Raw genomic sequence first — 57929 nt, 5'->3', positions numbered from 1 at the left:
TGGTAATTTTGACAATAATTGATAATCCCAAATATTAAAGAGAATGAATCATTTTATGCATATATAAAATATGAATGCTAGAGTTTATTCACTGAGACGCGGTTTAAGTGAAATTAAAAAAAAATTGAAATTCATAGTTTTTAAGTTAATGAAATTGTGTATATTAGATTATACCAAATAAACTTACACGTGATTAAGCTTGCCCGGCACAACGTTGCCCACTTTTACATATTTTCTTTTAATCAAAATATTATAGGAATAAAAAAAGAATTAATAAATATAAATATATAAACAGTTGTTATTATTTACATCAACAATACTTACCTCCTTAACAGCACTTAAGGGACATAAAGGGCCATTTTTACCTCTTTACCGTTCAAAATATTCTAATAAGGTTGCAATGAGTTTTTTGCAACGGCTGTTAAGCTGCTTCGGCATCTTACACTTCGCAGTCCAAACGGTTCTAAAAAGAACAATTTTCGACTGTAAATAGATAATTATTTAGAGATAATTAAAAAACTCGTAATACAAAACTAAAATGCCAAAAAGAATCAAAATATTAGGAAATAAATAAATAAATGTGGCAACTCGACCTTTTTTACAGCAGAGCTACCACCTGAATCTCCAGCGGGAAATTTAATTTCCAGTTACCGAATATGTCTATGGTTGGCAACAATGAATTTAATAATCGCGCCTTCGATGACGTAACTAAAAGTTTATTTAGTATCGCTTATATACTGGCAATTATTTATTAGAAAATTGAGATTATACATTCTTGTAATGTCAAATTCACGCATTTATTTAGTTAAGAATATATTTATTTAAATAGGTAAAATTTACATATGGGTTCATCTTGGTATTAATAAAAAGAAAAAAATTATATGATAAAGTTCATGTTAGTAGAATATATTGGTTAAAGTCAGTTAAAGTAGAGAATAATATGTCATAGGTTTCATTATTTATGATCTCGTCTTAGAATTTATTCTAGCAGTAAAAATACAACAATTACTATTTTAAAAGGATTTAAACTGTTCTTTAGAATAACAAACTTTTAAGATCAATTATTTTTAAACGAACTTTTGCATTTAATGGATAGCATGTCTTTTTAAGTTTCTTAAATATTGTTGTAGTCCCTCGGCGAAAGATCTGAACATTGCATGTTTATTGATATTTTGTAGATCATCATTTGTAGATCATCATAGAGTTTTTATTTAATAATCATAAGTTATAATCTATCCAAAGACAATTCATGACAATGAATGTTGCTATTTATCAATTTAATTCAATAGTAAATTGACATATCTGTCTATTTTTTATGTCGTCTATCGATGTAGTTCTTTCTCTCATTGGACAGACTTTATATGAAACTGTGTGTGTATACTAAAAACTGTATACTAAATTGCATTGGAAACACATTTGTTAATTTAAGATGCCACTGATTAATATGAACCGATTGTGCTTACAAAGAGGAATTATTTTATGTAAAATAACAGTACGATCGGAAAGTTTTATGATTTAGTGAGGTTTGTCTGTGATAGTTAAAATAATTGTATAATGTAATTTTTCAAAATAATTATCAATAGTCATCATACACACAAAGTATCCTAGGCCATAAATCTTTTTCATTGTATTGTATATGTTTTAACATATTTCTAATTTCTTAATATAGACCTGGAAAAAATTGATGAGCTGTATATTATGTAAAGGAATGTTATATCGAATTTATAAATATACTAATGTTGGACAACTTTCAATGTAATCATTAGTTATTCCCAACAACACTGCTTACAATTTTTTAATAATCTTTGCCAGCCGCGGCTGGTGGAATTTCGATGTACTATAGGCTTGGTGCATTTTCCTCCGGTGCTGCCACCATCGGAGAATACCGTAAGCCGACTTAACAAATATACGGGTTTAAATAATGAGTACACGAAAAATTTGATATAATATTATTTGAAAGACATTAGTGCAATTTGTAAAAATTCTAAAAAAATTAAAAATGTAAATCTTTTGATATCTTCAGAAGGTCCAACTTGTATTATAATTTATTACTCAAGCTAATAAAATAAATAATTATTAATAATATATATAATAAATATATAATTACACGCAGGCCGGCTACTTTAACTACGGTAGCAATCATAGTTTTAAACACCTGTTTTGCTAGTTGGCACATAACTAGGGCTACCTGGACTGTAACGTTTTTTTTAAATCTCTTCTACTCCTACTGGCAAGGTTTATGTTTGGGTCGAGATTTCCGTATGTAAGAAGAATACAATGCATTTATAATAGAGAGAATAGTAAAAACGTTGCCAAACGTATAAAATAAACCGAGTAACTATGCACATTGCTAAAAGACACGGAAGTTATATGTTAAAAAGTTGAGTTTTCAAATTACCACGATTACTGACGTTTTTTCATTATAAAAGGAATGGTCACCTAAGGATATTCTACAGGGTTGTTCACCACATACGAGACGGAGTATTGTAGTTAAACGATTAGATTTTTACAAATTGTAAGTTTTGGGTTCGTTGAAGGACTATTAGAGCTACAATTTAAAAATATTTTTACAAGATACAGAGTGTCCCAAATAAATAAAAAATATCAAAGTTGTATTTTTTAAATGGAACATCCTGTATATTATTACATTTTCAGTTTCTGCGATTATAGTAAAGGTAAATTTGATTAAGGTTTATTACACTTAAACCTTACCGTTTTTGAAATATTTTCAATTTTGTGAAATTGCAGTCAAAATTTTAAGGCTTCATTTTTCCAAGGGTATCAAAGTTTTTAATACTAAATATTTACTGAAGTTTATTTATTGATCAGTTATTGTGTTGCAATAATAAAAATTATACTACGTTATACAGACTGTCTAAAATTTTATTTTAAATAATTACTAGCTTTAAACGGCAATAACTTGTTTAATTTAAATGGAACACCCTGTATATTTTATGAGAATCAGATGCACAATTTAATTGTCTATCAAATTGTATTATACCATTTTTTACCTATCGCTTCAAGTTTCCGTAGAAAATGCATTTTATTGTAATTTTAAATTCATCTATCAATATACCCATGGAATACTGACATTTTAGATTATTTTTAGATCTGCCAATTTTTTAAAGAGTACAGATACTAATATTGTCGATATAGTTTGTTTATTTCATTAAAAAATGAAAAAAAAACTGTTTAAATATTTGTTAGAGGACCAATTAATATAATTCCAGTATTCAAACTACATTAATCGACTGTTTGCGTTTATTAATAATAATTGCTCCAAATACTAAAAAACTGAATTTTTTATGTGTTTTAGACAGTGTGGTAAAAAGTAACACCTCAAAAATGATATTTCATTTTTTGACAAATGCTTATTTATAACAACAGAGACATTAACTTATTATTATATTGATTTTTGATTCAAATCCACATTTATTTAAGAATAATTTATTAACGACCATAATTAAGTATGTAATTAATTAGTATTTGGGCAGAAATAATGGTGGTATATTTAATTAATGGTATACTCTTTTATAAAGATTTAAATAGTTTTCTTTTTGCATACAAATGGGCTAGTAATATTATCATATTGTTCAAAACGATAATGTTACTAGCCTGTACATTTTGTACATTTGTTGCTTTAAAAACAATCTAAAATGTCAATATTCCATGGGTATATTGATAAATGAGGTCTAAATTATAAGAAAATGCATTTTCTACGAAAACTTGAAGGGATAGGTAAAAAGTGGTATAATACAATTTGATAGATAATTAAATTATGCATCTGATTCTCCTAAAATATAGAGGGCGTTCCATTTAAATTAAACAAGTTATTGCCGTTTAAAGCTATCAATTATTTAAAATAAAATTTTAGACACTCTGTATGAGGTAGTATTATTTTTATTATTGCAACACAATAACTGATCAATAAATAAACTTCAGTAAATATTTAGTATTGAAAACTTTGATACCCTTGGAGAAACGAAGCCTTAAATTTTTTACTGCAATTTCACAAAATTGAAAATATTTCAAAAACGGTAAGGTTTAAGTGTAATAAACCTTAATCAAATTTGCGTTTATTTTAATCGTAGAAACTAAAAATGTAATAATATACAGGGGGTTCCATTTAAAAAAATACAACTTTGATATTTTTTATTTATTTGGGACACTTTGTATCTTGTAAAAATATTTTTAAATTGTAGCTCTAATAGTCCTTCAACGAACCCAAAACTTACAATTTGTAAAAATCTAATCATGTAGCTACAATACTCCGTGTCGTATATGGTGAACAACCCTGTATAACTCGATTTCAGATGTCCAGAAACATATCTAATAAAAAATGTCTATACCTATGTGGCGGATTCATCTCTCCAAAAAAATCCTATAATTATGGGTATTTATTACATTGGTGAAACATCTAAACCCTTAAATGTTAGAATTAAAGAACATAAAGATTATTTAAGAAAGGGAGATTTTCACAAATCTAAGATTTGTCAGCATTCATGGGACACAGGGCATAGAATAAATTTTAATAACGCCAAAATTATAATGAAAGAAGCGATAGCCTCTAAAAGAAAAATAAAAGAGGCTTTTTTAATTCAATCTAATAAAAATAAATGTATTGCTCATGCATCTGTAGATGTTAGTAATGTATGGCAATCGCTTCTTTGATTTTAAAGAACATAACTTACGTAAAATTTAAAAATAATCATACAGAAAGTTAGGGGCTTTTTGATTTTACCTTATTAAGTAATTGTTATCAGGTAGTAATACTTGTTAATTTTGAAGTTTAATTTGGATATGTCATTTTAACAGAACGTCAACGGTTTCTTGTAGACCTTTTTGTAGACGTATCTGTTTTAAAAAACTAAAGTGTTCTCGATTAGTTGAATTTAAATATTTTAAATAGTTTTTTTCTTATTCTTTTTTTTTGCTTCCGACGACGGAAAGATACAAACTTTCCGTCGTTGAGCATTTTTTTCTTTGTTAGGCAAATTTGTATAACTGTAAACATAACTTCTGACAAGCAGTGTCCGTTTAGGTTTAACACAGAAGTGTTTACAAAAAATAACTATTTTCTTGCAGTGCAGTGGCGAAATACCCATAAAGGATTTTTTTGGAGAAACATATCTAATGAGTTTATTTAGTTATCTTTCCAAAAAAAATAATCGTCTTTCGATCGTGATTTTACTACACTAGAAAGGTGTATTTGTATTACTGAGAATCTGGCAACGCTGCTACAGCTGCAACAGCACACCGTCGCGTTTTCCTCACACCGACGAAATAAGATCCCTAAGCGATACTTCGACACATGTAAATACCGACCCAAAAATAAGAGTTGCCAGCACGGTATATATATTTTTTAAATATATAGTTTTGGAGCATATTTTTACTGCTCCCATTGTTGGTTTCATTTATTGAAGTTAGTTGTCCACCATTTGTAGCTATACCTACGATTATAGTGGATTGAAAACAATATCGAATCGATTTGGTTACCAAAAAGTATATATTAAAATGCACCACTTAGATTTTTTTGTCTTTTTAGCGGGTAGAACTAACTACCACTAATACGATTAGCTGTAATTGTAAAATATTACATGTCAGTTTTATAGCATGATTAGTGCTAACTAATATATTACGTGGTTTGATGTTATTTGCATTACCTATATGTAGCATAATAATAGAAAAAGCGTAGAAATTCTAAAAACCTTGAATATTATAAATAATTTTGTAACTAAAATGTCTACATTGAATAGAAATATAATAAAATGTATTTTAATACTTAAGGAATAAGAGGAAAGTTTATGGATATATTAAAGCACTTAGTTTATGATAGTAATATGTTTTACTATAACGTTTTTTTTTATATAACGTTACCGTAACGTCTAAATTTACTAAAAATAATTCTTGTTTTTAAGCTAATATAAGCTGTTCAGTTCCGTTTAGTTTTTGTAAGCGAAAAACAGAAGTAACTATGGTTCTTCATAAAAAAAGCTTCCTAAAATAATTTCTTCAGGAAAAATATGACTTGTTACTTAGATGTTTTCTGTAAGATAGAAATTGCTTTTAAATTATTAAATTTCAAATTGTAGGATTCAAAGAAGAATTAAAATAACAATTTCTATAAGAGCTTTCTTAAATTGATCGTGCTTAAACTATTTTATATTTGGGTTTACTTTATGTTGTTAATGCGACTCTTTTGTTATTTGTAAGAAAATACGATTGAAGTTGTTTCCGGTATTTGTCGGAAACTTTGTAGATATATGTATAAAAATATTTCTGTTCAGTAATAAAATTCAGATCTAATATGTAATACTATTAATACTTATCAGAAAGATGTTGTCAATATTATAGAGCAACTGTATATTTTATTAGAGTATGAATCAAGAAGAGTAGTTTAATAAAATATAGACTGCTAAAGATAATTTTTAATACATTTAGATTTACTGCTCAATTATTTTTTCCAATATATACATTATATTAGCAAATTATAATTATCATATTTATTGCTTCTTGTTATTCTGTGATTTAAATGTATATTTATTTTGTAGAATAATTTTAAAAATAAATATTAAGAAAATGTGTTTTAATTTTTAGAAAATGTACCTGTTTACTGACTTAAGGTGCATTCAGGCTGAGAGCGTCGAGCGTCGCGTCACGTCACGTTTGCGTCGCGTCCGCTCCATTGAACTCGAACCCCGACGCTCAGCGGACGCTAGCGCAACGCCAAACGCGACGCTGTTGCCTGAACGGTCTAATTTAAGTTAAGTGAATTGATTCCATTTCGACACGCGGACGCGACGCAAACGCGACGCGACGCTCGACGCCCTCAGCCTGAATGTACCTTTTAACTTACATCCCACTTTTATTAGAGTTCTCCGAGCACTTATTTTCTAACTGTTGAGAGACTTGAGTCTTGTGGATTGCTTAATAGAATGCATTGCATCATGTAATGCATTCTATGAGGTGTTGTCCGAAACACGTAATGTCGTGATAGTTGGATTTTTTCTTAGATTAATATCTTGGTTAGACTTTCGGTTACAACTGATACGACAGAGACGTGGATATTTCAAGCATAGAGTAACGATTTTCGTTACCTCACTCATTTTACTAGTGGCAAAATTGCCATTGTGAGTGGCATTTTGAAGATGCACATGATTACCCTTGAATTATGTCTCTTCATCACCTTAAAGTGTTGATTGGAATTTCACTCAGTGTATCTAGCTTCTAATAGGTTTGGAAGATCTTTATTACCATATTATTATTATAATTTCAAAATATAGGAAAAGGTGAATGAAAAAATTAAAATCCTTGTTTGTCAATTTAAACTGTACTACTTTGGTATTTTGTCACTCCAATATTATTACATTGTTTAGTTTAGTTCATACTAATTGTAAGAAAGTATATTATTTAAAAAATAATACATTAAATCATTAAGCTAAGTATGTAGAATCATATACAAACAGATTATGGAGGTACCTTATGGCTGATAAATATGGCGATATAGTTGGCTTGAACTTGAAGATCACTGGTTATACTTTCGGTGACAACTGATACGATAGAGGCTTGGATATTTAAAGCATAGAGATAACGATTTTTGTTACTTCAATCATTCTACTAGTGGCAAAATTGCCATTCTGAGTGGCATTCTGAAGATGCAGATGATTGCCCTTGAATAATATCACTTCATCAGCTTAAAGTGTTGATTGGAATTTCACTCAGTGTATTTAGCTTCTAGTAGGTTTACTAGATCTTTATTGTTTCATTACTGTTATAATTTCAAATTGTTAGTAGGAAAAGGTGAATGACAAAAGTAAGGAAAAAAATGAAAATCCATGTTTGTTAATTAATTTAAACTGTACTACTTTGGTATTTTGCCACTCCAATATTATTACATTGTTTAGTTTAGTTCATACTAATTGTAAGAAAGTATATTATTTAAAAAATAATACATTAAATCATTAAACTAAGTATGGAGAATCATATACAAACAGATTATGAAGGTACCTTATGGCTGAAAAATATGGCGATATAGTTGGCCTGAACTGGAATATCAATGGTTATGTTTTCGGTGACAATTGATACGATAGAGACTTGGACATTTAAAGTGTAGAGATAACGATTTTTGTTACTTCAATCATTCTACTAGTGGCAAAATTGCCATTCTGAGTGGCATTCTGAAGATGCAGATGATTGCCCTTGAATTATATCTCTTCATCAGGATCAGGTGAATGACCAAAGTAAGGAAAAAAAATTAAATTTTTGTTTGTCAATTTAAACAGTACTACTTTGGTATTTTGTCACTCCAACATTATTACATTGTTTAGTTTAGTTCATACTAATTGTAAGAAAGTATATTATTTAAAAAATAATACATTAAATTAAGGTAAGTATGCAGAGTCATTAGAATTTAGAATAGTTGGCTTGAGCTTGAAGATCAATGATTATACTTTCGGTGACAACTGATACGATAGACTTGGCATAGAGATACCGATTTTTTTTACTTCAATCATTCTACTAATAGAGTGGCATTCTGAAGATGCAGATGATTGCCCTTGAATTATGTTTTTTTATCAGCTTAAAGTGTTGATTGGAATTTCACCAGTGTATTTAGTTTCTAGTAGGTTTAGAAGATCTTTATTATTTTATTGCTGTTATAATTTCAAAAAGTTAGTAGGAAAAAGTGATTGACAAAAGTAAGGAAAAAAAATCAAATCCCTGTTTGTCATTTTAAACTGCACTAATTTGGTATTTTGTTACTCCAAAATTATTTCATTGTTTAAAGATCATACTAATTATAAGAAAGTATATTATTTAAAAAATAATACATTAAATCATTAAGCTAAGTATGGAGAATCATATACAAACAGATTATGGAGGTACCTTATGGCTGATAAATATGGCGATATAGTCGGCTTGAACTTATAGATCACTGTCACTAAGGGTACCTACATAGTGAGGCATCTCGATGCGATGCTCGCCGCGATGGATCCTACGCGCACTTGCCGTTTTAATTATTACTATATTAGTTTATTTTTAATACAATTATCGTGATGATATTACAATTCAATTGGATTCTGCGGAGATAGTTGAGTATTTAGTTCTTTCCAATATGGCGGTTTATGTCCTATTACATGACTGGTAGGTATATCTAAATATAAACCTTTTCTCTGGAATAAACTTTCTCCACAAAAGATATTTTTGTTTTTGTTCTCAGTTTAAGTGTCGAAATACAGAGCTGTCTTATCGCCACGTATCACTTCAATCGCCATGTATTTTAGAAGTGATACTTCTCCGAAGTTGAATAAAATTTCTGCTTTTCTCTTTCAATAAAATTTCCAATTAAAACAAGATGGGGAGAAATGAGAAATATAGTTGCGAAATAAAAAAGGTAAAATAAAATATACATTTCTTTTTTTTTTCATAAATAAAATACATAGATACAAAAATAACTTCATAGAATATTAAAATTGTTGGAATATAAATATTTCAAGTATTTATTTCTCTCTTTCAAATAGAGGACATATTAGACTTCATCTGGAGCGTCCTCAAAGGCAGGGTTATCGAAATGATGAGTTGTATATAGATCATCATCGTCCTCCTTGGGAAAGTTATTGTACATTGTTGATGGAAACTGCATTTCAGATTTTCGTTTCAGAATGGTAGTACGGCGTCTGTTAATAGCTGCCACAGTTTTCCTAGGAATCGGTACATCAGCTAAAAAAGAGATTATCAGTTTTGAAAATGGTTTGGTTTGGTTTTACCTTAGCCGAAAATAGGAAGTTTTAATCTTAAATAGTAATTGAAGGGTCCAGGGGAAAAACATGATAAACGCCATTTTACTAATTTTACAGGAGAGCATTGGATGGTTATCAGGTTCTTTCCGTGTATTCTAGATTTTTACTATCTTAGGATTTAAAAACGTATTGCCCCTGTAGAGTTTATACATTTTGTAGGGACCAGTTAGACCTACTATAATATTGTAAAATCCTAAAATTAAGAAATTGGCGCTTATTAAGATTTTCCCCTGGACCCTTCAATTAACAATAGATTTACGTCGTTTTTAATTGTTTGATTTTTAGTAAATCAAACTGGGAAAAATACTTCTGTTTGTTCAGTTCATCATATTGTACTGAACACATTGACTTTGTACACATGAAAATCGGCATCCAGAGACTGGTGTTGCCCACTGTGTATAAATAATGATAAAGATGAGAATATAAGATTTTGTATAGATCAATGAACATTATCACTGGTCTCTACAAAATTTTTGTTGTTTCGTGTCTTCAAGGTCACACGTCAAAGACACGACACGACACGACAAAAATGAACTTCTGATATGAACTTCTGCGATTAGTTATAAAAGGCAGTTGCAGGAAAGCGATTAGTTATAAAAGTTCAAGGCGGGGGAAATGGGGTAACACCAGAACACCTCATCACTGAGTGCGCCGAGACGACTACCATTCGTACCATAAACTTTGGTACGACTGATATTGGAGATGGAGAATAATAAAAAACCGTCCCAGATTCTGGTTTTTGTCAAAGCCTGTATGATGGGTTATAACTCAAGAAAGGGGGACACAATAGATCTGTAAGGTCTACTAAGTTTCACTAGAGATGCTTTAATTATATATTGTAATTGTCAAGAACATTTTGAATTGTCGAACAAAATTTTTATTTTTTTAAAAGCGAATTATTAATGGAAAACTTATTATGTAGGTAGTTATTAACAACTTGAACTTATACATACATTCTTCGTTATTTCGAATTTTCTCCATTCTCATGGCAAAGGCTGTGTCCAGGTCATTTATAACAGCTCGTTTTTTGTTTCTATTTTTCATCAGTGCTGCTACTGTAGTTCTTCTGGACACGTGGCTGTTTACCTCTTCTTCCTTTTCATCGTCACCATTTACTCCTTTTAGCTTGATCAGTTTTCGGAATATTTTAATAGGGTCCTTTTCTAACAGTTCATCCTCTGTCATATTTTCCACCTACATCAGCCAAAACGGTATTGATACAAAAATAAATAAATTTAAACTGTTCGTTACCTTCGTGTCGAATAAATTCAAATCTAATTCGGTGTTGGCCATGATCTGAGAGAATGTACCAAAACGATGCAAGAACATACAAATGAACTGAACCATCATTAAACCGAAGAAGAATATAAGAAAAACAAATCCTATAGGTTCTAGTTGAAGACGTGTTTTTGTTAATACGATCTAAAATACATAAGCAAATATTTATTAACGAGTTTTTTTTGGCCGTTTATTGAAGAAATAAGAAGGCGCGCAACATTATGGGCGATTTTGTGTCACAAAACCTGTCCGAGATGTAGCTGGCGTTACTGTCAGCCTGTCCGAGATTTAGTTTATTTCTGCGCCGCCGCCTCTGCGCGCTGATAGTCGCTTACAGCGCAGCGGATAAATAATACTGTACCGTAGTTCTACTTCCGGTCGACAGAGAGAGTTGTTGCCGAAACAGTGTTGCCAGAATTACTGATTAATCCGTAGATTTACGGATTTTGGGTACCGTACGTTAATAATACTATACTAGATGTTCTATCATTATCAGTTTAATATAATATTATATGATTAAAGAACGGCGTCAGAGTTGGCTTGAAAATGAAAATCGCTGTTATTTCATATGTAAAATATTATGGCAAATGTCAATAGTCAACATTTCCAGCTAAACGACTTTTTTCGAGCATACGACATATTCAGCACCTAAAAAAGAATTTTTAATTTTGTTGTTTATGCTGTTTGACACGAATAAATTTTCAATACATAAACGCGGATTTTCCATCCAAAAATAGTTCCGTGAAACGTTTAATTACAGATATTACACATTTTAATATGGCAACACTGTCGCTTTCATTTCCACACCGTCTTCGATACGCCTTCGCTGGCCGAATTAGAGAAAATAAGTGTTTTATGCGTTGGCCGCAGAACGATTGATGTCTCCACCGTACAGCACTTGTGACGTAAGAGGAAATTAAATCAGCCTTGTCACAAATTCGCCCATTAGGTTGCGTATCTTCCCAATTCTTTTAATCAACGCCTTGACGTTGTTTTTTTACCTCGTTACCCCACGTAGTTCCAGTATAGGTGAAATTAATGGTAGGGTTGAAAGGCCAATTCAAATGAATTAAGTCTTTTTTTAGAGTCAAAAGGAAAACTACCAATACAAATAATGAATTCAGCATAAAGAAACTCAAAACCATTTTGTCTCTGAGGTCTTTTAAATCTTGCGCAACTTTTTTCTGAAAATTGTGTTTTATATTAATAATAAAATTATTAATTACCGTAGAAATAACTTATTTGTTACTAAGCTAGATACCTGTATAATTTCATATAACCCCTTTACCTTCATGATTTTATTAATGGCGCTTGATTGCCATTAAGTTTTTTTTTGTTTTTTTTTATAATAATATATTCAAACTTTATCTTTCTTTATTTTTTAGTTAGTTTCTCGGTTAGTTTAATTTGTTTATGTAGTTTTGTTTTTGTAGTTAGTTTGCTACTTAGTTACTACTTTTTAATTGCGGTGTCTTGAAAAATTGTGTAGATTACTTTTTATTATCACATTTCTGGTAGCATATTCTGCATATAAGAATCAGTAAGAAAGTTCGTATAAATATGTCTTAAAGTTCTCAGTTTAGGAGATACAGGGTGTAGAAGTTTCTTTTTTATTTCGATTTTTTCCAAATAATTTCTGAACTAACGTCGATATTTGGATGAAAAGAGTTTTTTGACATGAGAAATTTAATTTCGTTGTCAATACGACTCCTACTTGTAGAGGCCGCCACCTACATGTGTTATTTAATCGTTTTGAAGAGTAATAACTTTTTGTCCGTACCTATATTACACTACTGAGTCAAAAAATATAAATTTTTGTCATTTTTGCTTAAAAAAGGGTCTCTTGGAAAAATTAGTACGAGCAACCGTTTAGAAGATATTTCGGATGGAAATAGTCAATATATGTCATTATTGACAAATAAGCGAGCAAAAAGTAAACATATTATGTTGATTTGACTGAAATGGTAAGCTTTTTTTAATTTAATCATAATTTTTTCTAGAAGAAATGAAGATAAAACAGTTTTTAATGTTTGGCACAAAAACATTCCAAATTTATTATTTCAGAACAATAACTATCTAGTCAACAGGATGTAACAGTCAAATTTCCTCTCAACGACCTCTGTGTGCTAGCTCATAAATTATCGCAAATAACTATTATTTTTGCATCATGTTTACTATAATTTTATTGTTAAATATTATTTTATTTAGTATTTTACCATTATGCAACCGAATATACACTATACAGGCTACAGCTACACCACATTGTCACTGGATCCGCCCAGCATTAGAATTTTTGTCTATCTCTCTATATCTTTGATCATCACTTGTCACTTGTCACTGTCAGATCAAAATCAGATTTTTTTGGATTTATTTATCCTTTGTTTTGGTTATTGAAATTTTATAATTATCAGATAAAATTTCGTAGTTAAATTGGTTATTTTTGATGTGGATCGCAGTGTGCAATTCGTTGTGGGAATTTGTGAGTTAAGTTCGTTCATTGATCGGATATGAAATATGGCTGTTGGAAAATATTCTAGAACATCGTTTTTTATTTATGCCTTTTTGTGAGTTGGACTAGTCAACATATATAGTTCTTTATCTATATCCTGGAGGGAGATTTCCGGTTGAAATCTGATTTTCTGAAGGAAATCGAATCCTTGCATCACTTCTGGTGTACTCCCCGACCGAGAATATCGTCGTGAAGAACTGGCTGCCGTTTCGTGAAGCATTCCCTGTTGGTGAATAGCAAGTCTTCCTAGAGAAGGATTAAGGCTTCCGAAACACATTTGGTCAGAGATGTGGTTGGATTTTGTTGAGTTTATATGGACCACCGACCAATTTCCGTAAGGGATTAAATAGCCAAATTTTTCCGACCGATATCCCGATTCCACGTGCCCAAGAAGTCCCCGAATAGTTCCAAGGTATGCTATAATTCTTCTGCCTATTCTAAGTCAATGCTAAACTGATTTTATTCGTATTGTTGACTGGTTTTCGACCAGTCAACAATACGAATCGTACTGTTGACGATTCAACAGTACGTACAATTTCGTACATACATCGAATAGAGTAAGACTGTATAATTTTAGTTAGGTTTAGATTGGCTATTTGTATTCCGCCCTTAGAGCATACTTAGTTTAAGTTAAGGGGGATGACGTCTTAGTTTTAGTATAGCTTAGACCATTTTCATTTATTCTTATCGATTTAAACTTTACTTCATTTCATATATATTTCATCATTTTCTTTATACATTTAACCTTTTTAATATTTTAATAAATTGCTTAAATATTTTTAGTAGTATTATTTACAGTCTAGTCTCATAGTTAAGTTAAAGTCACTTAAGTTTAACGAGTTATAGCATATTTGAAGTTCATGGTAGTTGCACTCAACAGTTCGAGGTTAGTGTTGAAGTCTACTTAATAGTTACATCTTTATTGCCGAGTTCATAGAGTATAATCTCGTGGCGCCCTTTTATTAATATTTTTGAACCCCGATCACCCGGCTGTTAAAATTAAAAAGCTAGTGGCCTCTATGCAACTCATTCTAATTAAGTAACCTTGTGTTTTATTGAACTTCAAATTAGAAAAGGACGCGGCAAATATTTTTTTTTCTATGATGACATGTATTAACTATTTCGATTCCAAATATCTGGAGGATCATTAGTCGAAGCGATTTTTACCAAGTGACCTTTTTTACACACGGAAATGTATATTTTTTACTCAGAAATTGTAATACAGATACGGACGTACAGTTATTACTCATCAAAACAGTGAAAAAATATGTAGGTTGTGCTCCGTAATCGTAAAAGTCATACTGGCATAGAAAATGAGTTTCTCAAATAAAAAAACACCCAGACACCGATTTTTTCCAAATATGGATGTTAGTTCAGAAACTACTTAGAAAAAAAACAAAATAAAACCAAAAATTCTACATCCTGGTTCTCCGAAACGAAGCATTTTAGGACATAATTTTAGACGACCTTTTTACCTTATTTTTATCTGCAAAATATGTTGCCGAAGTTTTTCGATTTCAATTCGGACCACCCTGTATATTAGCGAATTGGATTTTCTGATTCTGGCTGTAACTGTTTTGGGTTGTTATAATTTTCACTTGTAAAAGTTTGAACAAACGTTGCTAATGATTTAGGGATTTTCGTCTAAGGAATACTACTCTTAATAAGCGAAATTATTACAACAAGGGAGTAAAATTATTACTTTTTTGTTAGTTAACTTTAAAATAATAAAGCAATTTTCATAAATGCAACAAAAATCTAAAAGCTAACAAGAAAATTACTGAACTTATTCATTAATCTAAACCTGTTAAATCAATAGCTACCTTATCGTCTTCGATGGGGTGTAGGTACTTGTCTATTAAGTCATACCAGAATATTTCTTCTTTCTTCTCAAGATAAGTTACGTGTCCTCTGTAAAGCTCGCCATCATAAAACCAGCTGTTATTTTGCAGATCATCAGACGGAGTGTCGAAGGAATCATTATCATCGTCAAAGTCACCATACGTGTCGTTAATGATTTCCATTGGATAGCTGAGACTCGGTCTGTTTATTGTAGTAGGACGCATACTGGGTCTTGGACGTACTGATGCTCTCGCACCTGAATTTTTATAAAAATAAATTAATAAAAATATTGCAGTTAGATACGAAGAAAACAACATAATAGAGCTTGTGACACGTGTCCATGACGCTTTTGATACGGTCAAGTTGACCTTGGTCCAATCTATCGACATACCAAATTTCATTTAAATCGTACGACTTTTTCTAAAGCTAAGAACATAGTGGAGCGACGAGGATAGCGGCGAGCAAGCAGCTCGATACCGCGTCGAGCAAGCCTCGAGATGCTGAAACATAGTAGAGCGGTGAGGAATAGCGAGCTACTTCTAAATTTATTATTTTCATTTGCTTATTGATAATTTAAAATGTTCGTTAGTGGCTAAAATTCTGGGCAGTAGTGCCGCAAACATTTGGTTGATTCGAAACCAACAAACCAGAAGGTGTAGTGTACATGAAATTTTCAAAAACCGGCGAGGGTTTGGCAAATTTTATAACCTTTACGAAAATTTGTTGCCACTTCATCTCATAACTTATCTAAAATATACCGGTTACGGTGATTTTAGTTTCTTTCTGATCCCATAAAATCTCTCTTACAATTACTAAATCTATTAATTTTTAATTTGGGAATCCATCATTTCCTACAGCGCGACAGAGCGACGAAAACAAAATTATTTGAATCGATCTTGCCGCTTGAACTAACCGCTGGAGCAGATCGCTCTACTATGTTCACACGTACTTGTCTTCCCAAGCTTGTTTTGGACACGATGTCGCGCTGCTTGCTCGCCGCTAGCCTCGCCGCTCCACTATGTTGTCGCTCCAACATAGTGGAGCGACGAGGAGTGTCATAGTGGAGCTACTAGTATTTCTGTCTAGTCGTCTACGTCTATTTCCAATTGTTACTTTTCAAATTGCCACACTGTATAAGGTACCATAGCAAAGCTAGTAGAATTTATCGTGAACAGACATTACCTTCCACAAAAGTAGTTTTTCTTTTTGAAATCGTTTTTCTAATTTCTGCTGATTCGGGATCTAATGTTATTCTTTCCAAATACTCTAATCTTCCTTCTATGTGGTCAGCTTTCAGTTCGATATTGGATAGTGAGTTGCTAATCATTATTAAGTGTTTGGAATCGTTGCAACATTCCATGAAAAAATCTCTCAGTTTGTAAAACATACCGACAATAGCGGAATGTTTTTTCTTTACCTCTTTTACTACTTCTTTCGGTTGATTCTAAAATAATGATACTAAGTTAAATATGATATATTAACTTTTTTAATTTAATCTAATCTAATCCAAAAACACAATATAATATAGAACGCAATACCGGGTGTGTCTCAAAAGTGACTCATCCCTATAACTTATTTATTTTTTCAGATAAAAAATCGCGATTTGGTATATTAGTATATGACATAAATTAGGATTGATTAACATTTTCAATTCTTTTCGGCCACTTCCTGTTTCACCGGAAATGACTACAACTTTTGATTTTTAAATGGCACCCTCGCTATTTTGTTACTTTATTCGATAGAAATTGATACTCTGAATAGAATGACGTATCACATGTTAACTTTTGACATTTTCGAATATGGTTTATTTAAAATTGCAACATTCGGTTCATAACGACAATTAATTCGAAGTGTCTGGTACCAGATTATTCGTAAAAAACTGATTTTTCCAAATATGGTAATGAGCCACCCTCGTTCCATTTGAAAAAATGGAACCATTTGAGATATAATTAAAAATACGATTGGGGCATCTTTTAACCGACCAGGACAACACACGAAAAACATTAGACGATCAAATATATTTTTCCAAGGCTCCTTGATTAAAAATTAGTGTTTTTAACACATCTATGGCATTCTATATTAAAATTTAAAATATAATTTTGTTTTAAGCAAAAATGTCAAAAGTTGACATATGTCATTCTCTTCAGAGCGTAATTTTCTTTCAAAAAATACAAAGCGTCATTTAAAAATCAAAAGTATTTGTCATTTCCGGTGAAACAGGAAGTGACCGAAACGCGATAAATACGTCAATCAATCCTAATTTATGTCATACACTAACATACCAAGTCTCGTTTATATCTGAAATATTAAAAAAGTTATAGGGGGTGAGCCACTTTTGTGATGCACCCGTATATAAAACATGAAAATTCTTATGGTCTTCATTTAACGAATTAGAATGTACCTACCGGATTTTCTGCCACAACTGTGACTTCTCTTGTACCCCAACTGACGTTATTCATATTGAAGACAGAGTATATTACCAATAACATGTACATGCTAGGAACGGTAACAAAGTATACTATTCCATATTTCAGACAATAGAGTTCTTTTGGATGTATTAGACCGGCGATTATGTATTCAGCTAGAAAAAAAGATATAATATTCCATCTCATCCAATAAAAAAGATGTTATGTTGATCTACTTTCAGTTTTGTAAAAGAAATAATGAGCTGATCAATTTTACGTACCAACCATAAGAAAGAAAAACATTGACGAGGGTGCTAGTATTCCATCTTGGTTTATTTGCATGACTACACCAATTATTACTGCCATCATTACTAGACCATAGAATCCACTGATAATTCCAGCAATAGTTAACTGTATGTAAAAACAAAGACAGATATATTATAATAGAAAATGTTGTTAATCATTCACTTTTAATGATCAATTATGGTTTTCATTAAGAATAAAGTGTTATATTCATTTAGTTACCTGAGTGTTCGAGTCGAAGAAGACGCAAGCCAAAACAAAAATTGCAATAGGTATTAGATTGTACATAAAAGCGGTCCATTGGGGAAGACCAAACGCTGTTACAAAGGCACCGACAAGCATAAGAAAAATAGTCCCTGGTCCAATAACAGTGCCTACCATTAAAACAATCTGAAATTTAATTAGAAAATAATAGTAGAACTAGAAATAGTTGTAGTTCTAGCACAATTTAGTAAAACTGTAATAACGTGAACACATGAGATAATATCGCGCCATCTACATATCTCAAAAGTTATACTAAGGGCTGGCAAAGATTAGCCTTGGGTCGAGATTTCCGTATGTAAGAAGAGTACAATGCGTTTATTAATATACTGAACAAAGAGAGAACAGTAAAAACGTTGCTAAATGTATGAAATAAACCGAGAAACTGTGCAGATTCGTCGCGGTCGACCGGTCGACCCAATCAGTACTTAAAATTCTAGGAGTACTTAAGAATTCATGCGTTCAGCGTCATGATTTATTATGTCTCGTGGTACTTTATTTGTTTATTTATTAACGAGTCGTTGTAATTTTCCATATAGGTTGTAAATTTTTAAGTGCAAGTTAGAAACACTTGTACGTTTGGTAAAAATAAGTGAAATTGAGTTGGTGCGGCTATTAGAACTCTGAATTCAAAAATCGATATCTCGAAATCCATAATTGATTGTAGTTTTTTTTTCAAAAACGTTCTTAATATTCCTGCTATATTTTCTTCGCAGACAGTATCTGAAAATGTTTATAAATAAAAAAGTTACACGATTTCTGAAAATTGCAATGTACTAAATGTAAATGGATATATTTTTTAAATTTTTGAATGAAAAAAAAACAAGCCTATCGAATTTTTTGTTATTTAAACATCTTGTAGAAGATCCGAACTTAAAAACCCAAAATAAAAAAAAGTTTCAATATGTAGACGTTTTCTCGTTATAAAAACCCTACCGATATTCTTATAATTCCATTTCAGATGCTCACAAATATATCTAATGATTTTATCTAGTTATCTTCTCGAAAAAAAGTATTTTAAAAATAAGCGGTTTGGTTTGGTTTGGTTTGGATACGTTGATAGGGAAAGGCGTACCGGAGAAATGTAGCAACGCCGCAACAGCACACCGTCCATTTTTCTCACTTCGACTTAACAAGATCCCTATGCGATTTACTTCCACACGTGTAAATACCGACCCAAAAGTAAGAGTTGCCAGCACGGTATTCTCAATACGCTATGGACTGCTACAATATCATGGCCATAGATATGCAAAGGCAGGAAGACTGTCAAAAAGGTAGTGGGCCTACTAACAGAGCATTGCAAGCTCAATAGGCATCTAAAACTGATGCTGACCGGGGTTTGGTATTATGATGAGGCTCGATATTACTTATACGGTACTATTATATTTGTTTACTTACCTGATAGAAAATGTATAGCGAAGAAATATTATCGTTAACTTTAACAATGTGTTTTGCGTCCTGCAATAAATCTAGTATATTAGCCATCGTAGATGGCATCCATCTTCTCCTTTGATTGTAGAACTCGTTGAAACCTTCTGGGCAATGGGTATAAGCATCGGAAGCTGCAGAATACTCCACTCTGTAACCTCTTTGAAGCAGAAGAGTGCACAGCCAACGATCTTCGCCCTGATCGTACTGGACATAGTGACGTGCCTCTTCAGATCTGGTGGTGTACCTGGCCATAACGTTGTGGTCCATAAGGGCGCCAGCTCGAAACAATGAAAAACAACCTGGGGAACAGAGAACGCAACCGATAACGTGCTCGGTTGCTTTTTGCATCCAGTGACCGACAGCATATTCGAATACTTGGTACCATGTCATTGCTCCAGATCCTAAAATATAAATAAAAGGTAGAAAATATAAAGAATGTTTCAGTTGAAATAAAACTATTAAGTCGAATATAGAATGAGTGGGATGATGGGGGTTAATTACTGCGACCTTAAAGACCTATTGTGATCTCCTGTCTTGAGTTATAACTTATCATACAGTCTACTTATAACTCATCATACATCAAAATTCTCCTATTGGAAGGGGAACAGGATATTTCTAATCCCCCTCTGACAACAGATGTGCTTCTTCCGAAGGTATACACCCTTCCACGGTTGAGGTTTGGCCATCCGTTCCTTTCATAGTCGAGGAGCTTGTCTCCGACTGAGGTACCCGTGAAGTGGAGGCTGGAGGATGTCCCCAATTTCTCCACCTCCTTAACTTGTTCTCCTTAGACCTGATACCGGTGTTGTGCAGAATCTATAATAGATTATATACTCTTCTTTCTCCATTCCCTCCTTGGATTTGAGGTCAATTCTTAGTGTGTGAGGACCTGACCATGGCCCTCCTCTCTCGAGTTAATTACCCGCCAACTCGATGTGGTGTCTTTCCCGTTGCGCCTCGGCAGAAAGACCGTGATGGTCGCCCCTTTTGGGATATTTTCTCTCTTCACTGCAGTGCCAGTCACGGCCGCTGTCAATTCTTAAGCTTAGGTGCCGTTTCCACCAACCAATGCGCCGATTCTTGAGATACGCAATATATGAGGAGCATGCTCACCCGAGTGTGTATCCCAGAAAAACGCAGCTGATCCACATTTTGTGGATCATTGTGTTACAATCCACTCCCTACTATATCGTCCAGTGTCGCCTCTCCTAGAGCCGTTTGCAGATCGGTGGTCAATACAACCTACGGAGGTAGGTGGTCAATACACGGTAGGTGGTCAATACAACCTACGGAGGAGGTGGTCAATACAACCTCCAACGGTAATTCTTTGGCAGCACTGCCATTTTCACTTGTCCAGCAATATCAGCAAAGCTGGTGATAGGTCCCTGCTTGTCTCTCGGTATTGGACGGCTTTTCATCCTGTTTTTTTTTCTCTCCTTGCCGGAGCAGAGGTGAGGTTCTTGCTCTCTCTCTGGCCCTTTGGAGGAGATGCGCCAGGCTGTTTCTTGGTTCCTTTACTTTGGTCCCTTTCCTCACCCATAATTTGCGTTTCTCGTATGTAACATATCCCGCTGATGGTTAAATAATTTTGATTCATCGTTGTTAAAATACGACTGGACCGGCCTTAAAGTACTGTTATCTTTAGAAACGGTTAAGTACTATTTATGTAAGGAATACAGATGCATAAGTGGAGAAATATAACTAGGGAAATTAAAACAACTGTGGGTGCACGTCATCAATGACACCATGCGTCGTCTTATGGAGTTTGCTGGTGGTCGTATTATGATGTGTAACCAAAGTTATTTTAAGACAATGGAAATCAACATAACATAAAATTTTATTTAACAAAAATATTTATTTGTATTAACAAAATATACGGCTACTTCTGTTGTCAACCGTGATAGTTGGCACAATTTTCACTCCTTTACTATTATTTAAACTATATTGGAAATATTTTCCAAGCTGACAAAAATTTTGCACAGTTCAACTCTAAGGATAATTTTCTTAAGATATTCATGGCCGAGATCAATTCCAAATAAGAAAAAATATTGTTACATCTAGTAGCTGACACAAGATGTAGTTTTAAGTGCATATTTTTTGGCAAGATGGTGTAATACTATTTACATTTTAGTGGAAGCTAAAAGTCATATGATCATTTATATTAGCAATAGTTATATTTACCAACAGGATGAATTCTTCCACAAGCGGCTCCTAAACTATCGTTTTTCTTCATATACTGAACCAGCAAATGTACGGCTTCCGGTTGAAAATCGATATCTCCGTCCAAAGCCATTATATAAGTATTTCTGGACCTTAATTTAACTCTGTCTGGGGTCAGCTCTTCGTTATCCATAATCCTGAAATAGATTTTTTAAGTTCTGTTTACCATTTACGCATTATCGTTTCAGTGTTTACGAACCTATGTCCTAGTAGATAATACATATACATCACTTGTGACCATCGTTTTTTCGCTCGGATTTTTGCTTTGTCCTTTAGGTGGGCGATCACCTTAGTCTTTCCAGGTAAGGTCCAAACCAGTCTTCCACCATATGGTGTTGGATAAATTACAGGAGGACGTATACGAACTAAAAATATTCATGTAATACTCTAATATCATTAAAATTTTTATTGTTCAGTGTGGCGCCTCTCATATGATACGGAAGCTCCAGGAAGAACGGTAGTTGATATATACGTTAAATATAAAACTATATTAATATTAATTTTTTAATATTAAACATTCGTTATTCGCTATAAAATCTATGTGGCTGTGATATACCTTTCGTTACTTTAAAAAACATTAAAGTCTCTATGTTAAAATATTCAACGGTAATAAAAAGATACGTTTAAACATATTTTAATTATTACAGAATTAAAACTAGATATAAGCGTATAATTATGTGACAAATATTAGTTAGTTGAAATTTAATGCTCAAAATGCTTCTTTTCCTGCTCATTGCATGAAATGATTCTCTCTTCAAAAGATCTTTTTTTGTTAAGAGGCATATGTGGAGTTCTACGCTCTGCAGCCACGTCTATTTCTCTTGTGTTGTCGATAATAGTTGGTCGAGATTTGTAAGCACTGTTTTTAACATATCCCCATAAAAAAGCCCAGACTAGATAAATCAGGAGCATTTAAGCATTCTATGAATAGGTGAATGCACAATCCAGACATCAATTAATAGAATCATGTGACTTTTTTTCTGATGTAGGATAATAAGTTTAAATTTCCGGCAAATTTCTAAAAATTTGTTTACTTATATTGTTTTGTTTATTATTTATATCTTAATTTGTTTTCTTATCTTAAAATATCTAGGAAAATCTTTGTTTGAGAGGTAGGCAACCTTAATAATATTTTGAAGAGACATGAATTCTTCATAGTATATCGGAATAATAACTGGATGTCACATTTAATATTATTATTATATTATACAGGGTGTTTCAAAACAAATGCGAAAAACTTCAAGGGGCGATTCCTTGTTCAAAAAAAAGGGTAGTCAACCATTAGGGAGATATCGCAGTACAAAGATGGCGGAAAAATAATGTTTTTATTTTTTATCTTGAAAACGAAAAGAGATAGACTAATGAAATTTTATGGGAGCATTACGGTTATGAAAACACACTTTCTGGTAGTTTTTTCACTTTTTTAAAATGAGTGGAAGGGGTTAAAATAAACTACCCCTATCATTCTTGTTAACGAAATTTAAAGAAAAATCTTATCAAACACATGCAAAAAAAATAATTTGGATTGCTTGGTTTGTTTAGAAACTTTTTTATCTCTGGTGTTTCTTTGATAAAACTCGCCGATTTGAAATTAAAAAATAAAATGTAAAGCATTACATGTCAGGATAAAAAAACATTTTTAGATAAAGAATCTAGTGATAATAACGATAATAATAAGAATCCAGATACTAACGTATTGCAGTAGAGTAATGTCAATAAATAATATTAGAAACATCCTAAAAAGTGACAGCGACCGACTAGATTTTTTCCTAAAAAAAATTAGAGCAGCCCACTAGATTCTCTATCTAAAAATGTTTTTTGTCCTGACATGTAATACTTTACATTTTATTTTTTTAGTAATTTCAAATCGGTGAGTTTTATCAAAAAAACACAAGAGATAAAAAGTTTCTAAAGAAACTAAACTATCCAAATTAATTTTTTTGCATGTGTTTCATTAGTCTATCGTTTTCGTTTTCTGGATAAAAAATAGAAACTTTATTTTTCCGCCATCTTTGTACCGCGATATCTCCCTAATGGTTGACTTTTGACCCAACGTTTATAAAGCAAACTACCCTTTATTTTGAACAAGGAATCACCTCCTGAAGTTTTTCGCATTTGTTTTGAAACACCCTGTATATTTATATTATAATCTCGATTATAATAATTTAATTAATTAAATTAAAGAGTAACTTGCTTTTAAAGGCGATCAATGGTCAATATTAATTTTGTCTCACCCTGTATAACTGTTTGGGTCCAGTTTTAATTTGATTTAAAGTACAATTTAGGTAGCTTTTATTGAAATTTAAAATTTATTCTTCATTTTTAGAAAATGCTCCAGAAAATGTTAAATATGTCAAAAACCTTACATTTTAGTCATACACTTCTGTAATGAAATTCATCTTTATTTTTCTCCTAGAATCCGAAATTCAGTTAATATATATTCCATTGCAAAAAACATAACTTTGATTTGTAACTTTTTTTACATATGCTCACAAAATTTCATTTTGATATAAACTACAAAACTACATTTCTCCTTAGAACCTCTGCGTCGTATGAGAGGCTCCACCCTGTATATTCTTCTTCTTAGAAATCAGTCGTTGCAAGAAGACTATATACTTTGATTTACCTTACTACTGATTAAAAAAAGTTCCATATGATGCGGACTAATTAAATTAACATTTATTCATACCTGTGGTTTTGTGAACTTCTGAAGCAGCCTCCGACATGGTGTTTACTAAATCCAGCACATACGAATTGACGTGTGGATCGTTGTCATCTTTATTCTTTCTTACAAATGCGTCGTCGAAAAATATGTGAGCTGTATGGTTTAAAACAATAGTAGTATACAGGGTGTCCCACAATTAGAGCGACAAACTGAAAGGGGTTGTAGAGGGCATCAAAACAAGTCATTTGGGTATAGGAACCCATGTCCGGTATTATTAAAATGAGCGGAAGGAACTTGACTGGACGTGCACTAAGGTACCAACACGGACTGCACGCCCTATCAACAGCGAACAGGAGTGTGCATTAGTGTCTTCAACAGAATGGACGGCACTTTGAGCAGTTTTTGTAAATGTTTTGAATAAATAATACAACTTGAAATTTACGTTTCGCTTCACCTCCTGCCAAAACGGCACATTTCCGGACATGGGTTCCTATACTCAAATGACCTGTTTTGTGCCCTCTACAACCCCTTTCAGTTTGTCGCACTAATTGTGGGACACCCTGTGTAATATGACACTATAATGACATCTTCTGTTACTTACTTTCCCATTCGTAATAGCTTTCGATTGGGTATTGTAGGTAATTCCTTACTATTCTATGGGCCGCTTGATCCTCGTCCATCCTGAAAATTGTTTTCAAAAACTCTATCATTTCTTCGTGGGTCTCATGCCACATGGTACCGCACGCGTATATCCTTGTTACTTTGTCTTCGTCAATTTCAGTTACGTCCATTGGAGAGTCATCTAAATAGTTTAAAAATATTATTAGGACAACGGGTTTCATCGTGAGGTATGGTTCACATTGGTTAATAAATGTCGTGGTACTGAAGAAGGTGTCAGAGGAAAACTATCGGAAAAACTACATGCAAATTTGGATAATCTATAAAATTAATAATTTAATTTGTACAGTACATCTGCTGGATCTGTGTCTATGAAAGGAATGCGGACAAAAAACATTTAAATAAACAACAATATATTTTATACGTCGACTTGACGAGTACGTCACCGCAAGTCGCTCCGCCCACTCATTTTATTGGCTACTTGCAAATTTGTCGAATTTTTATTGATGGGACGCGTCGTCAAATTTTTTACGAAAAACATCAAGAGAATATCGTTTCCCCTCTCGCGGATACCCCGTAGCTACAGAACGGACAGACGTACTGTATATTATTTAAATTAATAATTTGTATGCATTCTCGAATATAAGTACTGATGGGAACAACATATCCGGTTAATTTTGTTTATAACTTTTGATATTCTTTGTTTAATATAACAATGGAGAATGACTTTTAGGCAAAATTTCTATTAAGAGCTGAAATATGTATTGGGGAAAGTCCGAAAAAGGAACCGAAATGAAGTACTTTTTTATTCATCCCTTAGAGGGTCAGCTTACCCAACTTTTAATAAACAGGAAACTCAATTGGTTTGCAAATGTAAAACTCGTCGTTGCTTTCTTTTGTGAAATTCTTAAATAGCACAATTTTTTTTGTGACACCGCCGCGCGTTGTTTCAATCTCGGCAACCATTTTAAAATCTAGTAGTATTGACATTATTCTATGGTCAAATTTTTTTGTTTTTACAATACTTTACAATAATTTTCCAATACTCAAGTAGGTATATATTTGAAATTTTCTGATACTATTTTTTGTCTACGAGGTATTCCAGATAGGTACTTCTCAAATTGCCATTCTGTATATATTTTTTTAGTTTCAACGTTGATTGAAAGAATTGGGAAGATAGACTATAAACCTAATGGGTAAATTCGTGACAAGACTGATTTGATTTCCCCTGACGTCTCAAGCGCTGTACGGTGGAGACACCAATCGCTCTGCGGTCAACGCACAAAACACTTATTTTTTGTAATTCGACCAACGAAGGCATATCGAAGACGGTGTGGATCTGAAAGCGACGGTGCTGCCATATTAAAATCTGTAATATCTGTAATACGTTTGACGAAAATATCTTTGGATGAAAAATCCGCGTTTATGTATTGAAAAAGTATTCGTATTAAACATAGAATAAATAGGTACTGAATACGTCGTATGATCGAAAAAAAGTCGTTTAGACGGCTTGGCAATGACGATTATTGACATTTACCGTAATAATTTACATATGAAATAACAGCGATCTTCATTTCCAAGCCATCTCTGACGCTATTCTTTGTTTAATCATATAATATTATATTAAATTTTTTAATGATCCGTAATATTAACGCACTGTACCCAAAATCCGTAAATCTACGGATTGATCAGTAGTTCTAGCAACACTGTCTCCGGCAACCACTCACTCTGTCAACTAACAGCAGAAATACGGTGCAGTATTCTATATCCCCTGCGCTGTAAACGACTCATCAGCGCGCAGCGGCGCAGAGCTAAACTAAATCTCGAAATTTTCGGACAGGCTGACGGTAACGCCATCTACATCTCACACAGATTTTGTGCCACGAAATCGCCCATAAGGTTGCGCATCTTCTTATTTCTTCAATCAACGGTTTCAGAAATATCACGAACACAATGAACGAATTTCCAAACGAAATAACGAGTCGCACAAAATAGCATTTTTAATCAGCATGTCAGCATGTTTTGTTTTTTAAATAGCACTTAGGAAATCCAGTCCTTTACTAACAAATGTAGACTGATCCATTTTTACGAGTGGTTTATAATAACTTCTATAAAAATAAAAACAATACCTTTTATTTTTACTAATTCATCCACAACATTTCTTCTATTTAAGACCAGCGACTGGTCAATAAGAAAAGGGTCATACATCGGTTTCATAAACAGTTGTTCTGTCGAAGCAAGCTTCGAATTTTTATTAGTCCAGATATGTTGAGTGATCCAAAACTAAAAAACAGTGTTACAGTAACTATACCGTCTTCACCTCCTGTTCTCTGAAATTTATCTTTACCTGTGACAGTAACCAAACTAACCATATCCAAGCATGTTGATGGCCTACAAAGTCTTTTAAATATATTAGCGGAGGGGTGTTAAAGAACAGATAGGTTATTTCTGTCGGAAAACTACCAAAATAAACACAACTATCCCTAGCAAACGCCCCGCATATGGCTACTAATGCAGTAATAAGCACTGGAACAGTAAGGTTTATTGGAAATGCAAAACTTGATCCTAAAATTATCAATATATGTATTGCTATTTATATGAAATATATTTTTGATTTATTCACCTTGAATCATAATTTTACAAGCAAATTTTCCAAATGCGTAACAAATATAGGTCGAAGCGATATTTACAAACCATATGATGAGCTGATAAAGAACTTTGTTGTTAAGGTATTGGTTTTGACCTGTACTGACAGCGTCATCTACACTACTATTTGTATTACTGACTTGAGGTATTACCTGGTAAAATTAAACGAATTGAAGGTTGAATATTATGCTTCAATACGACTACTGGATTTATTTTATTCTTTGGTACTACTTACCTCAGTTATATTCATTTGATGTTCTGAAAAGGCATTTACAAAATTGTCGAATATAAATAAGCCATCGCCTTCTCTGATATGGAAACTAGCGATTGCAGTAATAAGGAATAATAAACATTTTATGATCGATATAATAGAGTAGCTAAAATATTTGCTGTTTGGGAATTCTTTTTTTCTTCTGGCAATGTTCCTTAAGAAAGGTATCTAAAATACATAATATTTTGTTAAGCATAAATTAACATACTTTAATTAATTGTAGTTGACAACTTTTAAAGTAATACTTTCGATAATTAGAGTTAATTTGTAAGGAATACACAGAGAAGATGAAGTATAAGGAATAGTTTTATTATTGGAAATACAGTTTTTAGTCTATGCATTTGCTCTGAAACTGAAAACTGTATACCAAACAAATTCACCGGACCTGAATCTCATTTAATCCAAACCAAAAATCAAAGTAGTGCATTGTGTGGCACATTAAACAAGTTATGTGTGGCACAGTAAAGATTTACATTTTTATTGTGAGGGGGGATGTAATTCTATTAAAGAAAATCTTAGTTTGTTAAAAAAAAACGTTATAGCAAGAGTCTCATGATTATTTAAAACTTTCCCAGTATCTATATTCTTCAACTCGGTTTTTAAGAATCTAAATATGGACAATGTGAGTGATATCAGACGAATGATACAACTAAATATTTGAAAAACAACTGAATGGTTCAGGGGAAAATCATGATAAGCGCTATTTCACTCATTTTACAGGAGTCGTTATCAGGCTCTTTGCGTGTATTCTATATTTTTACTAGGCATATATCATAGTGTTAAACAACTTATTGCCCTGCGGAGTTTATATATTTATACTAGGGACCAGTTATACCTAGTATATTGTAAAATACTAAAATTAAGAAATTGGTGCTTATCAACTTTTCCCCCTGACCCTTCAACTGGTAATTGATATTTGTATCTAGTAAGATTCTCTTTTTTTCCTTCGCTCTATTATGTATGCTTTTTTTTTTGAAGTGAAACTTCTTTACGCGCTCTAGTAGAAAAAAATCAAGGCAGTGACACGACACGCGACACGACAGGCGAGTGGAAAAGTGGTAAGGTAAAACTGCTTAGAAAAAATTGACCGATTTAAATGGAATTTGGTATGTCGATAGACTGGGCCAAGGCCAACTTAACCGTGTACGGTACGTGTCACTGTGACAGTTAGTTTTGACGTAAGAAACCTCAAAAGTTTGGTGGGTTGGCTATGTGAGCGACGGTACACACTGTTGTTGTCACCCCAAAAAGTTGGATACGTTTCGTACTTTTTCCACATTTCAAACCATGGTAATCGCAAAACAATTTCCGATGCACGTGATCAACTTTGAGTGACAAGCGATGGTGACAGCGCTGCCAGATTGTGATGGATTTATGAGATCTTAATTTAAAAGTGCCAAGCAATATATATTTATTATATCATTTTTAAATATTTTTACGTTTTATTTTTAATTTAATAACTAATATTTTAGTAATTAATTAATTAATTTGTTTTATAGCTTATTTTACTTATTACATATTGGCAAAACTAGTCCTTTATGAAGATTCCTTGGTATTGTAAGCGTTATTATGGGTTATTTATTTATTTATTGATGTATATCTTACAACGCCATAAGTGGTAATAACAAGTAAGAGGGTGCTATTAATGCACAAACTAACAATCACAGAATTTAATAAAAACTAACGTAGAAATAACTTTCAAAGTGGTGTAATGTGCTTATCAATCAAATTTACTTGTCTGACTGCAGTCAAGGGTAATAGAGAGGACCTTTATTGTCACGTTCACGTTCAAAATAGTTTATCAGGGAAGCTACAAGCTCTTTGCTTCGACTGTTTAAATGCTTCGGCATATTTTCAACACACAATTTCAAGAAATGCAATACAAAAACTCGAATATATAGTTCTTAAAAGAACTGTTTGTGCTTAAAAGTACAATTTAAAAAAAGACTATGAAAATAGGCAAAAAAATGAGAATTACTCACAAAGATTCAACAACACGATACTATACAAAATAATTACTGATATTAAGATAATTATTGTCAAATAATAAACACATTGTTGAAAACGGTACAATAATGTGACCAACATAGCGATAATAAAATTCGGTTTAAACTAATTTTTGCAGCTTTAATATAAATAAAATATCTGTTACAATCATTTGCTCTATAAAGTAAAATGAAGAGCTGCTCGGTATCTTAAATTATACAACAAATTTAAACATTTTTGAAAAAATTTCATTTAGTCAGGTTTATGGACTTTAGTGTCAATGTCGATATGATTGATGACGTGCATCGGAAAATGTTTTGCGATTACTATATCCATTTTCAAACATGTCCTTTAAATCCTTCAATTTAATATCTGTTAGTAAAAAGTTTTACTTCAAATATGCACATAGTCAGTCTGTACCTGCTATTTTTATCGATAATATACTTACTGATATTTTTTCAAAAATAAAATTCTCCCACCAACCGAAAGATATAAGAACTGAGGATACAGGAATTAGCCACAAAACCGAATTGCCTTCTATAAGAGGCCAGGCCACAAAAGCAGACGCTTGAGCTGCCAGAGCCAGAAGGTCCGCTGTCATTGTAAACCATAGATCTTTTCTATAAGATCTTACGTTTCTTAAAATATATTCTACAAAAGCAATATTAATTTACCAATATTTTTTAAACTTAGATGGTAAAGGTATATTTTTACCTAAACTTGGAATAAAGCAGAAAGCATTTGTTAGCATAGCTCCTCTTATAACATCCATTTCAGGAAGTATATTAAAAACAAGTAATGCACTTCCTACGGCCGGCAATGATTCGGTTAGAAGTAGGGATAAAAAATCCCAGCCTCCTGGAAAAGTCCAACTTTTGAACCATAATATCCGTACAGATCTGCAAAATGAAAATAAAATTAACCTCATATAATTTTACATTATTTTCTATAATAACATGGTAAATTTTATTTAACTTTGCTTAATTATCACACAGAAATTATGAAAGCCAATTTTCTTAACAGTTTAGCCAAAATATTAATATCTAAAATTGTATTTTAACCTTAATACGAAAGACGTTATGATCGTTAGTACTCCATATACTAGAAGATCCGGTCTGCGGACTTTACTGCCGACTGTCACATACAGAAACTCTCGTATTTTGGTCTGCGAATTTGGCCTGCCGCGCCGATTAGATATTTGCCCTCACAATCTCCAGTATCGGCCAGATAAGACTAGTACATTTGTCGTGTGAATGTAGTAACTGGTAAAAGGCAAAGAACATATAATATGATCACTGACTGATTTTCGCATTTTACTTTTCATCCTTTCAAAAATATACAGTTGCCAAGTAGACTTTAAAGGCCTCCACAGATACGTAGTTTTTTCGCACAAGCTTTCTGTGCAGGATCTAGGCTTGACCTTAGTGAGTGAAATCAGACCTTGCTGATGTTTAGTCTGGGCAAACTTCGAATTCTGAACGTGTGTGTGTGCTCGTTTAGTTCAATTTTGTTCAGTCAAAAATCGTTATTGCACAAGCGAGCTGAGTGCAAGACAGAACTGTGCTATGACTGAAACTATTACTGGGTATCTCACTCAGTTCACTGTAGACAAAACAGTGTCTGTGCGATAGACAGTAGTACAGGTTAAACTGCTCAAACTTGGTAATCGTTCATTGAATCTTAAATTTATCACCGAATAAATCACCGACAATATAAATCACCGATGACTTATTAACAATACATAATGTAGGATAGTAGACTAAATAATTTTTTTAAAATACTTAATTTTGATATTTATATATATATACTGCTGATAAACTGTTAAGAAAATTAAAGTCATATGCTTAAATGATAATTAAAATTCAGTTCAATGATAATTAAAATAAAAAATATGAAAATTCTATCGAATATTGCATGCATGGTTTTAGCCCTTTAAAAAACTTTAATGAAGCCAAACCTAAAGAATGTTCCGGCTTCTGGAACACAGTATGCAAATATAACGAGCCAAATCCAGGTTGTACGTTCTACGGCTGGAACTGTGAATTCGTACTGTCTGCTTGAATCTGAAAATGTAATCAATATAAAATTCAAAGTCTTTTTGACTGTAATATACTAATGCCTTCTATGTCTATATTAAATTATTGTTGCGTGTGATATTTCAGGGGAATTAAACATATTATATACAGGGTGAGTCTTAAATAAGTGCAAATATTTTCAGGGCTGGCAGATCTCGATAAAAGAGACATATTTTCTCTTTACCGTTTTTCAAATAAATTCAAAATAAGCGAATTATTCAAGTTTGAAAATTTGAGAGTTGAAAAATTTTTGAGAGTCGCCAGATTTTGTATTTGCATCCCTTTTACTGCCATAACATGGCCATAACCAATCTCCATAACCATGATAATATTAGAGATTAAGAAATTATACAGTAGGAAAATTTGCGGTGAACAGGTAGTTTTAAAAAGTTTTCTAAAATATACAGAAAAATTTGAAAGAAAATGCATTATTAATTTTCAACATATTTTTTTGCGAAGAACAACTCATAGACGTATAAGTATTACCAAGTACTACATGCTTTAGAAAACAAAGTTTTCAAAAGTAACATGTATATATCATATAATTATCCTGTTGTTTTGCATAAAGTTGTAAATTACGATATACGTACGCAATATTGTCTTAAGCTTGATTTTCATGCATCCGTTATTCGATACCTTTCAAAGGTTGGTACGATGGTCCGACGGGGCTCTGATTGGTCATATCATTTTCGCGCCACTTTTCATTTGTAAATTTTTTACTCCAGCCCGTCAACGGAAAAAGTTAAAATAAATCTAACTTTTCGTATGATAACGGACGTTTTGGCACTTTTTTGACAAATTTAATCGAATATTAATAAAAATGTAAGGAAAACAGCGAAATCGTTCCAGAAATGAAAATATAAAATGACACCAATCACAAGCAGTTCGTATATCCAATAAACGGAAGCATGAAAATGTAATAAATCTAAAAACTGTAATTTTTTAGCCAATCGAAGTCTTTAAATTCAACCAAGAAAATTAATATCGTGTCATCGTATTGTCAGATAACGAATGCATGAAAATTACGCCGCTATTAAGCCAGTATTACCACAGATTATACAGATTATAAACTTTGTTTTTTCTTTATTGTTTTTCGTGGTTCCAATTTTTGGAATCGGGCACTAGTTAGGTTACTAGTTTGCGCACATAGCACGCCCAGTTATTATGGCCTCTAAAATTGTGCACAGCGCCTGACCGGCACAGTTATTAGAGAGATATCGGAAAACCGAATAGCGTCATGCAGTATTTACGCGTACCTACCTTATCATGATTACGATATGCGCGAGTCAATTTTTAACGCAACACACACTAATAACGTTATCGCTTGACGTAATTTGCGGATCAATTACACCAAGCGCCATTTCTAAATAACGTTTAAAAATTGCTTAAATGGGCATGTGCGGGTATTTGACAACCGGGGCCGGCCGGCGAGATCTTTTATTTTAGGTTATTTTTGAATTGTTTTGAATTATTACTTTAGTTTTATTAGATAACTTGATATTTAAGTAGCTGGGATTAGTTTTAATTAAATAAATATGGCCCAAAATATGGATTCTACCTCTTCCAATATTAAAGAACCTATAAAGAGGCTTAGGTTTACAGCAGATGACGACTTAGCCCTTCTAAGTTCTAAGAGAATTTGTTGCTTGTTGCCCTAAACCCACTGGCAGACGTTGAACAATAAAGCACTGGAAATAAGCACTTTAGCCTTTTAGTTTTAAAATACCTAGTAAACAAAACAATTTCAAAGTTTTAATTTCAAAGTTAGGTTAAGTTTAAATAACGGACGCGACGCGAACAGAATTCTTTTCGATCCGATAACTATAAATGAAGAGAGTTAATACCACCTCACGTAAAGGAAATAACACCTGGCCTTATTAACGTCCATGCCGCTATTCGGTTTAGCGATATCTCTTTATTACGCTGTTTATTGTTATTTTACGCGAGTTTATTTTTGCGCACAGGAAATTTTACTCGTTTACAAATCGTTATAAAAAAACAATTTTCGTACCACGAATTAGGGATAAGATTTTTATCTGCATACATATAGTATACCTAATCTGTGGTATAACACTATAAAATTTCTTTGTCAAAGATTTTTTTTAAAGATATTTGATGAAAAATTTGATAGTGTAATATACTGTTACACTGTCAAATTCTCCGTAAAATATATTTCAAATAAAATATTTGCTTTTAAGAAGTTTTATGTTTAATACCGGCCTTATGTATTGAAATGCATCTAAGTTTAGTTATTTTAATTTCATAGTCGCCATATAAAATTGCTTTTGGTAAAAGAAGAAAATATATAAACAAGGTACTACTTACCAAGGACTCGACTACAGTAGGGACGTGTTATATTCTTCTTAATCTGAGATGTCATCAAAAACATTGTTACCTTAGACGTGACGGCACTGCATAAAACTACTAAAAATACTGCAACTATTGTAAAAATCTTGAATGCTATTATGCCGTTATCGATCCATTTAGACTCGGCCATGGATCCGACCTCTGCCTTCCGATGAAGTATTTTGAAGGAATCCCATGGCTTAACATCTTCGCCTTGCCTGGAATCAATATCTGTTAGTTCGAGAATAGAGATCATACTACAGAAAATTTTAGCTAGGTAATTTTTTAGCAAATACAAAATCAAACGAGGTATCAAAAATTTACTAAAGGGAATATTTGAAATACTCTTGGCTTAGCCAAGTTCGCTAAGTTATTGTACAAAAGTAAGCTGCAACCATATGGAAGATTTTAGTTTATTATACAGGGTCATATAAAAAAGAACTTAGGAATTTTGTTTAATTCTATACCTAAAATATGTACTAGGGCCTATTTGTTTCAGGAAAATATTTTAACTTCTACAGGATTGCTAAAAAAAGTGTGAGTGGATGCATGAGGATTATATTTTTTAACTAACCTGTTTATTATTGCATATTTGGCTTTATATCACTTACATATTGGCTTTAAAATCACTTTACATAGTCCTAACATACTATTAAATTTGTTTTGACAGTTTCAGAGAGATAAATAAATAAAGGAACAAATATATTTTTTAGCTTTTTTAAAACAATAATTAAAAATATAACATGGGTGTCCTGAAATAACAAGCTATGCATGGTATGTACTTAATATAGTCGGCCCGCACTTACTACATTATAAATATCGTAATCTTAAATCAAACAGAATGTTCACAATTCCACGCCAAACTATCTAAAATATAAAACATTTTTTTTTGTTTTTTTTAATGGAACACCCTATATATTATTTTTTTTAGATCAAGAATTAAAAAATTAATATTTATTCGCTGTATTATTACATACGGTATGGCTCTTTCAATGTTAAAATACTAGACAAATATCATTAGGTGGCTTTGATAAAAATATTACTCTAAACGTTCTCCAACCCAATGTGAGTGTGAGTATATATCAATGTAAAACCTCTGACGATGGGTTGGGGACTCAAAAAACTCACAATCTTTTAAGATGTTTTTTTTTTAAATAAACGTTTTAAGTAAGTATTTATTATCACAGATGTTTAGTGCTATTTACAGCAATTTCCCAAAAACAATAATGGTATGATAATTACAAAAACCTACTTTTTTAAAAGTGCATTTCCGCACCCATATATACAGGGTTGTTCACCACATACGACATGGAGTATTGTAGCTAGACGATTAGATTTTTGCAAATTGTAAGTTTTGGGTTCGTTGAAGGACTATTAGAGCTACAACTTAAAAATATTTTTACAAGATACAGAGTGTCCCAAATAAATAAAAAATATCAAAGTTGTATTTTTTTAAATGGAACACCCTGTATATTATTACATTTTTAGTTTCTACGATTAAAATAAAGGTAAATTTGATTAAGGTTTATCACACTTAAAGTTTACCGTTTTTGAAATATTTTCAATTGTGTGAAATTGCAGTAAAAATTTTAAGACTTCGTTTCTCCAAGGGTATCGAAGTTTTTAATACTAAATATTTACTGAAGTTTATTTATTGATCAGTTATTGTGCTGCAATAATAAAAAAAAACATAATACTACCTCATACAGAGTGTCTGAAAAAAAAATATTTATATTATATATATATATATATATATTATATATATATTTATATATAAAAATGGGTATATATTAATATACCCATGGAATATTGATATTTTAGATTATTTTTAAAGATGTAACAAATTTTTAAAGAGTACAGATACTAATATATGTCGATAAAGTTGGTTTATTTCATTAAAAAATAAAAAAAAATGTTTAAATATTTTTTGTTAAAGAGGACCAATTAATATGATGCCAGTATTCAAACTACATTAATTGGCTGTTTACGTTGATTAATAATAATTGCTCTAAATACTAAAAAACTGAATTTTGTGTGTGTGTATTAGACAGTGTGGTAAAAAGTAACACCTTATAAATTTTATTTCATCTTTTAACGTATGCTTATTTATAAGAACAGAGACGTTCATTTTCATAACTTATTATTATATTGATTTCTGAGCCAAATCCACATTTATTTAGAATACTTTATTAATTAGAACAATTTAAAAGTATGTAATTAACTAATTTTTGGTCAGAAATAATGGTGGTATATTTAATTGGTATACTCTTTTACAAAGATTTAAATAGTTTTTTTGTATACCAATGATCTTGCAATATTTACCACCTGTACATTTGGTACATATATGTTGCTTTAAAAAAATCTGAAATGTCAATATTCCATGGGTATAGTGATAAATCAGGTCTAAATTATAAGAAAGTGCATTTTCTACGAAAACTTGAAGAGATACGTAAAAAATGGTATAATAAAATTTGATAGACAATTAAATTGTGCATATAATTCACGTAAAACATACCGGGTGTTCCATTTAAATTAAACAAGTTATTGCCGTTTAAAGCTAGTAATTATTTAATCTAAATTTTTGGACAGTCTGTATAAGGTAGTAAAATTTTTATTATTTCAACACAATATCTGATCAATAAATAATCTTCAGGAGAGATTTAGTACTAAAAACTTTGATACCCTTGGAGAAATGAGGCCTTAAAATTTTTACTGAAATTTCATAAAATTGAAAATATTTCAAAAAAGGTAAGGTTTAAGTGTGATAAACCCTAATCAAATTTATCTTTATTTTAATCGTAGAATCTAAAAATAGAATAATATACAGGGAGTTCCATTTAAAAAAATGCAACTATAATATTTTTTACTTATTTGGGACACTCTGTATCTTGTAAAAATATTTTTAAATTGTAGCTCTAATAGTCCTTCAACGAACCCAAAACTTACAATTTGTAAAAATCTAATCGTGTAGCTACAATACTCCGTGTCGTATGTGGTGAACAACCCTGTATATACGGGTGCGGAAATGCACTTTTAAAAAAGTAGGTTTTTGTAATTATCATACCATTATTGTTTTTGGGAAATTGCTGTAAATAGCACTAAATATCTGTGATAATAAATACTTACTTAAAAAATAATTTACTAATTTTATTGTTATTAATAAAATTGCGTTTATGTCATCATAGAGACAAAAAATACAGTGGGGCACATATTTTTTTAGGAAAATATTCCAGATAACTGATGCGCACGTCCTTGGAAAATCTATCAACGCTTTTTTAGCACTAAAATATGTAGCACTTATTTTACCCTCAACATTTTATTCGAATCACGAAAGACACTTTTAAGAAAATTTTATTAATTAAAAAAAATAAAACCCCCTGTAGCTACGAAACAAACTGAATCTGACCTATATAATACGAATAACGATTAAATCAGCGAGAGGAAGACATATTTTAAAATTTTAGATAAATGAAAAAATTGAGTTGTTCAGATGATCGATGAAACCGTAGATAAAAATAAACGCGTCATTATATGAACGCTTCCATTGAAATAACAAAAAACGATATCATGATAAACAGTCCAGGGAAATGAATAATTGGGAAAACTGCAAGTAATCAGTGGGAAATGGCGTTGATGATTCATTTACTCGAGAAATTGTTATCGCGTCGGGTATGAAAAGGGTCCAAATTGCTTTTATTAAGTCGGAAAATTGAAATACAAGCTACTCAGACTTGGAAAAGTGATATTCATTTATTAAACGTCGAGCGCCGAGCCGTTCTCTGAAATTAAATGGAATTTTTCGAGATAATCGATTGGTATCTTCCATACTCATCCAAAGAAGGTAAAATAAAATAGGAGTAGATATGGGGGATGAGTTTATATTTAATTAAATCATCGTTAGCCAAAAAATTATCATTATCGATATATCGTTAGCCAGATATTATATAAAACTCTCGTGTCACAGTTTTAGTTACCGTACTCCTCCGAAACGACTTAACCGATTTTGGTGAAATTTTATATGTACATTCAGTAAGTGTAAGAATACTGTTACGTTTTTCGTCGGTTCCGTGTGGATAGAAAGTCACAATTTACTTAAACACTATTTATTTAACACTAATTAACAAAAACAATAACGATAAAAGACTTATAGAACTATTTACAAACGATTTATAACTAAGAATTTATTTTGAATTTTAGCGCGTCAACTGCACTCGTCTATTTATAACTGCCCTCTCTAAGCCACAGCCGCCGGCTTTTATACCTACAGTTAAAGTTTACTAGAATAGTCCATAGATCATTAGGTGCATAGAGAAGGTTTCGAATGTTCTCGTATGTACTACTCCATTCCAGTGGGACTCGATTCTTCTCGAATCTTCGAATGAATCATTACGGTGTTTATTTTTTAATGCGATGTTAAGGTCATCCGAGGGCGGGCCATATAGTTAGGTTAGGTCGAGTCCACACCGGTCCGCAACACTGCCCCCTTCTTAGGTACATGCTCGTCCCGAGATGTACACGGTGAATGAAGATATTTGCAAAGCTGGCCCCTGGTACATTGCGAAGTCTGGTAGAAATAGCAGTCTACAGTTTTCTCTCCCGATCTGAGCTTTGGGTTGTAGCAGCAAACAAGGATCTCGATTCCCGTAAATCTGAACAAGACTTCAATCATGTTCCGGATTGGTCGCCAACTCAAACCACCGAGTCCACACGCCAGCTTCGGAATGGCTAATCGTGCAATGTTGTTGTTTAGCAGGGCTTCTCTCAGTTCAATCAGGGTCTTCCATAGATTGAGATAAGTCGGCTTACTCGGGGATCATTCCTTGGTGACCAAGTAGAAGATGTGTCTTGCTTGACCATGTGCATTGTCGGTTATCCTCAAGACGCTTCCAACCTCTGGATCCTGTCGGCGTAGTTCTCCGACACGCCCAAACTTCTCATTGAACGTCGCAGCGATTCCTCTGGACATCCGCAAATCTCGGGCCACACAATGAGCGAGCGAATAATCAGGAGGCACGGAAAAGAGGTCTTGTTGATCTTCTTTGGTTTTAGAATTTTTAGAATTTAGAATGAGTGGGAGGGGGGTTAATCACTTCGACCTTACAGATCCATTGTGTCCCCCTTTCTTGAATCATAACTCATCATACAGTCCCAGTCCATCTTCTTTGGTTACACCATAGCGAGCCTTCTCACTGCTGTTGTATCGGGCCATGAAATCGTCAAAGGACATCTTCGAATCAGGGGGATCAAAGCTGCAGGTTCTCACGGTCCCAGCACGATCTTCTATTTCGCCTTGGTAGGGGCTCAAACGGTTGAAATGGACTACCCTCGGTTTTCCTTTTGGCAATTTTCTGATACGGTATACGACGTCATTAATCCTATCCATGACTTCGTATGGCCCTTTCCACGAGGATTGTAGCTTCGGAGATAACCCACGACGTCTCTGCGGGTTATAGAGCCACACCAAGTTCCTTGGTTGGTATCCTCCATGCTCAGCTTGAATGTCGTAGTGTTCCTTCATTCGGTCACTAGCGCTTTGAATATTTAGGCGGACTCGCTGATGGATGTCGTCCATCCTTTGGCGTAGTCTATGGACATAATCTTCTCCGGCGACATCTTCTCCCGGTCGGCAACCAAACTTCAGATCACAAGGTAGGCGCACTTCCCGTCCCATAACGATGCTGGTTGGAGTTTGCCCCGTGGATTCTTGGACGGATGAACGATAGACCAACAGGAACAGGTGAAGAAATTTGTTCCAGTCTCTTTGATGGTCGGAAACTACTTTGGCGAAATAACGGTTGGTGGTTCTGTTCATGCGTTCAACCATCCCATCGGATTGTGGATGCAGAGCAGTAGTCCTGGTCTTGCGGATGTTAAGGACTTCACAGACGCCTTGGAACAGATTGGACTCAAAGTTTCTTCCCTGATCTGAATGCAGCTCCATGGGAACACCAAACCAGCAGATCCATTCCTTAACAAGAGCATCAGCAATGGTGGACGCTTCTTGATTTGGCAACGCGTAGGCCTCGACCCATTTGCTGAAGTAATCCATTACTACCACAATGTATTTGTTACCATCGTTCGTCTCCGGGAAAGGACCAGCCACGTCGATCGCTATTCGTTCGAAAGGACTGCCTACATTGTACTGGCGCATTGGAGCTTTACCACGCTTTTGTGGTCCATTGATAGCAGCGCAAACGTCGCATTTCTTACACCAGGCCCTCACGTCTTCTGTGCAGTTCATCCAATAGAACCGTTAACGTAGCTTGCAAAGGGTCTTGCTAACACCAAGATGTCCACCGCTGATTCCATTGTGAACTTCCGCCAAGACTTCCGGGACCCTCTTCTTTGGAATGACGATCTGCCTTCTCTCTTCTTGTCCTTCTGGTCTCTCAATTTCACGGCGAAGTAATCCGTTATCTATTACCAATGAATTCCACTGGGACCAGTACGACTTCACGTTCGGCGAATATCTGCAAACTTCCTCCCACGTTGGTCTCTGGTGAGCGTTTTTCCAGTTAATCACCAAGCCCAACTTGATCACTGATTTGGTCATTTGCAAGATCTTCGGTTTGCCAACTATCACCAACCACAGTCGTCCTTAAGACTTTCACTTCTTTCTCTTCTTTGCAACGATTTCCCATCTGTCCGCAATTCCAACAGCGAATCGGTCCCCCCTTCTTGCTCATATACTGATCCAGTACTTTCCGCACAATCCCTTCCACTTTGGAATCATCGGAACTCTCCTCAACAGCCCGTGCAAATCCTAGAGACCTAGAGCATTCTTTCGCGGCCTCAAATTCCAGGGCACGTGCTAGGGCATCTCCCAAATGAGTTGGATGAGCTAAGAGAAGTGTTTACCTTATCTCGTTGTCACGTAAACCATCAATAAAAGCCTGTACTGTTAAGCGCCCCATAACATTTTCGGGCATAGCAGGGTACGCAAGGCGAGCAAGGCGGACTACGTCGGCTTCAAACTCCTGCAGAGACTCATTTGCCTTTTGAATGCGATTTTTTAGCTGGGAATGATAGACATGTTCCAAATGAGCTTGGCCGTACCTCATTTCTAAATGTCGTACCAATTGCTGATAATCTCCCTGTTCCGATGGTGACAGTGTCTGCAGGATATCAGTCGCATCTTCCCGCAGTGCGATAGTCAAAGCGGTAGCTTTTTCAGCGATTGTCCAGCCGTTTGCTCTCGCAGCGGCTTCAAATTGGCAAAAGTAGTTGGCCCAAGCGGTTTTTCCGTCAAACTGCAGAGATTTTATAACTGATTTTGAGGTATACCTATTTTCGACTAGTTTCAGTCCCTCCGATGTTTCTTGACATTTTGGTGAATTTGACTTCGCTATTTCTTCTTTTAAAATTTCGATTTTTCTATTTACATCTTCCTCAATCTCTGTTATTTACGTTATTATCTTGTGTATCTATTATCTTTTCTTCTAATTCCTGTATTTTATTATTAAAGCTGGCCTGTATATCTTTAGAATTTTCTGCGATCTTATCTTCTAAAATATTAATTAAATCCTGGGAATTTTTCATCATTTTATCACTGATTTTATCTTCTAAATTATTCAAATTGCCGTTTAAATTGTCTTGCAATTTTTGTAAGGACGAGTCAAGGTCACCTTCCAACTCAAAACAAAATGTGTCAGGATCCTCACCTTCCTCTATCAAAACGTCTCTCAGTCTGGCTTGCAAAATGCTTTTCTTTCCATCTGTCTCGCACTCTCTCTCTTCCAATATACATTTCAGTTCGGACACTTTCAAGTCTTTTATTTTTCTAGTCTACTATGCTAGTCTATCACACACGCCACACTTGACACCAATTGTTACGTTTTTCGTCGGTTCCGTGTGGATAGAAAGTCACAATTTATTTAAACACTATTTATTTAACACTAATTAACAAAAACAATAACGATAAAAGACTTATAGAACTATTTACAAACGATTTATAACTAAGAATTTATTTTGAATTTTAGCGCGTCAACTGCACCTCGTCTATTTATAACTGTCCTCTCTAGAGCCACAGCCGCCGGTTTATATACCTACAGTTAAAGTTTACTAGAATAGTCCATAGATCGTTAGGTGCATAGAGAAGGTTTCGAATGTTCTCGTATGTACTACTCCATTCCAGTGGGACTCGATTCTTCTCGAATCTTTGAATGAATCATTACGGTGTTTATTTTTTAATGCGATGTTAAGGTCATCCGAGGGCGGGCCATATAGTTAGGTTAGGTCGAGTCCGCACCGGTCCGCAACAATACAATCAAAAAGAAAATTTCACTTCTCCAACTCCCAGTGGATAACATCAAGAATTTACAATTTTGAGAAAAAGAATTGGAAGGAAGAAACGTTTGCTCAGCATGTATAAAAGAGGGATAGGAGTATTTGGACCGAAAACTAAGTACTCCGAATCAATGGGCACCTACCCCAGCATCCTTCGGGCATCAGAAATATACGCTATCGAAAGATGCGTACAATTTATCTTAGATAGGAACAATCGAAAATAGGAAATAACCATCTTATCCGATAGTCAAGCAGCACTAAATGCGATCAACTCAATAACCACCAATTCGAAGTTGGTCAAAGAATGCCTAGAGAAGCTCAACAAATCAGGAAAAGAAAATAAAGTCCTCCTACTCTGGGTGCCTGCTCACCAAGGTATGGAAGGCAATGAAAAAGCAAATGATCTAGCTAGAAAAGGAGCAAACACTCCACTAACTGGACCAGAACCGTTCTGTTCACCAAGCGGGAACCAACTGAAAGCGGAACTGAATAATCTGGAAGACTCCATCCGTAACCTGGAATGGGTTTCCTCCAACGGTCTAAGACACTCGAAAAAGTTCCTTGGAACTTACGACTGAGAAAAATCAAAGATTTTCTTTGATTTAAATAAAAACAATCTTCGGATTGTCACGGGGTTTCTAAGAGGATACTGTCTCCTCAACAAACACCTCAGTAGGCTGAGGCTGAGAAAAAACGGCGAATGCAGATACTGTGGGGAAAATGGGGAAACACCAGAACACCTTCTCATTGAGTGCGCCGAGACGCCGGCCGTTCGTGCCATGAACTTTGGTATGGCCTCTGTGGAGCCGTCTCAGATACTGGCTTTTGTTAGAGCCCTGAGATTGTATGATGAGTTATAACTCGTGATAACTCAAGAAAGGGGAACACACAATAGATCTGTAAGGTCGCGGTGATTAAATTCCCTCCTAAACATTCTACATTCTACAAGTGTGTGAATAGGTTGTTATTTTTAGTCTATTTTTATACCCCTAAGTGGTCAACCACATTTTTTTAATTTTTTTGGACAATTGGACATTTTTTATTTTTGTTTTTTTACGATGTTCATTCTTTATTTGAAGAAAATGTAATAAAAGTTTTCGCAAACATACATACTAGAAGAGTTGATCTTAATTTTAAAATTTAAAAAAACCATAACAGGTTAAACATTTTTTTTAAACCTGTTGACGTTGACGTTCTGTTAAAATAACATTATATGATATCAAGTCATTTTAACAGAACGTCAACGGTTTCTTGTAGACGTATCTGTTTTAAAAAAGTAAAGTGTTCTCGAATAGTTGAATTTAAATATTTAAAATAGTTTTTTTCTTTATTCTTTGTATTTTTTTTTGCTTCCGACGAGGGAAAGAGATAAACTTTCCGAAACATTAAGATTTTTTTCTTTGTTAGGCAAATTTGTATCACTGTAAACAACTTCTGACAAGCAGTGTCAGTTTAGGTTTAACGCAGAAGTGTTTACAAAAAATAACTATTTTATTTTCTAGATTTTCTTACAGTGCAGTGGCGAAATACCCATAGAGGATTTTTTTGGAGATACAATATTATAGTAGGTTATCTGGCCCCGACAAAATGTTAAACCCTGCAGTGCAATAAGTATATAGTTAAATCCTATGATATATGCCTAGTAAAAATATAGAATTCATGGAAAGAACATGATAACCACCAGCCGTCCAGTACTCTCTTGTAAAATTAGTAAAATGCCACTTATCATGTTTTCCCCTGGACCTTTTAGTTACTTATTACATCCCCTTATATTGACGCCACACTACGCCGCTGGTTGTACTTCTATTTCTTCTTTTCTTTAAGGGAAGCACATAAGTAGATGTTGCCATAGAAGTTTTATTGTTCTACCGAAGAATCAAAATTGTACGTAAAATTTCATATATTTTGGATAATGCGGTGACATAGTAAGAATCATTTCAGATTATACGGTCCATTGTCTGAAAAATGTTTAACTTTTTGTACTAGATACATAATACACCATATTGGCAAAATAAAATCATGGATATATCTAAATCAATAGTAATATTTTTAATGATCGTATATTTAATCAACTAAAAATTATATATGTATAGAATTACAAGGATTTTATGAACTAATTTGTATTAATCCGTCATTCAATCTATCTGACTTAAAGCTTGATCGATTGATCCAGCTAGAAACAATAGTCTGATTGATCTGTTTTGAATTTGGTGTGATTTCCCGAAATACCTATATTCAAGTAACAATAATAATAATATGAACGATTTAATAAAAAACAATATTTATCTTGTGGATATTAATTTTGGATTTTTATTATTTTTTTAATGGCACCAATATTGCAGTATAGAAGTGAATATTGTTATTAGTTTATTAGTAACGTATCAAAAGGGATTTAAAAATTTTCTTTTAAAATATTGATTTCTTATTTCGATCTGTAAAAGTATTTTGTAATCTTTATTTTAGATTAAACTAATGAGGAATTATTTAAGAACAAAACTATCAAATTATATTAAGTTCTCCTTTAGAAGACATATCGGTATGCGTTATAAATTGTAGCTTTTCTAAAGTTCCTATTAAGGCTGACTTCTACAAAAAAAAATGTCAAAAATAATTCTCTTTATGGTGCGCAAGTAGATTTTTTAAAATTAAAAATGTAAACAGCATCTTCTAAATATCTTAATTGATTTTGAAATCGCCACCAACTTTTTAACTTGCTAATTTTTTTTTAATTTCTATTGTTTGATTGTCATTTATTACCTATTTAGTATTTTATAGTGATTTTGACAATTTTAAAACATCTAAATATCGATTTTACTGTAGAAATTATTAGACCCTGCACACACGGGTCGTCTCAAACTCGAAGCGTCTCGAACTTGGAACGAATCTCCCTCCGCTCTACTTTCTACGTAAAAAATAGTAGGTCCACGAACAGGGGCCCGATTCTGAAAACATATTTCTTGTCTAGTGACTCATCAATGGTATACAAATAAGATAGGCTAGACAGGAAATTTCTTGCTATGGAGCTTACAGAATGCCACTGCAGGTCGTTTGGCGGTCGACGCGGAGTCGAAGTGATTGATACTATTCAGTAGTGATGGGCTAATTCGAATGAAAAATAACCTGTTATTCGGTTATTAAAATAACCTGTGTAATTCGGTTTTCATTTCAAAGTATTCGAATGAAAAATAACCTGAAACCTGAACCGTACGAACTACGAACAAGTCTCGTCGTCGCTCGTTGTCGATCCGTCGGGTGTCGGGTGAACAGAACATCGGGATAATCGGGTAAGGTAAGGAATAAGAGACGTTTTAAATTCAATTTATGAAGGAAGTTTCGATGCCATCACTCGAATAAAAAACGAATTTTAAAATTTACGAGTAGGTGGTGGCAACGGCAACAGTTATTTATTATTTATTTGTGATTACTGTTTAGAGAAGCTATTGATATTTGATAATGATATTATAATAGATTTAATATGAATTAATAATAATACCTAATTTTGCCTAATCAAATATTAAATATTTACTAAATTAACTTGTAAATCGAAAAAGTACGACAACCACCCGACTAACAACTGAATACTGAAACTGAATCGCCAAACCAGAATCCGGCTAAGCCAACCTAAACCTAACGAAAAATGAAACTGAAAGGAGAGCCCGAATTTATTCGAATGATTATTCAAATAATCATTCGGTTATTAGTATTATTCAAATGCTAATAATTCGGTTATCAAAATTGTTCGGTTATGTCCATCACTGCTATTCAGGGCCCAGTCACTCTTATGGAGCGTTAAATTAGAAATTAATGATTCATAATATCACAATAGATGGCGACACTAAAGTCGTGAATGTTTGGTTGCTTGATTATTGCAGATCAATTTTAAACGTTATGATTGGTTCGATTGATTCTCACTTCTCAAACCAAAGCTGTACGCACACTGGTGTGATCACGGCCGCGATCACGATCTCCACGCGGCCGCGGCCAAATGTTGCTGAAGGATACATATGAGACGTTTCACATTGGCCCGATCGAGTTTTGGAGACAAAGCGGCCTGGCGGCGTTCTATTCTGCGGTGGCGATCAGATTCAACTTGTCGAGTTTGATCGCGTGATCGCGACCCAACTGATAGGAATTTTCCGTTATTTTGGTGTGTTTTTCTTGTTGCAATTTAGAAACAATAACAGAGCAATACCATATTGTAAAAATACTATTAAAATTTAGATACGAAAGTTTGTAGCTTTTCTAAAGTTCCTATTAAGGCTGACTTCTACAAAAAAAAGGTCAAAAATAATTCTCTTTATGGTGCGCAAGTAGATTTTTTAAAATTAAAAATGTAAACAGCATCTTCTAAATATCTTAATTGATTTTGAAATCGCCACCAACTTTTTAACTTGCTTATTTTTTTTTAATTTCTATTCTTTGATTGTCATTTATTACCTATTTAGTATTTTATAGTGATTTTGACAATTTTAAAACATCTAAATATCGATTTTACTGTAGAAATTATTAGACCCTGCACACACGGATCGTCTCAAACTCGAAGCGTCTCGAACTTGGAACGAATCTCCCTCCGCTCTACTTTCTACGTAAAAAATAGTAGGTCCACGAACAGGGGCCCGATTCTGGAAACATATTTCTTGTCTAGTGACTCATCAATGGTATACATATAGGATAGACTGGACAGGAAATTTCTTGCCATGGAGCTTACAGAATGCCACTGCAGGTCGTTTGGCGGTCGACGCGGAGTCGAAGTGATTGATACTATTCAGTAGTGATGGGCTAATTCGAATGAAAAATAACCTGTTACTCGGTTATTAAAATAACCTGTGTAATTCGGTTTTCATTTCAAAGTATTCGAATGAAAAATAACCTGAAACCTGAACCGTACGAACTACGAACAAGTCGCGTCGTCGCTCGTTGGCGATCTGTCGGGTGTCGGGTGAACAGAACATCGGGATAATCGGGTAAGGCAAGGAATAAGAGACGTTTTAAATTCAATTTATGAAGTTTCGATGCCATCACTCGAATAAAAAACGAATATTAAAATTTACGAGAAGGTGGTGGCAACGGCAACTGTTATTTATTATTTATTTGTGATTACTGTTTAGAGAAGCTATTGATATTTGATAATGATATAATAGATTTAATATGAATTAATAATAATATCTAATTTTGCCTAATCAAATATTAAATATTTACTAAATTAACTTGTAAATCGAAAAAGTACGACAACCACCCGACTAACAACTGAATACTGAATACTGAAACTGAATCGCCAAACCAGAATCCGGCTAAGCCAACCTAAACCTAACGAAAAATGAAACTGAAAGGAGAGCCCGAATTTATTCGAATGATTATTCAAATAATCATTCGGTTATTAGTATTATTCAAATGCTAATAATCCAGTTATCAAAATTGTTCGGTTATGCCCATCACTGCTATTCAGGGCCTAGTCACTCTTATGGAGCGTTAAATTAGAAATTAATGATTCATATCACAATAGATGGCGACACTAAAGTCGTGAATGTTTGGTTGCTTGATTATTGCAGATCAATTTTAAACGTTATGATTGGTTCGATTGATTCTCACTTCTCAAACCAAAGCTGTACGCACACTGGTGCGATCACGGCCGCGATCACGACCACCACGCGGCCACGGCCAAAAGTTGCTGAAGGATACATATGAGCCGTTTCACATTGGCCCGATCGAGTTTTGGAGACAAAGCGGCCTGGCGGCGTTCTATTCTGCGGTGGCGATCAGATTCAACTTGTCGAGTTTGATCGTGTGATCGCGACCCAACTGATAGGAATTTTCCGTTATTTTGTGTGTTTTTTCTTGTTGCAATTTAGAAATGGACTTAACAGAACAGCTAATTAAGGCTGTAAAAATACACAAAATTCTATATGATTTATCCGATCCTAGTTACAAAAATAATAGAATTAAAAATAAAAAGTTTTAGACGAAGTTGGAGTTGCAATTGGATCGGATAGTACATATGTATACATTTTTATTGTTTAAGTTTAAATATTGTAGGTAAATATTTCAGAATGTTTTTTTTTTTCGGTATACATAATTCACATTTTTAATTTGTACCTATGTATACCTATTAGGTACGGCGGTGAACGTGAACGCGTTGGTGTGTGCCAGAATGATCGCTCATGTTATCGCTGCCCTGATCGTGATCGTGATCGCGGCCGTGATCGCACCAGTGTGCGTGTAGCTTTAGTATTTTGCTTTCCAAATCCACGCCAAAGCGTTTTTTTTTCAAATTTACTCTATGGATTTACTCTAGTTATGGAGATTGCAGCAACAGGTAATGAAAAATTGAGAGATTTTGAAAAAGTGTTTTACCGGAATGTAAAGATAAGTGAAGCCCATTTTACCCCAGAACAACTGATTGTGTTGACGCGTAAAATTAAAAATTGTGTACCTTCACTAAATTTGCCTGGTAAGAAATATTCTATTTGACATTTTTTTCTCTTTTTGGAATGTTAGGCACACTAAATATTGAAAAAAGGATCTAGTATAATTTTATTACCCTCACAAAAAACAGACATTTTATTGCACTACCTACCTTAATTTAACTCTCTAGCCACAAATTATTTCGTCCTATTTTTTTGCGTTTTCATTATTTATTTAAATAAATATAACATAAAATAATAATACTACAATAAAAGTCTATATATATTATATGTATGACTTCAGACTATAATTTTAGATATATTTTTAATTATAATTATAGGTAAAAAACATGTACCTATTAATTTATTTTTTAGCATCATTGGATCTGAACACTCAAATAGATATTCCTTCCTCATCTATACACAAGATAAAGAAAATATTGCAACAACAGTGAAGCGCCATGGGGATTGCGAGTTACATGCAATTGCAGGACCATCAAAAAAGTCTCTGGTGGAAATTGTTGAAAATATAAATATCCAAGACCCTCCAGTAGAACTGCCTTGCCTTTATTCACCACCATTAAGAAGTGATCATTCCAGTAATGTAAGTCGTAAGTTCTTTATGTGTAATAATTACCTTGTATATCATGCAATATTTTAACATTTCAACTGTTATTATATTATCTTCACTTTTTTAATCACGAGATTTTTAGAAAAGAGTAAGAATGGATCTCTGGCTGTTCCGTCGTCTACTCTACATGACTCCAACGGCTTTCGCTTTACAGGAAGTAGTAAAAAGTAGTCAGGACGTTAAAACAAAAAGGAATGAAACTCCATGCATCGAATTCTTTCTTTAAAGAAGAGACTTGTGGCTACCAAAAATGTCATAAAGAATATGAATATCGAAGCTTTGACAAGGAAGTTAACGCCTTTCCAAAAGACGTTTTTCTATTCACAATTTAAGAATGCATCACGTAAGCCATATGGTAGAGTATACAATTTAGATAGTAAAATTGATGCAATCTTTATTTGGAAATTGAGCCCAATGACATGCAGTACCTTAAATCGCTTAGGTTTTTGTCTCCCTTCTGTCGCAACACTGCAAAGGTTGCTACGCTATATTGCGTTAAGACCAGGAGTTTCTGATATTATATTTAATAGTGATGGTTCTATTGTGGCGAATATGAATGACAAAGAGAATTTTTTTTACTTTGATATTTGATGAAATTCATATTCAGCCACATTTAGATTCCAAAGTCACAATGACGTAATTTTTGGGCTCGATTCACAAACTAAAAATCTTGCTAACCATGCAACAGTATTTATGTTAAGAGGTGCATTTTGTAAGTGCAAGCAGCCTGTAGCATATATTTTACATAATTCAGCGCTGCAGGCTGAATCCTTAATTTATTATTATAAAGGAATTATAGAGATGTGAAAGCATTAGACTGAGAGGGTAATAGCTTCAGTTTGTGACCAAGGTACTAATAATATTAAGGCCATAAAATTGCTTGATGAGGAAACTAATCATAAAAATATTTTGAAAGGTGTATAATCTAGAGACACATCTGTTTGTGTTCATAACACTAACATCATTTTATTATTATATATATTATTTTACCATTGTTTGACCCACATCATCTCCTAAAAACTTTAAGAAATAATCTTCTTACAAAAGATTTAATTTTTTACATAAATAATACAAAAAAGAGAGCATCTTGGTCACATATTATAGCAGTTTATAACATTGATAAATCTTATAATATAAGAGTTATGAGAAAGCTTAATGATCTATATATTGTAGCAGAAAAAAATAAAAAAATGAAGGTTTCAACTGCAGCACATATATTTAGCCATTCGATAGCCGCAAGTTATCAAGTATTGTGCAATGACAGGCATTAAATCTACAAATGATAAATTTCAATTAAACTGTGCGTTAGATATTACAGAGTTAATAGAATCTATCGATCAATTATTTGACAGTGTCAATGGTATATCAGAGGGACAGGAAGCTGGGAAACCTTTAAGGCAAGCGGTGTCAGCAAAGTCACTCCATATCAGCCAATGGATGCGTTCACTGGCTCTGTTTAAAACTATGACTAAATTTATTAAAGCTAAAACTAATGACAGGAGTAAACCGCCTGTCTTAAATGGTTGGATTAGAACATTAAATGGATTTATTTCACTACGAAAGGCGCTGTTGCATAATGGCTTCAATAAATTTTATCCAAGAATGTTTAACCAAGACCTCTTGGAACAATTTTTTGGACAAATTCGATAATATGGAATGCGAAACATCAATCCAACCTGTTTAGCAATTAGAATTTATTATAAAGCTTTATTAATAAAAAAATATTAAATATCATCCACGTGACGCTAATTGTGAAGATGATGTTTTGCATTCTCTAGCCACAATTAAAAACTTAAAAAATCCATTTAACGATTCTACAACTCCTGACGACCGTTGGCATGTGTCTGAATTAATTAATATTGATATACATGATATAGAAACTGCGGCATTAGGCTATGTTGCTGGATTTGTTACAAATAAATTATTTTAAAAAGTTTCTTTTGAATGTAAAGTTTGCAAAAACAATTTTGTGCATCTCAGAGTCCAGATGCTTTTTTACCATCTATTTACATCTCTTAAGGAATATGATCACACTCAACTACAAAGTTAAAGTATGTAAAAGTTGACGTAATTAAAAATATTATTAAATTGTACAATTTATTACAAATCTTATTACCATCTGCATTATTTAGTTCGCAATTAAGAAAAAGAATTGTAAGTGTTTTGTGAATGCATGTTACATTTAATTTTGAACAGTGTCAACACACAGAAGACACTGAATTATTTTTATTTGATTATTTTACAAAAATATGTATATTTAATTATGTAAAACAATCTCAACAATATCTTGACAGGTAATTCAATCGAGCAATTATGTTCTAATATGTTTAGATCTAAAAAAAAAACAAAAGAAATAAATTACAGAAAAGTAATAAATGTATTATAATTAAATAATTAATTTGTTTTAATTATTTAAAATAAAATTGTTATTACTCCGAATGGGCACGAGTATGCCCGTAAACCCATATTGGCATTCTTTATTTAATAACAAGATGCCCATTCGGAGTAATAACAATTTTTGTGGTAATTTTGAATTAAATATGAAATTAAAATTTGACTTAGCAGGGCGAGGAGCGAGGGGAGTTTAAATTTGACCTTGAATCCCTGAGCCGCACTCATCTCACAATAGATGGGAGCAAACATTTTGTTCGCGTTTATTGACTGATCGTTCTGTAGTTATTACGAAGGTAGAGGGACGTTCGCTCGGAGTTCTAGACGCTTCCGCTTCGAAAGCCAAACGACCCTTGTGCGAACGCTAATCGTATTTTTATATTTGATTCATCCATCGTATTACTTAACATTGATTAAAAAAAGAATTGTAGTTGTCACAAAATCCACAATTTATATTGAATTTTGCTATACACCTGAGATGAACCGCCTATTTAAAAATAGACATATTTCTTTAAATCTAAAATATTCAGTTTTAAGACACACTGTATACATAAATCAAATTATTGATTTTTAAAATATTATTCGCAAAAGTAGGGAGAGGGAAAGAGGCGACGACCCGAGATGATAGTTGTAAGATTATTAGCTTACTACCATTCGAGACGCATTGATTTATTTTGGTTCCTGAGTTTTGTGACAAAGAATGTTAGTAAAGGTAAAGTGAGAATTTTACCTTTACTTACCTTAGAAATATTTTCTCATTATTTAACTAATGTTAACTAAAGCATATATTTTATTTTTCTGTTCTAATATTCTGTATTAAAGTTTTTCCTTGTTTATTTCATCTGAGAATTATATCATATAACATGTGTATGTATTTAATGGAGTCTATTTATGCTGTAAATAATTTAAATTTAAAAGTAATCAAAAACAATCGTTTACTGTCCATTCATGCCGATGTTTGTGGTTCGGAGTGAGAATAAGAACCTTGTTGAATGTACTAATACTTTTCGACCGTGACTGGGCGAATATCTTAGCTCGCAGAGGGCAACTAAAAGCAATAAATATAATATTAAGATATTTACACCAAACATCCAACTTTAGCTTCGAGATCCGAAACCAGGACCTTAGTACCTTCAGGCGGCGACCTGCTAACTAACCAAACACTCTTCAGTTTTGAATGATATAAATGTGGCATGTTTTGAATGTATAAAACTACAAACCTTGGTATGAGGACAGCTTCTATATTATTATTATTTATCTTTTATTGAAGTTAAGGACAGCATAGTTAGAATCTCTGGAATAGTGATCATGGTTTTCTCTGCCGTGCTCTTTTACTTGTGAATTCCAGGCGGAGTACGGCACTCCTTTCATTTCGTTTAATAAAATAAGTAGGGCTATTTACAATCTAGCGTTTTATTTATATAATCTATTCTCCTTAAGTTTCCCAAAATATTGCTTCTGTCGAAGCGCATCCGAGGTAATCACAATAAAAAAATATTTAACACAACGTAGGTTCCTTTCTTTCATTTAAATTTCTTGTTATACAGTTGGCCAAAATATTACCTCTTCAATTTTGTTGACGAATTTGGGTTGTTACACCCTTTAAAATCGGGATAAGTAAAATGTGATGCTTGAATAATGATTGAGTTTTTATAGATCTATAATATGTGTGTAAGACACATTTTTTAGCTACCTAGGTCATAGTATTTTTATGATTTTAAGTGGATTATTTTGAGAACAAACACGAGTAAATTACACTTTAATTTATTTATTATTCAATTGGTACTTAAATATTAATTGGAAGTGCAACGTAATTTTATTTTATGATCCTTGCGATAGAAGCGTTTTTGATGTATTCATAGATGATAGTACCTACCTTTGCGTTGCTGCTAGTAAGGAATCCTCATCATTATAATCAACTTCCTCATCTTCGTCATACATATCGCTATAGCCCATTTTCCTCTTTATTCCCTGGAACACTTTTCGAGTTTATTCCACTTCATAAGTTATTACACTTCATTAATCAAAAAATTGAAAATGTCACTTCCAAATACGCGGTAGTACTTATCGCTTTGTTTTTTATTTAACACTTTTCACTAAATTCGAATAATTCTAAATATGTTATCGAGAAGCAGCTTGTTTGCTATTAAATGGTCTTAATTGAAGTAATGTTTTCTTTGATTAGTTTTTTGAAACTTTTTGTTACGATAAGATACGGTATTTTATCGTGATTTTTTTTTAAATCAGAACCTTTTTGGATGGGATTAAAATTTATCAAGTTAGATTATATTTTAAACTACCAACTGCCGATTTAATTCCACTTATTATTGGATTGATTGGCATGACAATAAAACCATTTTTAAGATTCTTCATACTAATCTTATATATTTGGATAAGATATGCATGCCTTTCTTAAAGATAAGTTCAGACAACAATTCTGATCCAGTTTTTAATATATTTTGTTCCTGAAATTTTAGTAAGCATTCGTTACTAAGCTTAATTAAAGAAATCATATAAAAAAATCATTTCATGAGAACCAAGCACTGGTATTTATAGAATAGAAATACGAATTCAGAAAAAAAATCACTTGAATTTAGTTTGTTTTGGAAAATTGTGTAGATAGCAATATTTTAAACCAGCCTCTACACTATGCGAAAAACTCTTCGAAACATGTCAAGGTAGCATTTCGTTGCGCAACTTTGACGCATTTCGATTTATTTCCAATTGTCTTGATCCACTTCGGTTTGCCTCGATCTACTTTCGATTCTTAAAAGCGCCTGAAAACTACTCGTGAGGAGGGCGTGGGGGGATTTTTTTGACTTTTTTTATTGCCTCGTTCAATTTTGTTTTGAGCTATTTCCAAAACGTGGCGGTATCTGTATCTGAGGCAAAGGATTTTTTTCATAAATCTTAATGAAATAAGTAAACCTAAACGTTTCTAAAATAGCTGTTGTTACGACGATATTTCGTTAATCACAACTCGTTTTATATTATATTGAAATATATTCCACAAAATTAATATTTGAACACGCGTTTAATTATATGTATAGTAGATATTTAGGAACAAAACCTTTCATTTAAACTGCAGGAATATAATTACAATATTTTTATGATTTAATTTTATTATAATGAATTAGTATATAAAATTGCATATATGTTGCGGGACGGCATGACCTTGTTATGCCGCTAAACAGAAAACGCACTTGGACTTGGAGCAACGGAGCTTGCCAGGTCGAGGTAGACTACCAAAATCGTCCTGATGATGGAGTATAATTCCGAAACCAGTCGAGGAATGGTTGGTCTCCTTGACCTTACAGTTGCGGGTTGGAACCTTTGGTGTTACACAGCAAAATAAAAACACTAAATCACCACAATACACCAAAACACTTTTACTTTTACACTGGACGCGCGTTTCGCTAGCCATGTTAGCATCATCAGCAGATGATTATAAATTAAAGTACAATCTACAAGTTGAGCGTTTATATACTCGCTCAGTGGGCACTGAGTGGGCACTTAGGTGTATTGTGGTGATTTAGTGTTTTTATTTTTCTCCTTGACCTGACAAGCTTTAAAAAGAAAATTCGCACATAAAGCAGGAGTACTGCTGTTAAACGCTTTTCAAACTATAGTCCTGCTAAAAAATGCGTACCTATTGTTATTAGAATTACACGTAGGGAAATCAAAATATATGTTTTTTTTTCTATGAAACAAGGTAATGCACTCCTCAACGTATATGCACTCCTCGATGGCCTTGCACGAGACTGTAAAATTGTCTTTAATCATAATTTCTAGATTTATAGTCCAATACTGTTTCCTGTCCGAATCTACTACAAAGAAATATACTCTATCTATAGTTCATTAGTCATGTTTAAAAAAATATTGGTTTTGCCAGATTACGCATTTTCAATTGAATTTAACTTTTAACGGATCTGATAACATCGTTTTATCTATTTGATTGATGCTTTTTGTTTAGAAATGTAAATACTGCGATACAGAAATTGGAGGAGAGATAAAATAACTTAGAAAATTGCAGTAAAGATAGTGTGGTTTTTTCAAAACTACATATATTCGAAAAAATATATTAGTCTATCAGCAAAATAAAGTTTGCAAAAGCTGTTGGCTGGCCTATTTTATTTTCTAAAAGTTAGAATTTACCGGCTTCTATGCAGGGTCTAGCATATAGCAAACTTCACAAAAATTTAATCTAAACTTTTCGGTTAATGCAAAATATTAAAAATCAAAGTTATAGGCATGTCAAGCAAATGGTTGCGCTTTTACCTTTTTCAAACTGCTTTTGAAAGACGTCAATTCCAGCTTTATACTATGTTATTCTGAAAATATTTACTAGAAAGTTTTTAGAAAATCCAACCAAGGAAACTTACTATAATATTCATTACGCCATAATGTAAAAAATAAGTATAATTAAAGTCGAAATAAAAGCCTCGTCATAGTAAATTATGAAAAATATGAAATAGGTATTGTTTTGGTTTAATTATAATCCTGTATGTGTAAAATTATGATTCATATTTTTTGAAACACTGACTGCAGTGTGTATTTGAAACTTATTAAGTTTTTACGAGTATTACACCGAGCGACAACGAAATCAATTGGTTTTATATTATAATAAATTTAAAACTTGGATTGAGGATATACTTCACCGATGGGAGAGTAAGAAGAAACCGTTTTAAATAATACTGGAAGGCTTCATCCAGTTTATTGTTCATCGCAGCATCGAGGCTTTGGGCCTTAAGCTGAACATCAACAAACCTAAAATCATGTGCACTCCCCCGGAAGATCACAACAATGCTATAAAATCGGAGAACTAGTGGAATATGTAACCGAATTCAATTACCTGGGCAGTTTGATTTCGGAAAAGGCCAATATCGACTCTGAAATTTAGCACAGGATTAGCAGCGCCTCAAGAGCATTCTGGAAATTAAAAGACAGGGTTTTCTACAATCATGACTTGAGCACAAAAACGAAACTTGCAGTTTACCGAGCAATAATAATCTTCACCATGTTATGCGGAAGCGAAACCAGGGTGCCGTACCACCGTCACATGAACGCATTAAACAAGTTGCAACAGAGACACCTTAGACAACTATTAAAAATCAAATAGTTTCATCATGTCTCAAACGTACTCAAACGCCCTTGAAAAAGCTAACTGCGAGAGTATTGAAGTCATGGTTACAAAATTCCGCTTAAGATTGGCTAGTCAGGTATGCAGAATGCAAGAAAACCGCATACAAAAATATCTGCTTTACGGTGAGCTTGTAGACTGCAAGAGGAGGCCGGGTGTATAACTCAAAAGGTACTATTTTCCACGACAACTTAAAGGGGATTAACATACAGAATGAGTGGGAAGGAGCAGCTCACAACAGAACGCAATGGAGAAGAATTATAAACACAGCCAACAGCGACAACCGTAAAGTAAAGAGGCAACAAAGCAATGAGATTTTTGAATGGCCGGAGTGCGGTAGACAGATAACATCACGTACCGGGCTATTCAGTCAAAGAAAAACTCATGAAAGAAAACGCCTAGCGTGACCATCTTCTGATGCGTGTCA

General features: G+C 33.1%; 1 protein-coding gene across 2 annotated transcripts; it reads right to left on the bottom strand.

Moving 5' to 3' along the window:
* Window positions 1–9378: 9378 nt before the first annotated feature.
* LOC115881920 (chitin synthase chs-2-like) lies at window positions 9379–54557 on the bottom strand. Of its 2 annotated transcripts, XM_030899648.1 has the most exons (23): window positions 54239–54557; window positions 34633–34871; window positions 32190–32295; window positions 30947–31131; window positions 30681–30883; window positions 28211–28414; window positions 27953–28127; window positions 27677–27894; window positions 27459–27612; window positions 25313–25513; window positions 24736–24864; window positions 22246–22411; window positions 22008–22183; window positions 19794–20227; window positions 18357–18524; window positions 18113–18242; window positions 17832–18007; window positions 16609–16870; window positions 15408–15682; window positions 12077–12259; window positions 11049–11219; window positions 10751–10991; window positions 9379–9717 (listed from the first exon to the last, which is right to left on the bottom strand). In XM_030899648.1, the coding sequence occupies exons 1-23, from the start codon at window positions 54316–54318 to the stop codon at window positions 9527–9529; spliced, it is 4467 nt and encodes a 1488-aa protein (XP_030755508.1). In that variant the 5' UTR covers window positions 54319–54557; the 3' UTR covers window positions 9379–9526. The 2 variants fall into 2 exon arrangements, with proteins under 2 accessions (XP_030755508.1, XP_030755509.1); XM_030899649.1 differs by lacking the exons at window positions 32190–32295; window positions 34633–34871.
* Between the last annotated feature and the right edge of the window lie 3372 nt (window positions 54558–57929).

This window comes from Sitophilus oryzae, unplaced genomic scaffold, assembly GCF_002938485.1.
Source record: "Sitophilus oryzae breed Bouriz unplaced genomic scaffold, Soryzae_2.0 scaffold_1744_pilon_pilon, whole genome shotgun sequence".
Taxonomy (NCBI): Eukaryota; Metazoa; Arthropoda; class Insecta; order Coleoptera; family Curculionidae; genus Sitophilus; species Sitophilus oryzae.
Note: the sequence above shows the minus strand (reverse complement) of the source record. Positions and strands in the feature narration are given on the sequence as shown.

Excerpts from the sequence above, each read along its gene's own strand:
- LOC115881920 (XM_030899648.1), bottom strand. The coding sequence starts at position 54,318 with ATGGGCTATAGCGATATGTATGACGAAGATGAGGAAGTTGATTATAAT. Across the intron at positions 28,128-28,210 it reads ATCAAATGAATATAACTGAG|GTAATACCTCAAGTCAGTAA; the intron begins GTAAGTAGTACC and ends TAATTTTACCAG. Across the intron at positions 22,184-22,245 it reads TATTATCTACTAGGACATAG|GATTATGGATAACGAAGAGC; the intron begins GTTCGTAAACAC and ends AATCTATTTCAG.